The 72,089-nt window shown below is 33.5% G+C and overlaps 5 protein-coding genes and 1 pseudogene across 5 annotated transcripts in view; 2 read left to right on the forward strand and 4 right to left on the reverse strand.

Annotated features, from left to right (window-relative positions):
- LOC129899130 (uncharacterized) overlaps positions 1 to 3,181 on the reverse strand; it is an 8,675-nt gene extending 5,494 nt beyond the window's left edge. The window contains exons 1-5 of the mRNA XM_055973952.1: positions 2,642 to 3,181; positions 769 to 929; positions 622 to 671; positions 450 to 519; positions 259 to 364 (exon numbers count right to left, since the gene is read on the reverse strand). Coding sequence (XP_055829927.1) covers positions 259 to 364; positions 450 to 519; positions 622 to 671; positions 769 to 928 — 386 coding nt within the window. The 5' untranslated portion in view covers position 929; positions 2,642 to 3,181. The remainder of the gene's footprint in view (positions 1 to 258; positions 365 to 449; positions 520 to 621; positions 672 to 768; positions 930 to 2,641) is intronic.
- An 11,815-nt stretch (positions 3,182 to 14,996) lies between these two features.
- LOC129899010 (V-type proton ATPase subunit a1-like) lies at positions 14,997 to 29,159 on the forward strand. Its single transcript, XM_055973755.1, has 18 exons — positions 14,997 to 15,388; positions 16,142 to 16,186; positions 18,564 to 18,686; positions 18,822 to 18,929; positions 20,872 to 20,985; positions 21,090 to 21,263; positions 21,895 to 22,032; positions 22,505 to 22,612; positions 22,742 to 22,849; positions 22,954 to 23,102; positions 23,710 to 23,863; positions 23,967 to 24,127; positions 25,617 to 25,823; positions 25,904 to 26,087; positions 26,522 to 26,605; positions 28,049 to 28,242; positions 28,341 to 28,400; positions 28,603 to 29,159. The coding sequence occupies exons 1-18, from the start codon at positions 15,248 to 15,250 to the stop codon at positions 28,805 to 28,807; spliced, it is 2,457 nt and encodes an 818-aa protein (XP_055829730.1). The 5' UTR covers positions 14,997 to 15,247; the 3' UTR covers positions 28,808 to 29,159.
- Positions 29,160 to 39,822: 10,663 nt separating this feature from the next.
- On the forward strand, positions 39,823 to 47,723 carry LOC129901475 (uncharacterized). The gene is made up of 11 exons (XM_055976668.1): positions 39,823 to 40,123; positions 40,903 to 41,106; positions 41,213 to 41,418; positions 41,537 to 41,621; positions 41,737 to 41,895; positions 42,077 to 42,207; positions 42,492 to 42,758; positions 42,887 to 45,321; positions 45,437 to 45,545; positions 45,957 to 46,037; positions 47,434 to 47,723. Exons 1-11 carry the CDS (start codon positions 40,000 to 40,002, stop codon positions 47,506 to 47,508), a joined length of 3,876 nt encoding a protein of 1,291 aa, XP_055832643.1. The 5' UTR covers positions 39,823 to 39,999; the 3' UTR covers positions 47,509 to 47,723.
- A 45-nt stretch (positions 47,724 to 47,768) lies between these two features.
- Positions 47,769 to 49,043, reverse strand: LOC129900196 (protein NRT1/ PTR FAMILY 2.7-like; annotated as a pseudogene).
- Positions 49,044 to 52,436: 3,393 nt separating this feature from the next.
- Positions 52,437 to 53,861, reverse strand: LOC129901118 (uncharacterized). The gene is made up of 5 exons (XM_055976238.1): positions 53,574 to 53,861; positions 53,377 to 53,414; positions 53,181 to 53,295; positions 53,050 to 53,105; positions 52,437 to 52,944 (listed from the first exon to the last, which is right to left on the reverse strand). Exons 1-5 carry the CDS (start codon positions 53,679 to 53,681, stop codon positions 52,665 to 52,667), a joined length of 597 nt encoding a protein of 198 aa, XP_055832213.1. The 5' UTR covers positions 53,682 to 53,861; the 3' UTR covers positions 52,437 to 52,664.
- A 1,498-nt stretch (positions 53,862 to 55,359) lies between these two features.
- Positions 55,360 to 60,352, reverse strand: LOC129900755 (protein NRT1/ PTR FAMILY 2.3-like). The gene is made up of 4 exons (XM_055975779.1): positions 60,218 to 60,352; positions 59,654 to 59,871; positions 56,821 to 57,374; positions 55,360 to 56,230 (listed from the first exon to the last, which is right to left on the reverse strand). The coding sequence occupies exons 1-4, from the start codon at positions 60,321 to 60,323 to the stop codon at positions 55,393 to 55,395; spliced, it is 1,716 nt and encodes a 571-aa protein (XP_055831754.1). The 5' UTR covers positions 60,324 to 60,352; the 3' UTR covers positions 55,360 to 55,392.
- Between the last annotated feature and the right edge of the window lie 11,737 nt (positions 60,353 to 72,089).

The raw sequence follows: 72,089 nt of genomic DNA on the forward strand, positions 1-72,089 counted from the left end.
AGCAACAAAACCAGGTGGTTGCTCCATATAGACTTCTTACTCGAGAACGTTGTCGAGAAAAAACATTCTTAATGTCCAACTAATTAAAAAAGCCAATAACAAACGACAACCATACGACATGGTCATTATAAAAATACCTAACATCACGAAATAGATGATGACAAATATATAGACTCAAATTTCAGATTAGTTTTTTAAAAAAAAATAATAGAATATTTAGACTCCAAGTTTGGGCATCTGCAAGCTATTATTACATACCTCAAGATAGTGTCTGACAGCTGCTTTGAAATTACTGATGCTGCCTCCGCAGGCCTACCAGGCCGAACCAGAGGAGAACAAATGGGAGGCATGTGAAATTCGATAGCTGCAATCACAATATAATCATATATATAAGCAGAAACTATATGGGCAACAAGATAATAAGAGCTGAGAAATGAGAGGTTTTTTACCTATGGATCCCTCATCTGGACATTCAACAGTTGGAGTCATGACTTCCATGTTGATGGCAGCCAGCATCGTCTGTGATTGATGCAAGATGATCAATCAACTCAGAAGCAATTCAAGTGAAAAATGGAAGCTGTTGTACATTAAAGAAGCAATTGATACAAAGGATATACTTACAGTGGAGCCAATCTTTGCCAGTGCCGATCCATCAGCAGAGGCAACGGCACCTGCAGTGAAAATACAGATGTAAATTTGGACAACTCCTGACAAAATACAGATGTAAATTTGGACAATTTGGACAGTTAAAATGATGATTAGACAAACCAAGTGCAAGTGTTGTATCTCTAGCACTTCCAAGCTTTCGGGCATCAGGTCGGACAGATTTAAGAAGATGGTGCTCATGATAGCGCAAAGGGAAAAGACGTCTAAATGCGTCCACCTCCATCTCTGAATACAAGTCACTTGATCCATTGGTAGCAGCCATTCTATAGAAATCAGATGTCTTAGCAATAGACTTACCAACCATGCAGCACATAAGTCCCCTCCCCCCTTAGACAGTAAACAAGGATAATAAGACATATAGCACATAAGTCCCCTCCCCCCTTAGACAGTCCCCAACTTATTTTATTATTATGGAGAGTTTACATACATGGATTATTACATAGCCAAAATAATAAAGAAAGAATAATACACAAATAGAAATAATAAAACAGGAACTAAAACTATTTGAATCTTGTTCCAAATGAACTCTTCGTGTCTTGAACTTTGAAGTCCAAACCCTGCTAAACCATGAGGAAAATACAAGCAGTATACAAATAATATGAAGATATAACAAGATTATATGATTTTACTTCAGTAAAGTAAACAAGCAAGGCAAGAACATTTTTTTTAAATATAAACTAACATATAAAGAAAGATTGGAACTAACCTGGATACTTTAATTAGAAAAATACGTAAACCAAAATCCGAATTATGAAGACCAAGTATCAAAGTATGGTCGAAACTCTTTTGTTTTTGTTTGGGGTATTAACAATATGAAGTAAAAATGTTTTTTTTTCTTTTCCTTTCAATGCTCTCTTATCTTTCCTCTTTTTCTTTTTCTTCTCCTCTTCCTCCTCTTTTTAGTTAATGAGTACTTAGATATAAAGGAGAATGGTGGATGATTAAAGTAATGCGGAATGGACATATGATTAAAATAATGCGGAATGGACCAATTAATAAAATAATGCGGAATGGGCAAAATGATTAAATAATACGGAGTGGACAAATTAATAGAATAATGTGGAATGGACATTCTATTAATTAATTAATATATATATATATGGGGAGATGGGGAGGGGACAAGCATGCTATATATGTATATATATATTCTAAAAGGGGACAAGCATGGGAGTTTTGTTATATAGTAATAGTAGTATGGGGCACTACTATATATATATACTGAAAAAAGGGACAAGCATGAGATTTTATTACATAGTAGTATTGGGTACTAACTTTATTTCAAATTCAAATTTCAGGGGCAAGATTAAAAATAAAATAATAAAATAAAATAAATAATAAAAAAAATGATTACAACATATTAGCAATTTAAGAAAATATTAATCTATAAAGATTTCAATTAAAAATCAAATAATATTCATGATTAAGTTAGACAATTTCCTATGATCATTTTTAGAGAAGTAAAAAGGATATGAGCGTAGATCAGATCCTTTAGTCTCAACATGAGTCAAGGATTCACCGCAAACACCCATACTTAGGCAATCAAAGGTGTTATTACGAATCAAACTCAAACGGAAAAGAAACAGATGAATATGAAAGTACCAAAATTATCACTCTCAAGGATACTACATGAGTATTTTCATAACTATACCTTATTCAAAAAGAAAGCAATTAACCCAACTCAATTGAAATTTCGTAGTTGATCTAAACAAAACACAATCTCCATACGGTCTTTTTCCCAAAAATCAGAAATCAGTAAATGGGTTGAAATATATCCTAATTAATCAAACATGTAAAGTCATACCAAAATTCTTCATAGTCAACATAGCAAAATATCTCAACTTACAGGAAACAACAATGAGTTAAGCTAAATTATAATTGGATCATATTTGTACTCATTTCGAATCTAAAACTCGTTCCACAGAAAGCAACACGTTTAATAGCTTTTATAAAACAAGTGGGTGTTATAAGAACTCACCCGGACGAATCTTGTAGATCCGTCTTTGAACCGTCGGTGGCTGTGCGTGGCGGTGTTGCTGAGGAGCTGCCGTCGCTGCAGCTGTGCGTCGTCGACGTCGCTGGTTGCTGCCGATGTGTTGTTCGTGTGGTTGCTGCTCGCTGGACAGCAACCCGGAGGAGAAGGAGCGACGGTGGTGGCTGCTGTAGTTCGTCGTGGTGATGTGAGAGGAGAGGTGCTCGTCGGAGGCTGCCGCCGGAGGTGCTGCTTGTTCGCTGGAGGAGAGCGACGCGACGGTGGGAGCTGCTGGTGGCGTCGATGGTGGATGCTGCTCAGAGCTGCGGGTTGCTGCAGCTGTTGGCGTGACTGCTGCAGTTGTCTTCGGCGAAGAGAAGACGACGACGTGGAGTGGTGGTGGAGGCGGTGAAGAGAGGGAGAAGAGAAAGGAGAAGAGGGAGGCGGCGCTAGGGGTGGTTTGAGAAGAAGAACAAAAAGAATTAAAATCAAAGTTTAGGTTAGGGTTTGGTATTAGAAATAGAAAATGTAATCTCAGCCGTTCATCAATTTTGACGAGCGATTAGGATTAGATCTTGACATTTGATAAAGATGGAATGGTATGGATATGATTAAAAAATAGATTTAAGATTATACTACTACTTATGTATATGTTTTGTATGTATGTATATATATATATATATATTTATATATATATATATATGACGTACATATGTATATAATACGTACTAAAATAGATACATAATTAACATAGTTAACTAAAATATACGATAAACGTAATTAAATAATAATTTTAATTCACGTGTATAAAACGTATTAAAATAGATATGTAATATTAATAAGTAAATTAAAAAATAAATTTAGTTCAAAAATATTTATTTTTTTATATAAAGAAAATACAGACATATGCTAAATAGACACGTAAAAATATTTGAACGTACGAGGCTCGTTATTTAAAAATAGTAAAGATAATAGTTATAATATAAATAAAAATATTATAAATTACGAACGTAAAAATATATGATTTATGGGTAAAACTAAATATAAATTATTTATTTAATAAAGAAATATTTTTTTTAAAATGCTTATTTATTAAAATAGCAATCCGAAAAATAGTTAATGATTGATTAAAATTGATGTCAACAACTACATAAAGATTGATATGTCCAACCCCCTACTAGTTAGTAGGAATTGAGGCATAGTTGATTGACTAATTAACAGAGCTTGATATAAGAAATAAGTGTTTCCAATTAGTTCTATGAAAGACAGTTTCAAAGGCACAAGGTAAAAGCAAATCTTTTTCAACATAAAATTTGAAAATTTCAGCAAATACACAAGCATAATTTCCAGAACAGCTGGAATAATGGAACAACAAATCAGGCCATGAACATGGAGAGCACCTTTTAGCACCACATTTTATGAAAATGCTCAAAAAAATAAATACAAAATATGGTATTGAAGTTAGTGAATTACTGAAATTTTATAGCAAAAAATTTCCTTCTTCTTTCCTATATTTACTCCGTATATTATTTTAATTAATATGTCAATTTCACTAGCTCGCTAACAGGATAGAGAGGTTTTTACAAAATCTTCACTATGCAAATGGCCAGAGACACTAAGTTTTGGGAGAAAGACTTTTGCAAGGAAGAATGTATTTTTCACCTGTACTTTTACTTCTTCCATATAATAAACAAAAATGTAAGAACCAGCTCTTGGTGGAGCTCGAGAAACTTACTGAGATTTCCGGCTAAAGACACGGCAAGAGTTGCTGGCGGAGTGAAGCGAGGGAGGGTTTTGCTCTTATGAATGGGAGAAAGAAACGGAAAAGAAGAAAAAAAGGAGTGACCCCCGACTTGGTAAAATGAGCTAAGAGGCCTATTTGAGAGTGGATTAAAGAATAGGGATTTCTATTTATTTTTTTTTGGTTATAAATATTTAATTAGGGGTTAATTATGAAGAGATGGAGTAGATTTAAAATATTTATAAACTTAGGGTAAAAAACTTTTAACAAAATTCAAAATTTCATTCATTTTCTCAATTTTCTAAACGCATTTCTTTCTCTTTCTCTGTTCTCCTCTTTTCTCTTCTCTTTTCTTTTCCCCAATTCTTTCTTCTTTATTCGATTTTCTCTGTTCTCTCCTCTCTTCTCTTCTCTTTTCTTTTTTCCAATTCTTTCACTCCGATTTGATTGCAAAAATTATAAAAAAAAAATTGATGAAAAGAGAAGAGAAAAAAGGAGAGGATATGTTGTTTATATAAACAGAAGTTGTTCAAGCAACTAAGAGATGTTGTTTAAACAATCAAAATTGTTTAAACAACCAAAAGTTGTTTAGTTCAAACAACCAGAAGATATTTAAACAATTCTAAGTTGTTTAGGTGTTTTTTATGATTCTTTAGTTAAAACAATGAGAATATTTTAAATATCAGCTAGTTGTTTGGAGAAATATGAAAATATTTGCTAATTTTTTTGGAGATCGAGATATAAAAATATTTGTTAGTTATTTAGACAAATGTTTAAACATCTTCTAGTTGTTTGGAGGTGATGATGATGTGGAGGAGGGGAGGTTGGGGGAAGGATGGGGCTGAGGGGTGGATGAGGGCAGGAAAAAAAAAAGAGGGGGTCTTTTATAAATTAAAAAAACTTGTGGGTTCTTAAAATATGTGTCATTATCACTAATTAAAGAAGAGTACCTTTTACTTCATTTTCAAGACTTGTGTCCTATTCTTTTTATTTACACTCTCAAAAGTCTCTTTTAGTTCACTACCCGAGTGACTTTGGGGCAAAAAAATTCTCTGACTTTTTGATTTTTGTTATAAAATAAAACTAAATTAATAATTTAAGGAGGAGGAAAATATAGAAAGAAAGAGAACAAAGAGAAGAGAAGCCATGTAATATTTTTCTCTATCTATGTTTTTGTTACAGTTTGCACAAATCTGTGCAAGATATATATAGGCACAAAAGTTGGCCATTTGCCAAATCTCCAATACCTAACACACGCATAAAAGAGGCAATTTGCCCAACATTCCAAGTGGGTGAGACCCACTTGGATTGAGACATCCATACATAACACTCCCCTTGAATGTCCATGTATAACGTGCTTCCTTAAAAATTCTATAAGGAATAATATACATATTTATTCTGAACACCCATAGATATTGTGCCTCATTAAAACCTTACTAAGAAAACCCAGTGAGAAATAACCTAGTTAAGAAAAAAGAGTACACACATCTGGTAATACGCCTTGAGTATTGCCTCATTAAAAACCTTATCAGGAAATCTCAATGGGACAAAACCTTGGCTAAGGAAAAAAGAGTACAACGCATATTTTGCTCCCCCTGATGAAAATATCACTTAATATCTCGAAGACGACGCGTTCCAATTTTGTATCTCATTTTCTCAAAAGTTGAAGTTGGCAATGTTTTGGTGAACATATCTGCCAAATTGTCACTTGAACGAATTTATTGGTCTAACTATCAATTGAAGGCGTTTAATCAATGATTCTGCTAAACCATTTTGAGTATGGACATGAACGACCGGATGCCCAATTTTTATTCCAACCGACATACAATAATCATTAAATGATTGAGATGTAAATTCACCAGCATTGTCAAGACGAATTGTTTTTATTGCATAATTTGAAAATTATGCTCTTAACCTTATAATTTGAGCTAACAATCTCGCAAAAGCCATCTTGCGAGTTGATAATAAGCACACATGTGACCATCTTGTAGAAGCATCTATCAAGACCATATAATATTTAAATGGTCTACATGAAGGGTGAATTGACTCACATATATCACCCTGTGTACGTTCCAGAAACTTAGAGGATTCAATCCAAACCTTAGTTGCTAATGGTTTAATAATCAGTTTTCCTTGAGAACAAGCAACACAAAAGAATTATTTAGATTGAAGAATTTTTTGATTCTTCAAAGTGTGTCCATGTGAATTCTCAATAATTCTGCGCATCATATTATAACTGGGATGGCCCAACCGATCATGCCAAATGATAAAATTATTAGAATCAGTAAACCTTTTGTTTACTATGGCATGTGATTCAACAGTACCAATATTTGTATGGTACAATCTAGAAGAAAATGCAGGTAATTTTTCGTGCACAATTTTCTTCTCCATATTTATTGCAGTAATATAAAGGTATTCAACTTTTTCTTCATTCGCAGTCTCAATATGATAGTCATTTTGGCGAATAACTTTGAAACTTAATAAGTTTCTTTGAGACTTACTACACTACAATGCATTTTCAATTACCAATATCATTCCTCCAGGTAGTAATTGTTATGCCCTATTTTTTACCGATTGTTAGATAAAGCACAACATATGGACTCTAAAGGATTAATTATTGTATAGAGTCGCCACCTAATTTATTAAGGAAAATAAGGAAAACCTAATTGATGCATGACTTGTATGACTCACGTTTCAATCCGCGAAAAAACAGTTTAGATTCTAGGTAAGGGTTTACATTATTCCAAAGGGAAGGTGTTAGGCATCTTTCGAAATCCATAAAATGTGGTACCCAGCTAGACTTAATTCATCAAAAAGGAAGGAGATAAAATTATTATTTGCAAGTATAACAAACATATATATAAAAATATATACACTAAAATTGTATAAGAATATATGTATATAAAAAAAAAAGTATGTACTAAGTAAGTAAAGTATATTATCACCAATTACGTGTAGAAAAATATGAGAAAGGTATATGTATATAAAAAGGTAATTTTTATGCAATATTAAAAGAATAACCCTTTATTCATATGATAAAAGAACTCTTTTATCATATGAAAAGAAAAAATAATTTTGATTATCAGTTGCAGAAAATATCTCCGAATACATGTACAGACACTTGGTAAAATATTAATAATGAATAAATTATTATCAAAATAATTTTAAAATATGTGTGTATATATACTACAAAAAATAGAATTCTATTTTATAGTAAGCTCAGAGGCGTAACTGTAATAAGTGTTACATTCCTATTAGAACGTCATGGTGATTCATAAAAAAAATTAATTCAATTATTCAAAAGAGATTTTAAAAGAAAATAGTTTAATTTAAGGAGTAAGGGGTTCAAGTTATTTCAAAGGGAAGGTATCAGCATCCTTTGAAATCTACAACTGCAGGTCCCAGCTAAACTCAGCTTTTAAATTGAGGAGATGAAAATATTGCGCAAATATGTAATGAAATATACATAAAGAATAAATTAAAACAATAATATAAGAAAAGGCCTAATGTTTGCCTAACGTCAATAATATATACAATAATAAATTAAATATATTATTCGAACTTAATTCGAATAACTTTCTAAGGAAGCAATTCTGAGTACCTGTAAAAGACTTAATAGAAGTGTTAGTAAAGAATAAATATGATGATGATGATGATAATAATAATAATAATAATAATAATAACTAAAAATAAAATCCGTCTTATAAACATGGAAGGCCTTGGAAATCGATGGTATTTTCTTCATCGACCTATTAGGTGTAATCTCTATTTAATATGATGAATTATAATAATAATTAAAAATAATAAAATTATTTCAATAAAATGGCGTGAAAGCCATGACAACCAATAATTGATGAAACAATCGACATACTAGAGACAACATATAAGATATGTGAGAAGTGAAACAATAATAACGTAATTAATAACATGATAAGAAATACACTAGATAAAAGATGTAAAATTCAAACCAACAACAATAATTCAACAAAAATAGTAACATAAACAAAATAACAAAAGAAAAAAAAATAACTAGTGAATATTTACATAATCAAGCACCAACACCCACAAAAATAAAGGTACAATATGACAAAAAAATAAGTGAGAAGATTTTATCAATTAACTTAAACACGTGATAATATAAAAAATAAAATAGTAATACTAAAGTTAATGACAAGTGAATCAACCTAACTTTAGTATATCTTGCACAGTCAAAAAGAATAAAAACAATAATATCAACATCCATTAAATAAGAAATCATGTGTTAAAGAAAATAAATTATTACTAATCATCAATTATAATCCTTTGATAAATAAATATAGTCAAAATAAATGAAGTTAAACTATTAGCAAAAGTAGTCAAACAAAGTTAAAAATAGATACAAGATAACTATAAATAAATAAAGTATACACTAATCATCAATTATAATCCACCAACAAACAAAAGTGATGAATAAATATAGCCAAAACAAATGAAGTTAAACTATTAACAAAAATAGTCAAACAAAAACAAAATAATAATTTTCACTCAACAAACAATAAATATCACTAATAAAAGATATGATGGAGACAATAACAATAAAGTAAAAAAAATAATAGAAACAATCACAATAATTATATCTATCATCAAACAAAATAGATTAAAACTATCATATCTTTTAAAACAATCAATTAAAATAATCAAAAGCAAATATATATGACAATAGATGTCACTAATAAAAGATATGATGGAGACAATAACAATAAAGTAAAAAAATAATAGAAACAAATCACAATAATAATATCTATCATCAAACAAAGTAGATTAAAACTATCATATCTTTTAAAACAATCAATTAAAATAATCAAAAGCAAATATATATGACAATAGATGTCACTAATAAAAGATATGATGGAGACAACAATAATAAGTAAAAAAAATACTAGAAACAAATCACAATAATTATATCTATCATAAAATAAAATAGATCTATAAACAAAAAAAAAGTAAAAACAACAATGAAAAAAACAAAAAAACAAAGGAGAGATAGAGTTGTTACTTGTTAATTTCTTACCGGATTTACCATCGCGATAGCTAGTTGTTGTTTCCCGAAGATGGAGCTACTCCGGAGGTTATTGATTTAACACTATTGAACTTTGTTTTAGCTTGCAAAATATAACGTAAAAATATAAACTTAAACTAAAATCTCCGTTTTTTTTTTTAATGGGAGGCCTCGAAAATCGACGGAAAGATTTTTTCATTGGCCAATTACAATTTGAACTATATATAAATTTGAAGTAATATTTCATATTATCACTTAAGGCTATACAACAACAACAACAACAACAACAACAACAACAACAACAACAACAAACAAACAACACTTAAGGCTATCAAAACAGTAAATCCGACCAAAAATGTACCTCATGTTGTACCTACAATTTGAAACTCCAAACGGTAAAACTGGACTTTATGTCATTCATGAAAGTTGTAGATATATGTCTTAACCTTGCAAAACAAAAAGAATCATCCCAAAATACATTTTGTACAAAAAGATATGATCAAAATACTTGCGGTTGTACATGCTGAAATTTTAAATAAAAAATCTAGACAAAACTTGTCCTATGTTGCGTCCTATTTTTCGACCCAATAACAGTAGATCTAGGCTCCAACATAAACATAAAAGTTGTAGGTACGTGTTTCATATTTCCAAAACATATTTATTTACTAAAAACAAAGATTTATACAATGAGATACGCCAAAATTACTAACAGCTATGCAGTTTCAAAAATCGATTTTGATTTACTTACTACAAGAGAGGGGTTGCTTTGAGTTCCAATTGAAAGAACAAGTTTTCTTGGTGAATTTTGGTGAGAAATTATGCTGGAGAGAGGGATCAAAGTATCTTCTTGGCTTTAGAGATTTGAAATTGAGAGAGAAAGTAGAATAGAAAGTCTTCTTAGGTGATACTTATCACCTAGCACTTACTAGGAAGGTGCTTGCCCAAAAAGTAAAAGTGGGCAGCCCAAATTCATACATATATGCATATGTGTATATGTATATGTAAAGAAAAATTCTAATTAGCAGTTTACATAAATACCCCAATACGATCCCCTAAACTACAATCGCAAATCTATGGTAAACAAATTTTAAAAATCACTCAAAATGTCATCAAAATGACTTAACGAGTCATTACAAAAAATAATAATATATGTATCGATATGTAACACAAAAATAAAAAATGTAATCGGTATTTTGGAAGATATTGTATTGTAAAGAATAAATTACAGTGTTATGTTGTGTACGCTTGAAGACGACTGTAAAATAGTGTGACTATTGAAATTTATAATGACAATAAATTGATAAAAAATTTATTATTTACGAAATTAAGAATATTTATCCATAAATTATTAAAAGGGAAAAAATGAGAAAAACAATTCATGAAAATGCTAAAATAAGGATAATTATTAATAAAAAAAATTTAAACTAAAAAAAAATGTGTAAAATATTATATTTTGTGTTCTTTAACAATCAAGTAGTCTTAAGACGTTAATTTTGAGTACAGAGAGCCAAAATTGGGTGTCAACAGTAATAAGGCCGCTTTTTCAGAGCCTTCAATCAATTTTTTACTACCAGATATTGTATTGACATAGGCCCTTTTCATTATCAAATGATAGAAATATTTCTTTCCTTTAATATCGTATGAGTTGTGGCACTATCCAAAAGGCACATATCTCCATTATTCATCTTGAATCCAATTGAAGACTGAAAATTTATTTATCTTCATAAAATAAAAATGTATTATAAGAAATAAAATAAATAACAATATTGCTAGAAAACATAAGTTCCCTTTTTTTTCTTAAAAGTTAAATTATGGTAATTTAGAATTTAAAAAATTATATGATTCAATTATGATGAATGTTACAATAATTTAGTTTATGGAATTATATGGTAATGAATTTGTAACACGAAAAGTGATTGATAATATGAACCTAACATACCAAATTATTAGAATATAATATTACTCATCATGTATAAATAATTTATTTATTGGCAAAAATAATACAATCATTCTATAATATTAATGTCTAAAACATTAACAAGAATAAACAATTAATATAATGACATTAAATAAAGGGAATATTATTTTTAGTAACAATATGATATTAAGATTAAATAATAGCACACCAATAATAATTAATTACAATATTATAAAATAACATAATATAATAAACAATATACAATTATCATAAAAATGTGGCTCTGATTTTTTTTTCAAATACATAAACATAAAAACACGACAATTCAAAGTACATATATTGAAAAACATGAAATTAAACATCAATTAAGATCCTTAAAAAAATCTTCAACATTCAAATGAGTAATATCGTTGAGGTCATTTAAACTGTCATCCTTCAAAGCCAAATTTGCTTCAATATTATTATTATGCAAAGGCTTTGCCTCAATATTATTTTCGAACGCCAAGTGTGACTCTATCCGAGCATTAGAAGAAGAGGCACCGCCTCTATTTGCCTTTCTTTTGAAAGAATTTTGATAAAGTCTTACAAAATGCTCAGACGTCCGACATTCATTTTTTCAGTGGTCTTTCATGCCACAACGATGACAGTTACTTTTTGAAGGGCCATTTTGAGAACTAATATTGTTCTCCCTTTTATGTTGACTACCACTACGACGATTATCAAATCGTTTTCTGTCATTGCCACGCCCACGCACATTATTGTGGCCATGATTTTCATTTTGTCTTCTTTCAGACTGGCCATGTGTTTTACCATATTTGCTTCCGGTAACGGAGCAGTTTCAGTGGGACGGGCTTCATGATTTTTCATTAAAAGGGCATTATGTTGCTCAGCCACCAGAAGGCATGAGATCAATTCAGAATATTTTTGAAAACCCTTTTCACGGTATTACTGCTGTAATATCACATTAGAGGCATAAAAAGTAGTTAGTGTCTTTTCTAACATGTCCTCGCCATTTATAGTTTTTCCACATAATTTTAATTGGGAGGTTATTCTAAATACAACAGAATTATATTCAATTACAGTTTTAAAGTCTTGAAACTGTAAGTGCATCCACTCATAACGAGCCCTTGGCAATACCGTTTCCCTAAGGTGGTCATACCTCCCTTTTAAGTCTTTCCATAATTCAAGTGGATCTTTCACTGTCAAGTATTCCATTTTCATACTTTCATCTAGATGATGACGAAGGAAAATCATAGCCTTTGCTTTATCCTGATTTGATGTTGTATTTCTTTCAATTATTGCATCACCAAGACCCTTAGCGGTAAGGTGGATTTCAACATCAAGTACCCATGACAAATAATTTTTGCCAAAAATATCAAGTGCCACAAATTCAAATTTTGACATGATGAAAATTAATTTGACAGTAATAAACACAACTTAAAAATTAAATTTCTTTAGTAGATATACCTGATATAGGAGTTAAATTTTCTGGAAAAAATCAAAGCTTCGTGCTGATAACGTGTTATAAAATAAAACAAAATTAATAACTTAAGAAGAAGGAAAATATAGAAAGAAAGAAAACAAAGAGAGGAGAAGCCGTGTAATATTTTTCTCTATCTATGTTTTTGTTACATTTTGCACAAATCTGTGCAAGATATGTATAGGCACAAAAGTTGGTCATTTGCCAAATCTTCAATACCCAACACACGCATAAAAGAGGCAATTTGCCCAATAATCCAAGTGGGTGGGACCCACTTGGATTGAGACATCCATACATAACAATTTTTACATTTTTGCTTTCCTTATTTTTTGTTGTTTTGTTTTGGGCCCTGATGTCATGACCCGCCACTTGATCATGAAGACGGGGGAAAGATCTATAGTCTTGGAGAGGTTAATAGAAGGCTCTAGAATGTCGAAGAGAATTCTTGAAGAAGGCAAAAGAACCTAGAGTCTTGGAGAGGTTGGTGGAAGACTCTAGATTCTTGTAGAAGCTTGTAGAGAAGTCTTGAAAGATTTGGAATTCTCTAGAGTGTGTGGAGAGTTCTAGAGTAGGGACTTCTTTGTAAATATGGAAGGACTTGTATAGTAAATTTTATTTACACTTAGGCCCCTTAGGAGTAGTATAAATAGAGGGGACATTCATTTGTAGAAGATCATCAAACAAACAAGCATTCTTCCAAAGCAATACAAAAGTCTTCTTCATAAAAGCTCTCTTGTCTTCTTATAATCTAGCGTTCCCTTAGCGATCTAGTCATAAAAGCTTACTTGAGCTTGCAAGATCGTGAAAGATTCGTGAGTAAGTTGTCAAGTACCGCACGGAAGTCTTAGTGTGATGTCTTAGTCCGTGACACTGATCTCTTATTTGGGTCTTTTTGTGCTGTGTTTTTTTGTTTATAATAAAGAGGGAAATTTACATAAATATACTATATTAAAAAAATATTTATCATTTATAATAATAATATTTTCTTTTCATTGTATACTTATAATACATTTATAATACAGTTTTAATATATATTACCGAGAATAATTTATAAAAATTATATAATACAAGTTTTATTCATGGATAATATATTGATTACACACTTTAATACACTTATAATACATTGTGTCAATTTTTTACCAAACAAGCATAATATATTTTAAAACACTTATAATATATTTTCATTGCATTCATAATTCACTTTTAATACATGACAGATATATCATAATAGTGGTATGTATTACTATAGATGGTAATAAACAAAAAGTATCGCTAAAATTAGTAATTATTTATTAAAAAATGTTCAGTCAAGTAATTTTTCCTATAATAAATGGGCTCATAGCCTTTTGGTTGAAAAGGGATAATTACAATAGAAGGCCATTCGGCGAAAGTAATTACCAAAAAAAATGACCATTTGTTGTATAGGCATATATAGTCAGCGTATATATAGTCAAACTATATTCAGTTTTTGAGTGTATCATAATATATATATACAGTGTATAATTTATGTATAAGTAATCTATATTGTATAGTCAATGTATACTTTCTATGATTTTTGGCAAGCTATATTGTATAGCCACTGTATATTTTCTATCATTTTGGCTATTTTTTTATGTAAATAAAACATAGTTATATTTGTTGTAAACTAGAACAAGCTTGGTGGGTAGATAATATTAACATTGTTTTTGTAGTTTCTTATTCTTCAATTATTGCTATTATCTAATGTTTATTGTCCTTCATTTATCATATTATTCTGCTCTATATGATTCGTTACACTTACTATTATTTGTTATGTTTTATTTACAGTACCTTTTTTTCCTTTTTTTATTGTCTTTTTCAAAATGCTTTGTTATGTGTTATTTGAGCCGTGAGTCTTACGAAAAATAATCTCTCTAGCTTCATAAGTTAAGAATAAGATTTGTTTAAACTCTACTCTTCCTACATCCCTTATGAGAGTGCATCAGATATATTATTAATAAATAAAATTAATTTTCAAATAAGAAAAAAATTTAAATTGAATTTTCTTTTTATAATAACGTCCCTAAAAAAATAATAAAAACTCAAATTTGGCAATTTCTTAATTCTTTTTTCAAAATTACTTAGATTGTCTTCACAAATCACCAATAAGCATAGAAGTCAGAGTGTATTTTAATTTCTCTAAAGTCAGCACGCATTAGAATTTTATGCGTTCACCTTTTTATCTTTATCCCAATGAAAAGTAAAGTTGAAAAAACTGCGAAATATGCGAGATGCCGACCGAATTCATTTCCATGGCAGTTACCTTTGCCCACTGTTAACGAAAGCGCAAATAAACTAAATATCCAGTGCGAGGCGCGAGAAGTGAGAGAGAAGAGCGCGGCGTCCCTTTCTCAGAGAGCAGATCTGAATATAGATCTCTCTCTGTCTACTAGGTGAATTTCTTACCTTTTCGAAAAATGGAGTACATAGACAACATGCCATTAATGGATCTGATGCGCTCGGAGAAGATGACTTTCGTTCAGCTTATCATTCCTGCTGAGTCCGCTCATCGTGCCATCACTTACCTTGGCCAACTCGGACTTCTTCAATTCCGTGATGTACTCATCTCTTTCTCTCTATGTGATTTTTTTTTTGTTGTTGGAGAATTTCGAATTTTGATTGTTGATTCATGATTGATATTGTGGTTTTATGATTTTGAGGTGTCACTATGTGTACGTGATTAATTGGCGTGATTTTGACTCGAATACTTAGTCTTCCAGGGTGATTTTGGTTATGTAGAATGCAATGTAACAGGAAAGTGTTGTTTTTGACGAAGTGACGGTTTTCTAGTTTTATTAGTGTATGTAGTGAAGGATTTGGAGGTTAGTTGATGGTTTTTTAATCTAGTAACAATCGATATGAATCAGACTCGTTTCCTTAATCTAGTTGGTTTGTCGCTGCTTCAAGTGCCAAAGAGTACCTAAATTGAGGGGACCTTAATTTCATTCTCCCAATATAGTTGTTCTAATAATCCAATGTATTATTTGAGCAAATTGAGGTGAGGTTTCAAAGGCATCAAATTACCGTGCTGGTTCTTTCTTTTGGGTTGGAGTAAAGCCGGAGAAAACTAGCCACGTCCTTGAAGATGAGATGCAGTCATTTTTTTCATTATTATAATGTTGTTGTCCCTTTCAATATTTTGTATGATCCTTGTTACCAGCTTGTCATCTTCAAGGGGATGTGGCAAACTTCAAACTTTTAAATATTATTATATTTTTATGATCTAGCTATCCTGACTTTTATCTCCATTTAACCTGCTTTATTTTTCATTATCCATCAAATAAACTGATTATCCAACTTCTTTTGTGCAGCTAAATGCCGAAAAGAGTCCTTTCCAGAGAACATTTGTAAACCAGGTATCTACGAATTACTGTGAATACAGCAAATTCATCTTCAAATTCTACATGCTTGTTACTAAAGTGGAATTGTTACTATAATTAGCTTAAACTGTTGACAAGTTTTATTGTTGACAAACCATCATCATTGCTAACTTTTGCTGGAACTCTGCTCTCTGAAAGCAAAGGAAAGATAGTTGCTCTGGTGCAAGAGCATTCTACTTCCAACCAAGAGGTTAGAATGTAATTTACCAAGGACGTTAAGTGGGAAAATGACCACTGTTGATTCCTAAGTTTGGGGTGGGTGGGTTACCATTTGAAAAAGAAAGATAAAACAGAAAGACTGAAAGCTAGTTGCTGTAGTCAAGATAAGTACTCTTATCCAAGTTTATTATCAAAAATGACCACTGTTGACTCCTAAGTTTGGGGTGTGTGGGTTACCATTTGAAGAAGAAAAACCAGAAAGGCTGAAAGCTAGTTGCTGTAGTCAAGATAAGTACTCTTTTCCAAGTTTATTATCAAAAAATGACCACTGTTGACTCCTAAGTCTGGGGTTGGTGGGTTACCATTTGAAGAAGAAAAAATAGAAAGACCGAAAGCTAGTTGCTGTAGTCAAGATAAGTACTCTTATCCAAGTTTATCATCAGATAGAATTGTATGGATTATGTATAGTATTGTTATTGAAACTTTTAGGAGTTGGGACTAAATAGTTGCTTCTAAAAGTTTCTGCTGTTGCCTTCACTATCAGATTAGTTTTGATTTTTTAATAAATGTCCCCCCTCTTTATAAATAAAATAGATGCGCACATTCGGTGATATCTTCAATCATACTTTAAAGTAAATGTCAAATAAGTGAAATTTCTGATCTGCTGAAATTTCTTTGAAATGGAGAGAAGAGCAAGACTTTCTGCGTGTTCTCATCTTTTAAGTTGGACTGATCTCTGTTCTTATATATAAAGTTCAAGACACTAAATTGTCCTTGAGGTCTTAAAACAAATTTGCGCCCCTGTTCCTGCTGCTAATGACCTAATGTCAATTCCCGATGGCTAAATTTGAAGCTTACAACATAAGATGATTTCGATGATTGTCTTGACCTCTTTGATGTAATCCAATTCTCTCTTCTATTTTAAGCCTATTATTGTTATTATTATTTTGATAATTTAAGTTAAATTGCAGTTAAAGAGTACCAACAAGGTACTGCAAAATACAGTCACAAAAGCAACATTACAGTTTCAACCCTAGCATATCCAGGTTTTGAAGTAGCGAGACATGTTTTCAATCATGCTGTTCCTACACCAAAAATACAAATTTTGCAGACATCTATTTTTAATAACAGAAATATGGCTCCTTGGCCTTCAAAGCATAGCTTATTCCTCTTTAACCAGATAGTCCATATGATGCATAGGGGATGGTATTTCAGATCCCTTTCAGTCTTCTGCTTACTCTCCAATTGCCAGCATTCCAATAGACTTCTAATACTTTGGGATATCACCAATGGCACACCACAGATTCAGAAAGAGATCCCAAACCTGTCTTGTTTGCCTGCAATGAGAAAAAGATGACCGGAAGATTCTTGAGCTTCTTCACAAAAAGCATCTGCTACATAGAACTATTCCTCCTCTATAGGGAATCCTGGTTAAGCAAACATCCAAAGCAGCAACCTATACAAAGCAAGAAACCTTTGCTTGGTGCTTATGTTTTCCAAAACATTTTCCAGAACCATGTTAAATCCCAATGACCTGCTTGTTTTGCAGAAGGCTATAGCAGCTTTTAATGGAAAATTTCTTATCTTTTCTGTTCACATCTAGGGTTACAGGTTCCAAGTAATACAGTAGTTGACTAATATCTTCTAGTTTTTTCGCGTTCTATTATTATTATTATCTCATTTTTTGTTTTGCTAGAAACTATACTTAAAAGTATTTTTTTTTTGATAACCATTGTTTCCGGGCTAGCTTTCGCACACCTCGACTAATTCCATGGGATACTTGCTACCTCGTATCAACCTTTGAATTACTATCTATACTCAAGGTGAACAGTGAACAAATTTAAACAATAAATGAATTTACTATTGAAACAATTTTGGCATGTCAAGAATAGCTATTGTGAAGATACTAGTGAGTATTGTACCAATTGATGATGAAGTTCCATCCCAAAACAAAACACTGCTGATAGACTTCCCTATTAGATGTCCTCTTTTTTAATGACTTCTAGTTTCCAGAGCATCATTATTCCTTCATAAAGAGAAGAACACTTCCTTTTACTCAAATTTCAGTCCATAATTTTGTGAAATTAAGTTACTGCTTAGAATTGATCTTTCCCGCCTTTATTGGACCTAGAAATGAGTACATATTGATTTGTTTTTCCTTTTAATAATTACAATTTTTGGGTGATGTTTGTAGGTAAAAAGATGCGTGGAGATGTCAAGAAAACTACGATATTTCAAAGATCAGATACACAAAGCCCGTCTATTGCTGCCTCCTCTTCCTGCTTCCCAACCTGATACTGAATTAGAAGAAATGGAGGTCTCTTTCTAGTTGTTTTGATTTACGTGCTGATAAATGAGCTTTCCTCTGTTCTCTTTTTCAATTATGCATTTATTCAAAAGCTTTTCCAATTCAACAAAAGATCATATGGAATGTGGTTCTTCTAAATTTCAGATACAACTTGCAGAGCATGAACATGAGTTGATTGAAATGAATGCTAATAGTGAGAAATTGCGGCAATCATATAATGAGCTGCTAGAGTTTAAGATGGTATTGCAGAAGGTACATTTCTACCTTGATTTCTAGTCATTTTATAAATGTGCAAGCATTCGAGGTAAGAAATGAGTTTTGCATTAATGATATGGATGCTGAGTTGTGTGAGGCATTTAGTTTTTGCCAAAAAAGTTTAAATTCTTAAATACTTGGGATTACCTCTGGAAGTCAAATCTATGTCCATAGATATATGGAACAGTGTGATTGAGAAGTGTGAAGAAAACTAGCCAGGTGGAAAACACAATACTTGTCTACGGGTGATGATTGACCCTAATCAATTCAGTACTTGATGCACTTCCAACTTAGATGATTCCCCTTTTCCTTTCCCCCCAGGGGTCACCAAGAGGTTGGACAGTATTTGAAGAAAAATTTTGTGGCAGGGTAATAAGGAAAAGAAAGGATTTCACTTGGTAAAGTGGAAATCAGTGGTAACTGGAAAGAAGAATGGTGGTTTGGGGATTAAGAACCTAAACTTGCAAAGTAAAGCTCTTCGAATGAAATGGTTATGGAAGTATGCAAATGGTAACCAACTGTTGTGGGAAAGAGTGATTGGGGCTAAATATATAGCAGAAGACAAATGGATGACCAAAGAGGTGACTACTCCTTATGGGGTCAGCCTTTGGAGGTCCATTAGGAATCTGTGGGATGAAGTGAAGAACAACTCAAAGGTGAAAGTTTTTGATGGGAGAAAAACCATGTTTTAACAGGATAACTGGCATGAGAAAGGCAACTTGGAAGAGTTATTTCCTGATATTTACAGCTTAGTTACATTTCAGCAAGTGTTTATAGCAGATTTATGGACACTACATGGGTGGAATTTGGGATAGGAATCCATAAAGAAACGATCCAATTAATCAAAATACAAAATGAGAATCGTATCGATAAGATAACAAATACCATGTGTTTTATTATTCTAAGCGGGTATTCAATTTACTTTAGAAGACAGCTCAATGACTGGAAGGTTCAGAGAGTAGCTGAATTTCTCACCACAGTGGAACCTTTCAATGGACTTCAAACAAGGGAGGATTTTCTATGGTGGACAGGAAACAATAGAGGAGTATACAAAGTCAATAGAGCTTATAAACGAATGGAACAGACAAACCAACAAACACGGAAACAAATATGGAAAAGCAGAATACCCCATAAAGTATCCTGCTTTGTCTGGTCGTTGGCCAAAGAAGCAGCTCTTACTCAAGAATGTCATGAAGAGAGGGATAAGATGTTTTCTTTGTGGGGAGGCTTTAGACTGTTAACCATCTATTTCTACACTGCAAGTACACTCAACAATTATGGAGAATCTTTTTGAGTCTCAAAGGCATCTCCTGGACTATGCCTAGGAAAGTTTCTGAGGCTTTAAAGAGTTGGGAGGAAGCAGGAGTACTGGCAAAAGACAGAGGCAGATGGAGACTTATTCTGGCTGCAATATGGTGGGCAATATGGAAAGAGAGGAACTCTTGGTGTTTTGAGAGCATAGAAAATAGCGTGAAGAAAGTGAATCTCAACTGCATTTTTCTATTATGTTTTTGATGTAATCAGTTATACTCAAATGATACTGTCTCTTTAATTGACGCTTTAGACTCAATTTAGCGATAGAGCAGTAAAAACTGGGGCCACTTGTATATAAGGTTTCAGTACAACCCATGTCCTGTTTTGTGATATAATACAAAGTTACCAAGTTCAAAAAAAAGAAAAGGGGTAAGGCCTAAGTATGCTCTACCCTCCCCGGACCTCACTTTGTGGGACTACACTGGGTATGTTGTTGTTGGTGTTGTTTATGCTTACCTATCATTTTCTGTTCTAAGTTTGAACTTGTGAACTGACATTCAAAGCTTTCTCAGATCACCTTTTTATCAGAATTACCTGAAGGACCAAAGTTATGTTTTTTTTTTGGGGTTTAAAATGTAATCAGTCCTTTCAGAGATACTTATTTTCTTGGTCACTATAACTTCAGGCTAGTGGCTTCCTTGTTTCAAGTAGTAGTCATACAACTGATCGGGAAATAGAATTGGATGAAAATGTACACTCCATTGATAACCATGCAGATACAGCATCATTACTTGAGCAGGTAACTGCGCAAATAACAGTTTTTTTCTTTAGAGTAGCTTATATCATTAATTCAATGATTAAGTTCGTTAAAACTTTTTCAGCAAAGTTATTTTCAATCTTCAGGAGATGCGTTCAGAACTGTCAAATCAATCTGGAGTGAGATTTATTAGTGGCATTATCTGCAAGTCCAAGGTTCTTCAATTTGAAAGAATGCTATTTCGAGCTACAAGGGGTAATATGCTTTTCAATCAGGCAGTTGCTGATGATGAAATACTGGATCCTTCGTCAAATGAAATGGTCATCCTCTTTCTTTAGAACTTCTAATATAATTGAACCCTTTTAATTGGACATTTTCACTGCCATCTTTTTCACAAAAGGAATTTGTTCACTAAGAAAAGTTCCAAATAAAGGAAAATGATAAATGTGTAAGATTTACTCATGAATCATGAATAAATAAGGAAAGAGTAGAAGCATTTCTCCCCATTTGGAATGACCAAGCTCTAACTCCCTCCGTCTATGCAATGTGGTTTCTTCAATGATCTATATGCTTTTATCTATTATTACTCCCTCTTTTTCAATTTGTTTGTCCATTTTTGACTTGACACGTAGTTTAAGAAAGTAAAGAAGACATATGAATCTTGTGGTCTTAAATTAAAGACATGTCAAATGTGTCAAATGTCAAATGCCTTTTTATCTTATGGTCTTAAACATAAAATGTGGAAAGTTGGAATTAAAGAGTTGCTAAAAAAAGAAAGAAGCGTTCTTTTTGAAATGGACTAAAAAGGAAAGTAGGACAAACAAATTGAAATGGAGGGAGTATTATTATTGTTGTTGTTGTTATTATTATTTCTTTGTTGGATCCTTGCTGAAAGGCAACAGCCTGATTATAAAGGTCATCTTATGGTTAACATAGATTTTGCTTCTGCAGGTTGAGAAAATAGTCTTTGTAGTATTCTTTTCAGGTGAGCAGGCGAGAACAAAAATACTGAAAATTTGTGAGGCATTCAGTGCAAATTGCTATCCTGTTCCTGAAGACACGACAAAGAGGAGGCAGATAACTCAAGAAGTATGTTTCTAATGGAAAGGAGGAGTTTCATCGGCATTATAATTGAATCGTTTTTGTTTGTTAATTATCTTTGCATAATGTTGTTGAAAAATTGCATGTTACCTTCTCAAAAAAAAATTGTTGAAAAATTGCAAGCAGGAAATGGATAATTTTATGGTATTTCTGCCTAATGTAAGCAAGCTAAGTTTTAGTTGCCCTCATTTTATGTGTCGATTGACATTCAACGTCATAATATACATAAAAAAGGGCCAATGTTCTGTTATCTCCCTACTAGCACTCGTGCTATGTCTGATTGCCTTCACATTTATTCCACAATCACCTCAGCCTGATGTGCCGAGTTCGCACTTCAATGAGTCCCAACCCCAAATCTGTTTAGGCATACTGTATGTACATATCATAAATTGTTTGTGATTGTTCATCCTCGAATGCTCTAAAGTAAGATATCTGGATGAGATAAACTTCTTGATTGTAGGTGTTGTCTCGGCTATCTGAATTAGAGACCACTCTGGATGCTGGTCTGCGCCATAGAGATAAAGCTTTGACCTCCATCGGATATCACCTTACAAAATGGATAAACATGGTAAGAGACTAAGAGTGAATAGAATAGTTGGAGTTATTTCTATATACTGTAGTTTATTATTGTCTGGTGGGAGCAAGTGCACCTTGTGGTTTTGACCAATGTGTTAATTGCTCCAACTCCATTTTCTAGGTTAAAACACAAAAGGCTGTGTATGACACTTTAAATATGCTGAATTTCGATGTTACAAAGAAGTGTCTAGTGGGTGAGGGCTGGTGCCCAATATTTGCAAAGGCCAAGGTAAATTTCTCTTTTGATTATTTTTGTAGCAGTTAAATATATGGAGCTTCAACATGCACAATTTTATAATATTAATACCAAGTAATGACTCATGAAAATTTTAGATACAAGAGGCTTTGCAACGTGCGACATTTGATAGCAGTTCACAAGTGGGCATTATATTTCATGTGATGGATGCTATGGAGTCACCTCCAACATACTTTAGGACAAACAGATTCACAAATGCATTTCAAGAAATTGTTGATGCGTATGGGTAAGTTAAACATGCAGTAGCATTTCGTTATTTGAAGAAAATGATGTAGACTTAATAGTCTTGGCTTGATTTAGTTGATGCAGTTAGGTCATGGGGGTAAAATGTTTGTTGACAGCCTTAGTTCTCTTTCATCATTTTCGCTGATTCTACTGATAGAAGCATGTCCATTTGAAATTACTTCAACATCATTCAAGTTGGTATCCTATGAAGACGTAAAGGGGAGGTGCTGTTAATGTCATGACACAAAATAGACATGTTTGTTGAAGTTGTTTAGATGGTACATTAAAACTATATTGTATTTGCTGTTTCATTTTACGCATTCACTCATTTTTGCAGTAAGACCTTTACTTATTTCAAAAATATTTTTCATATGCCTGAAGCCTCTAAAGGCAAAATAAAACCTTAATAGAAAAGATTCTACTTTTCAACATAAGGCATGCCATGATTTTTGGTTGTACATAATGCTTAAATTTTCAATGCTTCAGCTCTTCAGATAAATTTCAATTTCATTTGTTTCTCGAAAGAATATATGAATATGAATATCCATATGTTGTGCGCTTATGCTGGTCCAAACAGAAAACACTTATAGTGCTGTTTTTCTTGACAGTGTTGCCAAATACCAGGAGGCAAATCCAGCTGTTTATACCATTGTTACATTTCCTTTCCTTTTCGCTGTGATGTTTGGGGACTGGGGTCATGGAATCTGCTTGCTCTTGGGAGCATTAGTTCTTATCGCAAGGGAAAGCAAACTTAGTTCTCAGGTTAGTACTCCTATTGATTTAAGCTTCTTCTTTGGAGGGTTGAATTGAAGCAATCATATAATTATATGTTTCTTTTGTGAATCAAATAACTTTTTCCTGACAGAAACTAGGCAGCTTCATGGAGATGCTCTTTGGTGGTCGCTATGTACTCCTGTTAATGTCAATATTTTCAATTTACTGTGGCTTGATATATAATGAATTCTTCTCAGTTCCCTTTCACATATTTGGTGACTCAGCCTACAAATGCCGAGATGCTACATGCAGGTATAAAATAATTACCATGCTACATTTTCTAAATAGATATAGACTACAATTTCTGATTATAAGAAATAACGTCTTTCTGCTACTTTTCAGTTTTGGAACAGAATTAAGTGCTGATTGTTAGAGTGAAAATGTGGATGATTTGTTGCATTTTGATTGTGTCATCTCTCATGGATGAGAAATTGCGTTTCTCTTTTAGTATAAAATTTAGGGTTGGATAGTGGTTGTTTTTCTTTCCTTCACAGGTTATCTGTGTGTTGGCTTGTTAAGGTTGCAGTATTTTACCAAGTTAGAGTTTATAAACAGAGGAACTTTCAAAAATGACTATAGTTTGGGCTTAATTAGAAATCTATTACTATAGTTTGCTAAACTACGATTCATACTACATGTTAGAAGGAGGAGAGAGCCGAGCGAGATTGGAGAGGAAGGAGAGAGGAGAGAGAGAGGATGAATACATGTTGTATTCGTTGTATCGGGTTGTATCACGAATACAATTGATACAATTGATTTTTATCAACAAATACAATTGTATCAAGTGTATCTATTCCTTGTGGATTCACTCTGTATCAATTGTATCAACAAATACAATTGTATCTGTTCCTTGTGTATTTACTTTGTATCAAGTGTATTAACGAATACAATCGTATCAAGTGTATACGTATGTATCATGTGTGGTGTACTCTTTCATAATATGATTGATACAATATTGTATCTCTCCCTCATTTAGGCATATTGGGAGTCTGAGTATGAAATCAAAGAGGAGAAGAGGAAGAAGAAAGGTCTTCACCATCTCCCGCTTGATTTGTATCAGGCGAGAGATAGGGAGGGAGGGGACGAGAAAGGGAGAGAGGGAGGCAAGGGAGGAGAGAGGCGAGCGAGAGAGGGTGGGAGGAGAGGCGAGAGAGAGAGAGAGAGGAGATAGGAGATATTTGCTATAAAACCCTAAGTATAACTATGTAATGTAATTCTTTTGAACTATAGTCGAGTATAGTAAATACATAACACATGTTTGCCGTAATTTTTCCTATTTTTGAAAACCCTTGACTACTTCTGGGTATTTTACAATCATTGGATGTCAGGTATTGGTGCTGCAATTGTTGACAATGTGGTATTTTTTTGTCAGGTTGCTTTTATAATTATGTACAACTTCTGCTGAAGTTGGCTAAGTTTTTCTTAGATTTTATATATTTACTTAAGTAGCAACCGTTCTTATGCTCTCAAACACTAGATAGTGTAGTACTGTAGCCACACTAATTAAAGGTAATCATTATCTTATCTCTATTTCTTGGACAAAAGAAGATACTCACGGAACAATGTTTATGGCGGTCTGGGTTTCTCTTAATTATTTTTGCATTTGCGCTTTTACTCTTGCCTCCCTATCTCTGAGTGCATGTAGATCATGAATGAGCATATAGTGCACATTTTCTAGGTACCTATTTTGTTCTCTTGTATTTTTTACAACTATCTTGACATTACTGTGTTTACATTACAGTGATGCACAAACAGTTGGTTTAGTAAAATACAAGGATCCGTATCCATTTGGTGTGGATCCAAGCTGGAGAGGTAGCCGTTCAGAGCTTCCTTTCTTGAATTCTCTGAAGATGAAGATGTCTATTTTGTTGGGTGTGGCCCAGATGAATCTTGGAATTATTTTAAGTTATTTCAATGCACGTTTCTTCAGCAGCTCTCTTGATATTAAGTGTGTAATCATTTTCTCTTCTCTCTTTTTTCATGGTTTGCCTGTATGTTGTTATTTATTCTGTGATTGATTGTTGTCAGGTATCAGTTTATACCACAAATAATCTTTCTCAACAGCCTCTTTGGATACCTTTCTCTTCTCGTTGTTGTCAAATGGTGCACTGGTTCTCAAGCAGATCTATATCATGTTATGATTTATATGTTCTTAAGTCCTTTTGAAGCTCTTGGTGAAAATAGGTTGTTTTGGGGCCAGACTGTGCTTCAGGTATGAGGTACCCTTCTATTTCTGGAACATGTGCTCTTAGAGGTTGTTTGGCTATTAAATGGGGTATGGTAGAATTGTACTACCACTAAATTATTGTGAGAATATTGTCAATTAGTAAATTATAAATGGGTTTCTAATACTTGCATCCCACATTTGGGATTTTTGGAGTGGGGTCTAAATTCTTTTAATAAAAATGCCTTTGGCATAATTTTTATAAATAACCTGTAATGATTAGTTCAATATATGTATGTATGTATGCATTAAAGGTGCCATATGCAGCTAATAGAAAGAACAAGTAACAAATAAAGAAATATGAAAAACTAAAGCTTTAATGAAGTTCTTTTTTCTCCCTTGTCCGTCACACAATTCGATACCAAACAACCCCTAAGAATATGTCTGCGTCCTTGTACCTCTGTTAACAATTACCGTTGCAGGTTATATTGCTGCTTTTGGCACTCATTGCTGTTCCATGGATGCTCTTCCCAAAGCCATTTATTTTGAAGAGACTTCACATGGAGGTACTGTGTTGACTTTTCTGATTCAGAGAAAAGATGAAAGTAGTGGAACCCTGGAACCCTTTCCAAAAATAACTTTTGTTTTCTCTTATGAGACATTTTAGTGGCATAGAATGGAGAAACCTTTCAAAAAAATATATTCTAATTTCTATTTTGATTTTTTTTTAAGCTTTGAGAGGGAGGGGTCCTGTTGGGATGCCATAAAATCTAGTAATAGTCAAGTAGGCTCCTATTGAGCATCTTACTTTATTGAAGATGTACTTCTCCTCTAAGTATGACTTCACTCTTGATATGTTCCTAGAATGAACTTCTAAATGTATTCTTCCGTGATTATTGGATTAAATTAATTAGCCTGTCAAGTTTCGAAAGTATAGTTTTTTTCTGAAAATAGTGGTTATAAAGGAATAACCAAAAATGTAAGTTTGATATACTAGTGTAGGTATTAATGCTTTCAGTTGTTAAGTAATATCTACGAAGAGATATTAGGCTTTCTAAAATGGTCATTGAGCTTCTCATATCTTAAGATGAAGCTACCTCATGGAAAAGTTTCAGCCTGAAATATGCTGTGTAGGTAAGGTGATTACATTATTAGAGCTACTTGTGCCACTAGGTGATTGCCTGAGATTGCAATCCATACTTTTTGTTACCATGAAAATCGAAATAGGAAAAATTATGGACCTATTCAAGCCCTTCCCACCTGCTGCATACATGCAAGGCAAGTCGACCACTCTGCTAAGCAAACAATGTTGAAGACATCTGAAACAGAGATAGAGAAACTAGTTAAATTTTCTACATAATATTGAAGGTATGCCATCCCATGTCTTCAAATCTCTACTTTTTGTTATCTTGAGAAATCATAATCTCAAAATTTTCTTTTAATGTGGTGATGAATTTCGGTCAAAGTGTCCGATCTCTATTGACCGGATCTGACACGAATTCCGTACCCAAACTCGTGTCGGTGTCATGTCGACACGGGTATTGCGGCAAAAGTGCGGGGTCCGAGCAACATAGTTCTAGTGTACCTTTTAGGATCCCCCTTTCAAGTTTTCACTCTAGCAGATCCGTTCCAGTGAGACTTTGCATTTTTGCTTTTATTTTCTCCCCTGTTTTAACCAAATATGAGAAATGCAACAAAGTTCTTATTCAGTCGAGATCTCACCTAAAATGAACAGGAATTTCATTATATACAACCAAACGGTTGTCATCTCGTCCCGCACAGAAGTTGTTTAGGTGTCCATTGATGTTACTTGAATTAGCAATATGGTTTAATATATTGACAGTATCTGAGGGTTTTCTTTGTGGGGAAGATGGAGAGCGGAGAGGCTTATGGACAAATCGCTCTTTATTTACTTCTGTATTTAATTTCTTACAATTTCATGTACTGCCTATCAATACAACTTAGTAGCTTGAAGGCTTGATTTCTCTTGTACCTTTGATGATTCTCAGAGATTTCAAGGTCGGACATATGGAATACTTGGAACCTCTGAGATGGATATTGATGATCAACCAGGTTCTGCCAGAGAGCGTGCTGAGGAGTTTAACTTTAGTGAGGTTTTTGTGCATCAAATGATACACTCTATTGAATTTGTACTTGGTGCTGTTTCTAACACAGCATCATACCTTCGGCTTTGGGCTTTGAGGTAAATCCATCAATTACTTATTTTTTGTTATCTACTTGAATTTTGTATATTTCTTGAAAATTTGCTGTATATCTACATACACGTTTATATTTTTGCAGTTTGGCTCACTCTGAATTATCTACTGTGTTCTATGAGAAAGTTCTTCTCCTTGCTTGGGGGTAAGTTTCCATGTGACATTTAGCTATTTCATTTTCTTCTCACTGGCTGTTCAAGTTTCTCCAGTTTATAGCTGTGGTTTTCCTTTTAAAGAAAAAAACTAAATATAGCTATGATTTGATGTAGAAGAGTTGATTTTCTTCATAATTTACTCTTGGTATTCTTGGTGTTGAATTTATCTGAGTATGATCATTCTAAGTTCAGGTATGAAAACATCATCATACGACTAGTGGGGCTGGCAATTTTTGCCTTCGCGACAGCTTTTATACTACTCATGATGGAGACTCTTAGTGCATTCCTTCATGCTTTGCGTCTTCACTGGGTGGAATTCCAAAACAAGTTTTATCATGGGGATGGTTATAAGTTCATGCCATTCTCCTTTGCCTTATTAGCAGATGATGACGATTAGTACATAACCAATCTTTCTCTCTTTGTTCTTTTTGGGGAATTCCGTGGAGAAGAAGAGTTTCCCATCTAGAGAAGAAGCCTGACAAGAATTTCGTAAGGACCCAATTTTGACTGACTGGTACATTGTACGCACTTTATTTGGATGAGAGCAGCTGGATTATGTAGGATAGAATTGTAAAGTTGCAGCACATAATCTTTTGGTATAGCAGTATGAAAAGGACACTGAGGGTCGTAGTTGGCTGTTGAGGAAGAGATCTGTAAATTTTTCTCATTTCTTATATCCTTATCTCATTCCCCCAAACAGGGATTCAGTCAGTATAATTTGTGAAGAGGGAATCTCTTATACCACTGTATCTTCTGAGTTTCACATCTTTTTGTCGAGGAAAACTTGCTGATTCTATAACTATACGTACAAGTCCTATTCATTCATTTTGATGGGGAAGTTTTCCTTCCCGTTTTGTAATAATAAAACCAGCCTCACGGTGTCACACTTCAGAAAGAAGAATGTTTCCGAGTGTGTGTCAAATGTGTGAAACAGATAAACAAACTAGATGAGCATATGCGGTGCGTACCGGCACAAACATCCATGAAATCATCAGATCATTGTGAACCCGTTGGATTGAATGTGTCGGTCTATAGACGTTTACACGAACAAATGGCGTTTGTAGGGAAAAAAGAAAGAAAGAAAGAAAAACTCTCTCCGTAGAGAGTTATTGTTTCAATACAATTTAAAATTTTCCAACATAAGAATTATGATCTTGGGAACCTTGGCATTTAGAGTGAACCAACGACATTCATTGCGTAAAACTGTCATCCTACATTGGATCTTGAAAGCCTGGAAATGGTCCAATAGTTAACTAAGGGAAACATTTCGGTAGAGTAGGACTACATAATAGCTCTATCAGAGAAGCAAATTTTATAAAGGTTTTTCCACATCTCGAATAATTCGAGCTATAATCTTGTTTAAAAACAACTTATTCCCTAAGTTGGAGTATAAAAGTCAAAACTATGTAGTAAGTATATATTCTAATTTGAATATCAATAGTTAAATCTTTTAAAATGAAATTTACGTACTCCAAAACTATAAAAAGAAGTTACTAGCAGAAAATACTTGTCATCCAAATAATAATAGTGATAGCAAAGACTATCAATACAAATTCTCATGACCTTCGAATAGATCTTATTAGCACTCGACGTAAGTTTAATACTTTATCATGATTAAGTAATACTTAACTACAATTAGGTGATAAAAAAGTGTAAACACTAGCTGCTGCTGTTATTTACGTAATTTTTGAAAACTCAATTCTAGTATCGTAGGGAGTCAGGACTTTGTAGTCAATTTGGGACTCTTGGTTAAAAGGCCTATTTAAGTCTTCTATCTAATTAAAAGGGTTTCAAGTTTTTTTTCTTAGTGAAATGACCCACTTTTTAGATTAGGTAAAAAACTCTAATTTAGTTGTGATTTAGAATTTAATTATTATGTCAAATTAGTACCCATCTTTTATGAACTACAAATTGGTCCAAAATCAACAATAAAAAACAAAAACAAGAAAAACCCTCCAAAATCTCTTTCAACGTCTTTTTTTCTTCTTTCTTCTATTGTTCTTCTTCCACTCTCAATCTACCTTCTGTGCATATGATTGTGTGTTATTGATGTCCTAAAACTCTTCTCTTTTTGGTGAAGTTGGTTTCAACAAGCTATATTTGGAGAAAGATGGTGTTAAAGTTTTAAAGAAATAGTCAAGCTCAATTTAAATCCGATTAAAGACTGCTTTGGAATAGCATTAGCCTGGGCTTCTGTTAAAACATTGTATCAAGACCTCAGTTTGAAGGTACACAAATGAATTTCATATATTTGTAGAGTTATTATGCAGATGGAATCTGGTCTGCAATGGACCGATTGACCATCGATCTGATCGATTATATATCAGTCCTCTATGTTAGTCAATAGCTGACCGATCATAGTAATTAGTCCGACAGATTCATTATATATTTTTTTATTTTTTAGTTCCATATTTGCAATAATGTTTCATTTTACTAGTTTCTAATAACGTTACATTATTTATTGTAGGTAGGTACAAAATTATGACAGGAGTTGTCTTACTTGTTGATTATTTTGGAAAGTGGGTAGATGACAAGAAATCGTGGAGATGGAATTCTCAAAATGATACAGTTCGAACAATGCTTGTGAGCAGTGATGTTACCTTTGATAAATTCATGGAAACTATCATTAGAAGAGGTGAATTGAGTTGCGGACATGATCCTGTTTGTGTCAAGTATATGACTAGTGCAGGTGCTTTTTCGAGGGACAAAGAACCGCCACTTGAACTAAAGAATAATGAAGATGTCCAAATTTATTTGAATGATATAAATGGTGAAGGTGGCAGGCCAATGTTACAGGTTTCCTTGATTGAAATTTTTTTGGAAAACGGCTGTGGTTTGAACAACCAGCAATTTGAGAATGAAAATGTCTGCACGCACAATGATGATTTTCATGGGGGAGGAGAGACAAATACTTTTATTGAAACTAATGAGCGTGTAATAGAAGATGTTTTCCCTTGTGAAGTGGAGAAATTTATGGAAACTAATGAGGGTACAATAGAAGATGTTCTCCCTTGCCAAGTTGAGAAATTTTTGGAAGCTAATAAGCATATAATAGAAGACGTTCTCCCTTGCCAAGTTGAGAAAAAGGTTCCACTGAATAACGAAGATGATGATGTTCAGTTGCCTGAACAATTAGAGGATGCAATGATTGGAACACATCATAGCTATATTTTTTCTGATGGCTCGGATTTTCATAAAGAATATAGATTTTTGAACAAAGAAGTCGTAGTGAACAAACTGAAACTTGTCGCAATCAGAAAGGGTTTCAAGTTTGCTACAAAGAAGTCTAACAAATCATTGGTAAGTGTTGCATGTGTTGAAAAAAGCTGCAAGTGGAGGGTTCGTGTTGTTAAGTATATTAGCTCAAATGCCTTCCATATCACAAAATATGTACCTAATCACTCTTGTGACTTGAGATCTATATCTGGTAGACATATGCATGCTTCTACCAGCGTTATTGCAGAATTTATGAAAGAGAGGTTTAGAGAAGGAAAATGTCTTATACCGAAGGAAATAATGAAAATTGTGAGTATAGAGTTGGGATGTGATGTTAGTTACTGGACATGCTGGAAGGCCAAGCAACTTACACAAAATATGATATGGGGAACACCGGAACACGGATACACGGCACTGGAAGCATATCGGTACGAGATTGAAAAAGCAAATAAAGATAGCTTTACGACTTTGGAGGTTCAAGATGACATGTTTTTATATTTTTTTGTTGCCTATGGGCTATGCATAAGAGGATTTAAGAACATAAGAAATGTCCTCGCTGTGGATGAGACTTTTTTAACGGGCCAATTTGGTGGTGTAATGCTAATTACAAGTGGACAGGATAGTGAAAATCAAATATATCCTATAGCTTGGGTTGTGGTTAACTCAGAGAATGATCTTTCTTGGACTTGGTTTTTTCGCCAATTACTCAATGTAGTGCCAAATACAAATGAGTTATCCATCATATCAGACAGAAATGCGAGCATAAAGAAAGCGATTGCTACAGTTTACGATCAAGCTCATCACGGAGTATGTACCAGGCACCTTGGGAAAAATATTCATATAAAATTCCATGCTGGTTCTTCAATCCTTGGTCTATACTATGATGCATCAAATGCGTATCGAGTCGAAGAGTTCAATGAGTATTTAGAAGAAATTCGACGCAAAAGTTATGGTAATGTTGTTGAATACCTCAAGAATGATGTTGGTTTCGAACGGTGGAGTAGAGTTCATTTTCCAGAAAGAAGGTATGATGTCATGCCATCCAATATTGCAGAGTCTGTGAATGCCAGACTTGTAATTGAAAGAGAATTTCCCATCATTGCTTTATTTAATGCAATTCAAAGGATGTTATGTCGATGGTTCCATGAGCGACGTGGTCTAACGTTGTGCACGAGTAACTATTTAGCTCCGACGACAAATACTTTAGTGAGAGAAACTAGACGAGAAATAACAGATAAATTATCTGTACAACAACTTCACGTGAATGAGTTTATTGTTCAAGGGTATGGTCAGGACGCAAGAGTTAACATCAACGGCAAAACATGCTCCTGTAAAGTGTGGGATCTTTAGCAATTGCCTTGTGTCCATGCATTGGCAGCACTCAAAGCTCAGCAATTACTAGACTATGGTGAGATAGTTTACAATCTATGTTCACCATATTATTCGGCAGAATTCCATCGGTTGGCTTATTCAGAGATTATAAACCCTGTTCCTCCAGAAGAGCGATGGGAATGTGCCATAGAAAATATAATTAATCCACCCATTGTGAAGCGTGTGAAAGGACGGAAACGTAAGAAAAGGATCCCATCAGTTGGTGAAGGTGCTAAAAAGCAAAACAAATGTTCTCTCTGCAAGCAAGTCGGCCACAAGAAGACTACTTGTCCCGATAAACATACTGTTGACACCCAATTTTGACCATCCACAACGCAAATTAGCTATCGACTTTCTTTAAATTTCTAACATTTTGAAATAATTAGTTTTTATAAAAAACAAAAATATTTTTATGTTATTCTTAACTATTTTATTTTTTTTTATAAATTTTAGTATAATATACATATTTCTATATAACTATATCTTTGATTACTATTTATGTGGTTATTCGAAAATCACCTCAAAAGATTTTATTTTTTACTAGATACAATTTTAGTTAGGTTAGTTTAATTATAGTTTGTATTTTTGATTTTTTTTAGTTTTTTCTAAAAAAAACAAACAAACTAAAAATGCACTTCTCCACGTCGAAAATGAATAAAAATTTGGGGTTTTTGGAGCCTATATAAAGGCTCATATTCTCATTAAGAGGGGAAGAGGAGGGAGGTTCTTTAACCACCCTAAAAGTTAGAAATTTTTTTAACTTGACTAGGATTTTGGACTCTTGTCCCTAACCTAAAAGTTACGAAAATTTCTAGCTTTCAATCTATATTTTTCTTCAGGGAAAATATGAGATTGAAGTCGAAATTTAGGGTAAGAACAATGTTCTTATAACATCGAACCCACGAAGGTTCGAGTCTAAATTTTTGTCTAAATTTTTTTTTTTTTTTTTTGTAGATTGGAGTTCCATCAAGCTTTTGGGTGGTGGTGAAGTTGTCTTCCGCTCATCATCTTCAATCTCGGCCCGAAAAGAGGTAAAATATTTTCTTAGCTTTATTTTATTTAATTCTTTCTTATTTTATATTTAGTTGATTCATAGTCTTATTTTTTTAGTTAGTATGTATTAAGAATAATTAGATTAATGATATAAATTTTTTATAGTTAGCTTGTGTTTAGGATTAATTAGCTAGCATATGTTATGATTATTTCATGAAAGCACTTAGTTTTCTTCATTATTTTTCCAAGTAGTTTTTTTTGACAATATAGATTTTCTTGTTTTTTAATTTTTTCTTTTAACATGATTTAGATAATAAAAATTTGCTTAAAGTTGTTATTTAATTAGAACTTTCATGGCCTAATTGATTTAATTTTTTTCTTTAAAATTAAGCTAGTTAGCACGTTGTTGGTCACTTCTAGGATGCCCATCAATTTGATACCTTAACATATCATGATATATTAATTTGTTTAGTTTAAAATGATTAGATGCCCATCATCTTGCTCAAATTATTGGAAAGTTGATACATGAAAATGAAGGTAATATTCATGATTTGAATATTGATATTGGGCTGTATACATGGAATACAGGTGAAAAGCAGTGTTGTATACACTGATATTCAGTGTATACACAATTTGATATATAGAAATAATGTTATATATACTGTATACAATATATATAGTGATATACAGTGATATACATCAGATACAGGGAACAAACACCATATACAGTGTATATAAAGTCTGATATATAGTGATATATAGTAGATACAGGGAACAAACACTATATATAGTGTATATACAGTCTGATTTACAGTGATATACAACAAATACAGGAAACAAATACGTGATATACAATGTGTATACAGTTTGATATATAAAAATAATATTGTATATACTGTATATAGTATATATACAGTCCGATGTATAGTGTATGTATAGCTGCGATATACAGTGGAATTGTGCTTAAGGCCCAAAATGAAGATGACCCAACATCTTAGTCCAGGCGTACAGAAACTAAGTGTCGGGCCATATTTTCATGTGTTATTTATTGTTTGTTTATATTGATTCGGGTTTTAATAATTTATTTTTACTTATGTTATTTATGCTTGTTTAGATATTAATTTTAATTTGTTTTTACTTAATTAGATTATCCTAAAGATAAATCAATTCATGTTAATTTACTCTTTAAATGATTTTCTACGTTTACTTAGTTATTTGATAAACTTTTTACTTTTTTTTATATACACATGTATATTATTTTCAAATGTTTAAGTTTGATCATTTTTCTAAAAAAAAATAATTTTAAACTTTTCTTTTCCTTTTAAATTAATGTCTTCAAAAGTTAGTCAAATAATTTTTCAAATCGTCGGATAACCGCACGTTAGCGGCCACTTTGAATGCTTAACACCTTCTCAAAGTGGAAATAAGAACCTCGTACCTTTTTCTCTGAATTTTTAAGACTTAAATCTGTTAGGGTCTTTTAAATTAAGTTTTCTTAATTTCTTTAAAAAATTAAGTGGTGACTCTTCTTTTCTAAAATTATTTTTTTTTCTCTTTAAAGTTGAAATTAATTTTAAACCGTCTTTTCTCGATATAACACGTACTTGAACTCTAAATATGCAGTTAGTATTTTGTAAATCCTCTTACAAAATGCTAAGTATTTTTTGAATTTTTCATTAGTTTTACTCCTTATTCATCAACTCTCAAGTCAATACGAAATATCAACATAAAACTAGTAAGGAATAAGACGATAAAGAGCGATCGATACCACATCTGGCGGACCAAAGCATCTGCTGTAACAGACAGATTATGTATCTGTCGGACAGATGCTCAATTTATCAACATTTATACGAGATAAAATTTGATGTTACATTCTCTTTTTTGTTAAAAAGAAAGGAACAATATTACAAACTAAAGCTCAACTTGGACGTACAAGTAAGAAAACAAATATCCGAACTCTATATGCACCAGATGGTGCCTTCACAAAAATAAATAGTCAGTCTTATTGTTTCAACTCGAACGATCGTGCTAAGTATTTTTTGAATTTTTCATTAGTTTTACTCCTTATTCATCAACTCTCAAGTCAATACGAAATATCAAGATAAAACTAATAAGGAATAAGACGATAAAGAGCGATCGATACCACATCTGGCGGACCAAAGCATTTGCTGTAACAGACAGATCATGTATCTGTCGGACAGATGCTCAATTTATCAGCATTTATACGAGATAAAATTTGATGTTGCATTCTCTTTTTTTGTGAAAAAGAAAGGAACAATATTACAAACTAAAGCTCATCTTGGATGTACAAGTAAGAAAACAAATACCCGATATCACATCTAATAGACAGATCATGTATCTGTCGGACATATGCTCAATTTATCAGCATTTACACGAGATAAAATTTGATGTTACATTCTCTTTTTTTGTGAAAAAAAGGAACAATATTACAAATTAAAGCGCAACTTGAACGTACAAGTAAGAAAATAAATATCCGATATCAAATCTAACAGACAGATCATGTATCTGTCGGACAGTTTATAAATTTGTCAATGACTATAAATGAAATAAATGATGATAGAAAATCTACACTGCAAAATTATTAATGAAATTAAAATAAGTCGAATATTTCCATCAGTGAGAACAAAAGTGGCATAATATAAATACGCTAACTTTTTAAACTTAAATACAATCCAAGATAAATTTTAATTAAACCGATTGATCCATACTCTATCCGACAGATCCAAAAATCATCCTAACAGAATTACTAACTATCACCGCCGATCTTTCTCCTTTTATAAGTTTTCATATTCTTCGAAGCCTCCCGGATTTTTTTTTGTCTGAGATCTGTTGGAAAAGGGGAATCATATTTTGGGTTAGTTTTTTTTGTTCTTTTCGCCCTTGTAGTACATACTCTTGCAAATTTGGTAGCTTCATCTTTGTCAACCATGTTGCTTCCTTCCTCTTCAAGCTCACCAATTACCTTTTTTTCCAACATATCTGGTTGTTCATCACCCACCTGAAAATTTTCATCATCATACTTTTTTTTGCTTAATTTTTCTATCTGGACATGCAAATCACCCACTATACCACTCAAGTGGTCTACTTTAGCATCGAGACTATCCATTCTTTCATTCAACTTCTTGTTCATATTCTTCATCTCATTAAACATATTTGCACATAATTCAATAAGTTGAGAAAGTTTGTCCGGTGAATCACTCAAATTAATATTTTCAGTAACTCCCTTTGATGGTTGTCTTCTAATATCAGTTTCACGTCCGTCGTGATCCATAGCTACCGGAATCTCATGCCTTTCGAGAGAAGAGTTAACTAATTGTGTCACAACACTAACTACTTTTGTCAACCGATCTATATTCTCATCCACCTCATCTTTCAAATCTTCCCAATTAATCAAATATGATTTTTTGACTCAACATTAGTAGGAACCAAAGTAGGATGCACCACAACCTATAAGAAAATAAATTGGTAAATAAAAATACAATAATAAAAACTTCTAAAATGAAATATTGCACCAAACAAGCTTAAGTATTCACCTCTTTATTTTGCATTGTTAATAACACTGTTTTATAATCTGGGGGTGTCTTCTTTTTATCGTACCATCGGAGCAATCTTGGAAGTGGCAAGAGAGATTTTATCAATGGCTGTCCAAAAGCCTCTCCTAGTACAGGAATTGCTTCGAAAGCCCACACCTATATTGAAAACAAAAAAGTACTAAATAAATATTAGTATATAAATTTCAGATCGATACATAACTTGTTATGATCAATTAAATTTCAGATCGATACATAATCTGTCATGACCAATTCAATATCTATCTCACCATAAAATTATTTAAGCTTACCATAAAAGCCCAAGGGAATCCTTGCAAGCTATAACCTTTAGATATGGAATTATTTTCCTTCCATTCTGCAGACTTTTTCTTTAAGTTACTTTTAGAAAGAACTCAACTGTCATCTCAAAAGAACGCATACCCCAAGGATATGCATTAAAGTAATCCAAGTTTGTCACCATTTTCATATTCTTTATATCAACAGTCCGCTTTTGATCACCAGCCCATAAAAAAGACTCAACAAACCACACCATAGCGATCTTCAACTTTATTTGCGCATCAAATCTGTCACTCTTTAATATTTTCTTTAAATCATTTCCCGTTAGACTACGCTTTTTGTTCAACACTAGATCTAAAAAATCTTTTGCCTTCCCTTCATCATATAAAGCCTTATCAGTGGAAATTTTTCCACAATTCAGTCCGGTAATCATAGCAAACTCCTTCATACCAAATCGAATTGGCTTACCATCAATTATGAACCAAACCTCTTTTTCTTTAAGCTTACAATACGTCGTTGTAGAAGATAGTGTACGATTTGGCCACAAAATTTTTTGTTCCAATTCTCTAGGTTCACTTTTAATAAGCAGCCAAAACAATTATTCGTAAATTGGTTGTACACTTTTTCCTTCTCCAAGTAATATTGTATAATTTTAACAACATCCCACCTTGATAAAATGCTCACAAGTCCATCAAAGTGATCCTCGTCCTCCAATTCATTATGCAAACTATATTGGGAGAGGTCTACTGAGGTTTCACGTTATGGTATCAATAATATATCATTCTCCTCAACAGATTCATCCCATTACAAGATGTCTCAGAAGACTCATTCCCATCACTAACTATTTTAGAAGCATTATCCTCATCACTAACGGTTTTAGAAGACTCATCCCCCTTGCTAGATATATCATGTTCTTGAAGATATTGTAACAAATGTAATATCAATTAGACAAATAAGGAAAACTAAAGATTGGTGTCAATATTTTAAAGGACTGATTGTAAATCGATCCGACCAACTATTAGTCGGTCTATTATATATTTAGAAAATCAGCCTGATTTTTACATTGTTCAGATTAATGTACTATCAATCGCCTGATTTGGTAAACAAAATATTTTAGCCTTTTGGGTGATTTTATAAAGTAGATCGATGGTTGATTAAGTAGACCAATTAATAATTGGTCATGTAAATCGTGACAGATTTTTACTTAGTCGGATCGATTTATTATCTGTCACTTTAATTATAGCAATAATGATTCCTTTCTCACTGAGATGAGAAATTTAAGTTGAAAAGCTAAAAAAATGAAGGTGCACCTGATTCTCCTCTAGCTCACGGCCAACATTTTTAGGATCGACTCGCACCATAAATTCTTCAAAGAACAAGTAAAAGTTATCATCAAGAAACAACACCCACAAAGAAAAAGCAATTACTTTAACTATAACTTCATATAAACTTTAATTGCATATCTATTACTACAATGTTTTTCTTTACAAAATAAGATTGATGCTAGAGTTAAAGGAGAGTAGAAAACTTACAATTTAGAAATTCAAGAAGAATACTCAAAAAGAGAGTTTAAAAGATGAGTAAATTGAATAAGCAATCTGTCTTTAGCAAGAAGGGAGGAGAAAGAGAGAATGTGCCGTTGCAATGAGAAAATTTGGCTGAGCCAAGTAATTTTTTTTTGAATGTGCAGTCAATGTCACTTCTATTAGGTTTATATATTTAATTTATTTATAAATAGGTCCCTAACTTATCTAATATTTTAATTATTGTCCAATTACTCATTAAGTCCCTTTTCTCATTTATTTTGATATATTTTAAATTGAGTAAATAATAAAAGATCATTTTATTAATTGAGGACTTGAATGGGTCAGGCCTATGTAAACACCTCAACGAACTCATGTGGACACTCCTCAGCCCGAGGACAATCTCTCAAATACACATGTTGATGTTGTTGCCAAATTTTCTGATTTTTGAATCAACGGAAGGAAGGGGCAAATAAATGTAAATCCAGATTTGGCATTAGTGAACAAGGCACGTGTCTTTTGTCTCCTTAGTCCTACATTAAGTACCCTTTCCCGCTTGCCCCCATTTCAAAACAAACTACTCCTACTTGTTTGATGATTTCATTAACAATTTCAAGTATCCAATCAAACGGAGAAAGATGGAATCGGATCTACGCCTCCTTGAAATCTCCGGCGACGATGATTCTCTACTGGCGCCACTCCCTGATATGGACATCAATCCCAACGATTTCGCTTCAATTTCAAATTTCATTTCTCCATTAAGTCAGTTCCTCTACTTTTTTCTCTTTCTTTCAAGTTTCAATTATCAATTCATTGCCATTTCCAAGTGGCATTGCAGTTCCTGTGGCTTTTTCCGTCTTTTTAATTCGCTAATTCCCGCATTCATTACCTTGACGGATTCGTAGCAGTAAGTAGTCAAGGAAGTGCTCAGATACCGTAAAATGGTTTTTTTTTTCCTACAAATTTTGGAGCTTTTATCTCGTTTAGATAAATCTGGATTTTTCGTTTTATGTGGAAATAGGTCGTAATGACTTTGTAGGGTTAGGTTCTGCAGTTTTTGCCTATGTTCAGCAGTTATTCAATAACTTCATTGTTGTTACTTCAAAAACGTAAATTAGGTTCCTGACAAAGGAGGAGATTAGTTATGCGTTGGGCAGCTAGTGTCTGTAGTCTTACTTTGATGAATACTATGAAACGGGACTAAGTAGAGCGTAATTGATGCATAAGACCCTAACTATAAGGTTGAGGTGAATTTGATTGATTTGTATTATTACTTATTTGATGTTTTCTTCTTTACATTTGGTTTCTGCGGCTCTTTTATTTTGTTGGTTGTTGCATACATTTTTATACAAAAGTTATCCTTTTTCTGTTGGAGATGATGTGCATTATGTTTTCTTGATGATTCTCATATGCCTACGTTCCAGCTTGAAGTTGTTTTCTGTTTGAAATATGAAACACTTGGTGCCTTAAAGTAGAGGAAGGGACGCTTATAGTTATATTTAAATAATTGGTAACTATTTACAGATTTCATCATGTTGCAGGAGGGCTGGAGGTTCGTGTAGATCAAGTAAAATCCGGATGTTCCTCTCGTAGAGGTTCCAGCAATAAAGAAAATATCAACTCAGACAAAGCAGAAATGCCTAAACTGAGTGTGGAGCCGCTCCACATGAAGAGGAAGAAGAGGGGTGGTGGTTGCAATTTGCGGAAAAGTTTAGCATGGGATAGAGCCTTTTCAACTGAAGAAGGTAACTTTTTTACAGTACAATATCTCTATGTATCATTGCAGAAAGATTTGTTAGATACCTCAGGAGATTGATATCAGGGAAAACCTACTTCATTCTTTCTGGTTAGGTGTTTTGGATCCAATAGAACTTTCTCTGCTTAGTGGTTCATTGGTTAACACATGCGGAGAGGCCTTGTTCACCATCAATGAAGAAGAGCGAAATCCAACTTCAAATAACTCTCTACATGATGCTAGTGCAGTTTATTTGAACTCGAACAAAAAAAGTACGTTTAAAGGAATTCGAGCTGTAGCTTTAAAAGAAGAAAATCGGAAGGTCAGATCTCATCTTAAGACTAGCAGTGACTTTTCAGCTCATAAAATATGGCCATGACGTCTGATGATACTCATCTTATTTCAGTTTGTTGTTTACTTAGTCTTTTGCGTGGTTTCAGGCCTCAAGTAAAGTGCTAGCATCTCACAATGGTAGAACTATCTCCAAATCGAGTAGCTGTTCTCGACCTTTGTCTTCAGCTTCATATCCTTGCACATGTTAGATATATTTGAAATTCAACTATTTCCAAGAAGTTGTTAGTTTTTTATTTTGCTGTATTTGGAGGTTGTACAGATGATGAGCCTTAATAGCATTTTAGACTGAAAAGGCCTGCAAACATGAATCATGGAAAATCTGCGACCAAGGATTCCAAGTTACCAAAATGTCATGTTTCAAAGCCAAATTCTTGTTCGTTGCCTACAAACTCTAAGAGTAGCATACCAAGAGCAAGTCATTTTAAGCATCAAGTAACTGATTCTGGTAATCTCTTCATTATCTATTCCTCTGGCTTCTGCTGAGTGTGATTGTTTCCATTTCTATCATGGGAATGGATGTCTTCAAAATGTGTTGTAATTATAATATTATGCGAAAGTAACTTTCTTATTTGCGTCACAGATTAAGAGAGTATGTCATTTATATTCTCATTTCCTTTCTCATGCAGCTTTTGGTATTCAGAAGAATTTGGGATTAATGAGCTCCTCTAGAAAGTTGAGAAATAGCCAAGAGAAAGCAAAAACTGATGCTGAACCTTTAGAGGATAAATCTTCATCATGCATTTTGAGAGGAAATGATGTAAGCTTCAGTTCAAGTTTAAGCTCAATATTCTAGAAAAAAACTGCGTGGTTAAGAACTTAAAAGAACTTTTAAATTTCAAAGATAAATTTTTATCATGTCTTTTAAGGAGAAATGTCATAAGGGTTAGTTCAAGTTTTGAGCTCAATATTTTAGAAAAATTCAGTGTGATTAAGAACTGTTCAAATTTCAAGAATAAAGAATTTAGCTTACATTCAATATATTTTGGTAGTAAACCAACAAAATCAAAGCTCCTCCTTTTTGCTGAATTCTAATTTGTGCAGGAGAAATCACCATCAAAATTACAGGCATCAATTGAATCTTCTCCAGTTAATAAAGCTAGCAATACTGGCATGGAGATGAATCCAGATGCCACACTTCGATCTACCCGAGCACATTCATCTGAAAGTCATGATGTATGTACACCATTTGCACTTTGTCTTCCTCACAGCACTCGTATTGCTGTAAGCAGAATGCCGTACATGCCCGCACAAGCTATGAAACCATCGGGTTTGCGGAGGCCCTCACCTTCCTTAGGATTTTTTCGTCAGGTATTACCAGCAATCCAGCACTATTCTGGCAAAACATTAGGTTCTTTTGTTTTAGGTGCATAGGCTGCATGATGCTCATGCTGTAGCACTTTATTTTAAAGACATGACAACCAATATGGTGATTGCAGACAAAAGCTTCAGATACACAACGCTTGTTGAAAGCCGAGTCTAGTATACGCCCATTGCAAAGGTCTTGTGATCTGAGGCCACCAGAGACACTAGCAAGGCTAGAAGGCAAGGACAACTTAGTAAAGCTAAACTGTAAGATACTAGGATTTGAATCGGAAAGCTCAGCAGCATCCTGCAAAGTAATCAAAACAGTCTTGGAAGGAAACAGTGTAGAAAGAGTGAATATTCCAAGTAGTGTTATTAAGAAGCTTGATCTAGTCAGTGATAAGTTCAGAGATCATGTTGGTAATTTTGATGACCAAGTACCGGATCACATCAAGCATGAAGAAAAGAAGCTTCAGGATGCAGAATTGATGATGAATGGCAAGCAACATTCACCACAAACGGGAAAACATGAACATATAAACAAAGATGGTGATCTCATGAGCTCAATCCCTGGTTTTATAGTAAATAAAGGTTCTGCTGGATCAGATTTTAGAGATACTCAGTTTCCACAAGCTAGCTATAATACACAATCTCTAGTTCTACGTAGACTGGACGATGGCAATCCAAATGAAGCAGAAGAATCTGACATTGCTGCAGTAATTGATGGTTTGATTTGTAACCCGCAGTATGGGAATGTGATTAATTTCAGCGGGGAGGCGATGAAGAAAGGTTACATGGGCGGCTGCAATAACTTAACTTGTGGAGAATTTAAAAAGGTCAAGTCCTTTGCAGTTGAAGATGACGGGATCTTTGATAATGATAAGTACATTATGATGATGAAGAGCAATTTGAGCAAAGTCCAGAGAGAACTAAGGAATAATGGCGGTGGGAACTGTGAGTCCTTGAATCTCACAGGTTCAGACTTTAGTGAAGTAAAGATGGAAAAGTCAGAAGTTGCATATCAGCTTGATGATTCTCATAATCTGAAAGAAGTTTTTACCAGCAAGCAGATCACAGATAAAGCAAGAACAGGAGGTTTAGTAGCAGATATCTCAAGTGAAACTTTATCTGATGAAAATTGCGAGACTAATCCTGGTGGGCTTTCAATTTACTCAGAACATAAGTCCCAGGGTGGTAACGTAGTGCATTCAAGTGGTCAGTCCCTTAGTAAACATGTTTGCATAGATCAAAGCCAAGATGGACAGATTGATGAAACTGGTTTATCCGCTCTGCCATATCGATCAGATGAAAGTGGTTTTGATAGGTTTGATGTAACAAGTGCACAGACAGCATTAGAGGATAATAGAATTACAGTGGTTGCAGAAGATTCTGTGGATATCATGTGTTTTACCCCTGTCAAAATTACTCTTCCTGGAAATTGCAATCATTCAACAGATGAAGAAGTTAATCGTAATAAGATTCTTGCAAATTCAACTACCTGTCTGGAATTTGGTTCATCGTCTAGTAGAACAAGAGACACTATGGTATCAGATGTACCTGGTTCGATTGACGAATGTAGAAAACCAATTATAGAGTCTGTCTTGGAAGTGGCGGATGAAACTGAAATCCTCAGTTCATTGAACTGTCACAATGAATTTGGTCCATCTTCCAGGGGAACACAAAATGTAATTGGATATGGTATACTTGGTCCAGTGGGTGAAGGTAACAAATTGATCAACGGTGTATTCCTCTCCAAAGGAATGAATGAATTTGCAATTCAAGATTCATCAAACAAGCCTAATGATGGTAATCAGATAATCAGTTTGAAACTTGGTATTCTGTCTCCGGAAAGCTTGAAAGTTGAAGAGCCACACACGTGCAGCCATGCAGACTTCATCCCTTCCAGTCCAATGGATCTGGGGTATCATAAGGTTGTATTAGAGAGTCTTCATACTCCTCCAAAACTCGGAGATACAAGACAACCAAATGAAGTTGGAAAGACAACAAATGCCCTCACAAATATCTTACAGATAGAAGATGCACACGTGGAGACACATAACAATCACGCTCAGTTGTTGCCTAGAAAAGGCCCTATCCCAGTGGTGGAAGAATCTGAAAGCAGCAATGCCTATGAGAATTTTCGAGATGCTTTTCCAGCACGAAAGTGTGTTGATGCAGGTGGATTAAAAAGCCCAAGTTTTCTGAACCAGGAGTCACCTTTGATTCATGGGAGTGATAATGATGCTGATGAACTGGATGCTATTCACTGTGTTGCGGGTAGACTATCATATCCGTCGGCAATTGAATCTTTATCTTTGGAATCTGATTTATCTGAGTGGACAAGTAAAAACCATACAGCAAGTGTGACAACTGATTGCATTGAACTTGTTGAAGGGGGTCAGACCTCATCAAGAATCAGAAGGAAGGTAGTTGACATGTTGAATAAAGATATTGTGGTGAAGGAATCTGAAACTGGTAGACCTAGAGGAAGTGAGAGTTCTCAAAATGAACTTTGCCATGGGCTGGAAGATACCGAGCAATGCACAAATGAAGACACCATTTTGCCAGTGTAAGTATTGCATAAATTTTTCTCATCCCAAAGAACTCCTTTGTTTTTTGTGGACTTAGCCTTTCACAAATTACAATTTTTTGGAGAATTGCTAAAATGCATTTTGTGATGGCAGCAAGAATACAGAGAACTGTCTGAAGAAAGGCAATCTTTTGATATTACCACCACGGGACGCAGTTCCATTTTCTGATGAATGGTTGGCAGCAATGGAAGCTGCAGGGGAGGTAATTTCTTTTTTGGAAAATGAGCTGTATACTGTGATCTATTGAAGCCAAAAATAATTAACTTTGAAGCATATTTTATTAGTTCCACTCATCTTCAGTTTTCTCAAGAGCAGTTTGCTTCCACACCTTTATCCAAATCCTTCACTTATAGCAGGTGGTTAAAGGAAAAACTGATGAGATATTAGCTGTTCATCATATTTCCTTTAGTAAAATGAAAGAAGCTATCATCCAGTAATAGGTCCAGAACAATTGGCAAGCTTGACATTCTTAAATGTTGTGTTCTGAACCTTAGGTTAGGCAGTGAGACAAACTTGGATTGAGTGTTAAGCTCTACTGCTCTGAATCTATTGTTGGAGCATGATTTATCAGAAAAATAATCGAGTGACTGACTCTTGTGTTCTGATTCTACAGGACATATTAACCATGAAAGGTGGTGCTGTACAAAACTCACCCCAAGAGAAATCCTTGCCTGAGCCAAGCCCATGGTCTCCGGTATGTCACTATCTATACATGCTTCTTTTCTTGTTTGAGGTAGCCTATGCCATATCTACATGTATGCCACAAGCTAGAATGAGAATGCATTCAACTTTATTCTGCCTAACTTTTGACATTGATAATGGTGCTGGTAATCCTTTTGCAAAATTAGAAATGCCTTTTGGTTAGGCTACTAACAATATACCCTATGTGGTTCAGCCCTTCCGAGAACCTCACGCTTAACAGGAGCTTAGTGTACCATTTTGTTCCACATAGATACATTTTGGTACTTTCTTAGAGGAATTTTTACCTCACTTGTCTCTTTAACTAGAATTCTTGATCAAAATGTGATGAATAATGGAGTTTGTTTTTAGAAAGTGTTTTATAATGGAAATGCATCTTAATTCCAATTGGTAGATTATATAGTTGTTCTTTCATTGTATTTTCATGTAAGTGAGAGTGAAATCAAAGGTAGGGGTAGGGTGTGCAAACCCTTTTTGTGCAACTATAATGGGTATGTTGTTGAAAGTGAAATGTTATTATGCAAACCTTTTTTTTTGCCTTTTTTCCCTATATAATAGAAGAATACCTTCTTAATGAAAAAATCATTACCTAGTTACTTAACCTATTTGGACTTGATCGTAGGATTGTAGGATCTTGAGAACTACGACTAACCTTTCACAACACTTATGACACTGTGCTTCTTCCTTAGCTAAAAATACTGTGATAGACTAATAGCTGAATGTTATACTGTATTATACAATAATAAAAGCACATTAAGTTACTAACAAAAGTTTGATGTACTGTATAATATGCAAGTTTCTAAACAATTCCACACATCTTTTGACAGTCAATGACAAACCAAACTAAAAACAACAACTACATTTCGTCTATTAAAATAATTGACAAAACTAACATGAGCAAAATTATTAGACAAATATATAGGGTGAATATACGACCAGTCATGAGCTATAATGTTGTCTAAATTGTTTCTGAACTAATAAAAATACTAGAGTTTGTAATACGTGTGGGATTTCTTGTTTTACTTGTTATCCTGTTAGACTGATCTTTTAGATGGCGTTTATTCCTTTTTATCTTGTAAAAGTATTAAAACCAAATCAATACTTTCTATATGTTTCAAGAGTAAAGCCTTTGGTAGGTATAGCGTACACTAGAAACTATCATAATATAGTCCTAAATTCATCACTTGAAATAACTTTGGTAAAGAGGATAGCTTTTACTAGGACTTTTCAACTATGTTTATATTTAAATTATCACAGATATTGTTTGGAATAGTCATTGGGCGTACTGACCTGTAGAAATGGAAAAATAGTGTGCTGTTGCATATATTTGTCTTGACTGGTTCTGCCAATTTCACATTAGTTTCTTAAGCTGTTAGCTTTCTTTGATACAGGTGAAGAAGAAAAACAATCAACTTGGACCTTATGACTGTACAAAGTTCCACCACAATGGGCCTCCTGAGTCCTGATTCTTATTGACTAAACTTTGTCTCTTTCAAATTCTTTTATTCACCATCTAACATGTTCCTGCTGTAGATTGACACTGCTTTGCAAGAAAAGCTCCTAACTAATACATTTCTCCAAAGTCACACGATTTGTACCTTCTATTTGTAATTCTTTTACATCCACTTTAAAGGATTCATGTAAAGAGCAATATCTCATTCATGGAAATCTCTTGCGGAACTTATCGTATCCATGCTTCTTGAATTGCACTAGTAAGAAGTATTTGTCATTCACTGGGTGTATCCGTTGGTTTTTCGTCCATATTCTTATACTTGTGGAAAGAGGCAAATGCAAGGTAATACATGAAATTTGCTGATCCCAAGAAACATCAGAGCCAGAAGACGTTATCCAGTCTTCCATCATTGATAAAGTCTGGCAACCATGGCGTCGTTCTCTGAACTAGATCAATCAGAGCGTTACCCATGTAGTATCCGATGCCAATGAACATTTCAACTACTGCAGTTGAGGTGCATTTCAAGGATGCAGGAAATTCTTGGTAGAACCTCAAATGTCTTGGAATATGAAATGCTTCTCCAAATTCTAGGAACAATAGCATCTCTTTGGCCTTGGAGATGGGGGGTTCTCACGAGCCTCAACTGCCTTGACTCCACCACAGCGGAGATGGCCATGCTACGGATCATTAGTACATGGCCTATCCTAATGCGTTGGGGAGGTGTAAGAATAAAGGGTGAATTTAGCTAGAAAAGGGTAGAGTAATCTGCCAATGGGGGTATTGTTATAGCAGTCCATATAATTAGGACTCAGATAGAACCTGCTGAGACCTTGAACTGGGATCCAATCTGATAATCCATTTTTAAGGCCTGAAGTTACTTGCAGGCTTGATTGAATGATCACTGGGGTGGATAAAAGTACGTAACTCACTTTTCCACAAAGGGACAAGCTTTTCAAGCTTTCTACTTGTTGGACTGTACATAGTCTCCATGTATTCTCAATAGAGCCATCTAATTAAATGAGTGATGAAGGCTGCATGGTTGAGGAACCTAATAAGAGAGCTCCATTAGCAAATGACTTCCATGAGAGGTGAATTCTAAGAGTTCAGTGGATTCAGGATGAATGTGATCTTATCTATGTAGACATAATTTGAGTCAAAAGCAATGAGTTTAGCTGAATCCAAATAGCCCGTCCTAGATACGTCCTTGAGCCATGAGTATTAACTCACAAAAGATAATTAGTGTAGAGGTTTTAATTAGTGGAGAAACCATATTTTTGGCTCTATCACTTGGATCATGGTAGTAGTGATGACTTTGCTCAAACAGGGGCACTTTCCTTTTCCAAATGGCTGCAACAATATAATGACACAAGCAATGTTGATAAAAGAGCTTTCTTCTTGTTCCTTAACATGGCGATGGAAACTTATCCCAGATAGAAAAATCGCTGTTATGGAGCTAAAGAGATGGAAAACCTCCAGGTCCAACAATGGATGTGTACCAGTTAAAGAAAGTTCCTTGATATTTTTGCTTGTCAAACTGATATGCTCCATGGATCCAATATATAAGACTACTTATTGGGTTGTTGAGCCATCATAACACACCGGAGGTCTTAATGTGTCAATGACTGCTGTGAAATATGAATACTAGAAACAATATACCCTGCACTGCAAAGAAAATTTACATGGAAAAAATATATTTTAACCCATGCGAGGAGGATAAGAGGCGCTTTTGGGAGGAGTTGGACGAGTTAGTGGGAGGCATACCACCTACTGAGAAGCTTGTCGTGGGAGGGGATTTCAATGGGCACATCGGATCTATTTCGGGAGGGTATGATGATGTGCATGGGGGCTTTGGCTTCGGGGACAGAAATGGAGGAGGAACCGCACTATTGGATTTCGCAAGAGCTTTCGGGTTAGTGATAGCCAACTCGAGTTTTCCAAAGAAGGAGGATCACTTGGTAACCTTCCGTAGTTCAGTGGCTAAAACTCAGATAGATTTTTTACTCCTCAGGAAGGATGATAAGGGTTTGTGCAAAGACTGTAAGGTCATCCCGATCGACAACCTTACAACCCGACATAAGCTCTTAGTGATGGATTTAGGGATAAAGATGACAAGGACGAGGAGGGTCGGGGAAGAACGACCTAGAATCAGATGGGGGAGTTTGACAACGGTTAGTGCCCTTGAGATGGGAGAGAAATTGAAGGATATGGGGGCCTGGGATAGTAGTGGGGATGCGAACGATATGTGGGATAGGACAGCTAGTTTTATTAGGGTTGTAGCAAAGGAAGTGCTAGGAGTCTCGACAGGTAGTCGTAGTCGGCATCGAGGGGACTGGTGGTGGAATGGAGAAGTGCAAGGGAAAGTGGAAGCAAAGAAGGTGGCGTATGTTAAGTTGATGGAGAGCAAGGATGAGGTGGAGAAGTGGACGAATGGAGAACTGTATAAGATAGCGAGGAAGGAGGCGAAGTTGGCGGTTGCAACGGCGAAAATGGCAGCTTTTGAACGTCTTTATGCTGAACTGGAAGAGAAAGGTGGGGAAAGAAAATTATTCAGGCTAGCCAGGGCCCGGGAGAGAAGGGCACGCGATGTGGATCAAGTGAAGTGCATTAAAGACGAAGACGGAAAAGTATTGGTAGAGGAGACCCTTATCAAACAAAGATGGCAGTCATACTTCCATAAACTTTTGAATGACAAAGGGGACAGAGAAATTGTGTTGGGAAATTTGGAACATACAGGAAGGAGTCACGATTTTGGGGGTTGTAGGAGTATTATGGTCGATGAGGTTAAGGATGCTGTTCGTAGGATGCGCTGGGGAAGAGCGACCGGACCTGACGAGATCCCTGGAGAATTTTGGAAGAGTGCGGGCTCGGTAGGTTTGGAATGGCTGACTAGGTTATTTAATGTCATCTTTACGACGGCAACGATGCCCGTAGAATGGAGATCGAGCATCATGATCCCGCTTTACAAAAATAAAGGGGATAGCCAGAGCTGTGACAACTATAGAGGTATTAAGCTTCTAAGCCATACTATGAAAGTGTGGGAAAGAGTGGTAGAGATGAGGGTGAGGAGAGGCGTGTCTATTTCAGAGAACCAGTTCGGATTTATGCCGGGACGCTCAACTACAGAAGCCATCCACCTTATGAGGAGACTAATGGAGCAATATAGGGAGAGGAAGAGAGACTTGCATATGGTGTTCATCGACTTGGAAAAGGCTTACGATAAAGTCCCACGAGAGATACTATGGAGATGTTTGGAGGCTAAAGGTGTACCTGTAGCGTACATAAGGGTGATCAAGGACATGTACGAGGGTGCCAAAACCAGGGTAAGGACAGTAGGAGGGGACTCAGAACACTTCCCAGTTATGATGGGGTTGCATCAAGGATCAGCTCTTAGCCCATTCCTATTTGCCTTGGTGATGGATGGATTGACGCGACAAATTCAAGGTGAGGTGCCATGGTGTATGCTTTTTGCGGACGACATAGCCCTCATCGATGAGACTCGTAGCGGAGTTAACGCTAAACTGGAAGATTGGAGACGCACCTTGGAGTCTAAGGGGTTTAAGCTGAGTAGAACCAAGACAGAGTACCTAGAGTGCAAGTTCAGTGAGACACCTCAAGAGGTTGGCGCGGAAGTTAGGCTCGGGGACCAAGCCATCCAAAAGAGAAGTAGTTTTAAGTACCTTGGTTCTATCATGCAAGACAGCGGAGAGATCGACGAGGATGTCACACACCGTATTGGGGCAGGATGGATGAAATGGAGGCTTGCCTCCGGTGTGTTATGTGACAAGAAGGTGCCACCACAACTTAAGGGCAAGTTCTACAAAGTGGTCGTTAGACCAGCTATGTTATATGGGGCAGAGTGTTGGCCAGTTAAGGTCTCCCACGTGCAAAAGATGAAGGTTGCCGAGATGAGAATGTTGAGATGGATGTGTGGGCATACCAGGAGTGACATGATTAGAAATGAGGCTATTCGAGAAAAGGTAGGAGTGGCCTCGGTGGAAGACAAGATGCGGGAAACGCGACTGAGATGGTTTGGACATGTGAAGAGGAGAGTCCCAGAGGCACCAGTGCGGAGGTGTGAGAGGCTGGCCATGGATGGTTTCAGAAGAGGTAGGGGTAGGCCGAAGAAATATTGGGGAGAGGTGATCAGACAGGACATGGCGCATTTACGACTTACCGAGGACATGACCCTAGATAGGAGGGTGTGGAGGACACACATTAGGGTAGAAGGCTAGTTCATAGTGGTTTTATTCTCCCTTATTCGTAGGCGTATTAACGCACTATGATTTCTGGTACTCTGCTGTATGTTATTTATGGTATTTATGTTATTATCCAATAATAATATCTACTGTTTTTTGTGCTTTGATTATACTATTGTTTGGATCATTTTCGTTATCTACTTATTTACTTTAATATTCTTGTCTAACCTTGTTCTATACTTTTATTGAGCCGAGGGTCTTTCGGAAACAGCCGTCCTACATTGGTAGGAGTCAGGTCTGCGTACACTCTACCCTCCCCAGACCCCACGATGTGGGATTTCACTGGGTTGTTGTTGTTGTATTGTAGTAGCTAATCTGACTTATTTTTTGTGTTACTAATCTCACATTTTATTAACAACTACCTGGAATTATCCTTTAGGTGATCTACTGGTGTGTACAAATTCTGTCTAAAATTCGGACTTAACTTATATGTGTACTGACAGGGTTTATATGTACTTATCTTTCTGGTAGCGTAAATTTTCTTTTATATGTAAAAGCCATTACATACACAATTATCTGTTAAAATCTAACTTCATCACATACTGGAACATCACACTAGTCATCCACATTTTAAAAGAAAAACAAAGTAAAGTTCACTAGCATTTACTGTCAAGCAACGCCCGCTTCTAGAAAAAAGACGATTATATAGCAATTGCAGTTAAGGAAATACATCTCTGACAGTTGATTTGCTTCCAGAAATTAAAAGAAAAACAAAGCAGATAATTGCTTTGTTCCAACCTGAAGTAATAATATGTACTGTAATCCCAAAATCAAAAAGAGAAAAAGGAATATCACACGATTATGAATTAGCATTTTGTAAAGTGTGTATCTTTCTGCATTTTGATCAACATGAGTAGGCTATATATCAATGTCTGCATTTCCGTCAGCCTGTTGATCTACATCTTCATTCGTTTCATTGACGGGAATGCATCTTGTTCAAGATTCTGTTCACTAGCGCCTTCAGCTTGATCATGAAACTGCTCGTTGCATCTCCATCTTGATCAGCACTTTGCTCATTAGCGCCTCCATTTTCATCATTAGGACCCTCTTCATTAGCGTCTCCAACTTGTTCCTCATTAAAATACAGCAAGGGTTGATCATTAGCGCCTCCATCTTGAACATGATCCTGTCCCTTTTCACCTCCAAAGAGAGAATTATGCAACGTTACACGATTCTGGTACATAAGCTTGTCCCTGCCACAAAATACTCATTTGAATAAACACCTTTTACAAGTCATACCGCATACATATGTGTACAGACAATATCATCAATTTCCAAATTCGTTATTAGAAACTTACAATCTCATAAAGAACCTTCCTGTTATGAAATACTCGGACCGTAGTGTGGCGTCCCTCTGAAGAAATCATAAATTCAGTATTTTAAGAAAGAGCAACAAAATCGTCTTGCTCTTTAATATAAAATATCTTACAAGTCTCCACCCGAGCAGCACATTACATTGGTCACAGTAAGTATTGAGTCTGGTTAGGATATTTCCATCTTCTTGTTGATAAAATTTCGGTTGGTCTAGTACAACAACATTAAACCTGCATATATAATACACAAACCTCAGAAAAAAGCTTAGGAAAATCACAAGATTTCCGAATTATCGAAATCATGAGACTTACACTCTATTAAAGTACCCTCCATAATCTAAGTCGTGCACCTGGACAAGAAAATGAACATAATAAGTTGTTCTGTTCTTAGTCAAGAAAGAAAATAGTTGGGGGATTGAATCCTCTTAATGAAATTAGTAGCAATATTCGTCGAAATATAGTTCGAATGATAAAGTAGAAGAATTCAGAAGAAATTAGAGAATCCTTACATTAGGAATGTAATCCTTGACATGTGCAATTCGAGCTTCGCAATTACTGCAATAGATGTAATCACGAAAACCAAAAATTTGTGGATCATATACAAAATCTTGTTGCATTGTAACAACTTTGTGGATCAAGAACAATTTTTCTTCAACAAAGAACAAAGTGGAAGAGAAATATGAAAGATGAATTATCAATGGAAAAAAGGCTTAAACTGATTGTGAATGTAACAATAACAGAGCTGCTGGAAAATGAGAATTCAACAAAATAAAAATGAGTTTAATGGAACTGAGAAGAGAATGTTAATATAGAAAAGAGTCAGTTCTTGATTCTTGAATCCAAATTGAGAAGAGCTTTGTGTTGACCGTTAATAAAAAGGAGGGAAATTCAACTAATTTTTTTTCTTCCTATAACAAGATTTTACAATTTACCCCTCCAAACTCTGAAACTAGTCATATTGACATTTTACTTTGTCCCCTTAACCATATACACTGACTTAAAAAATGTATATATAAAGAACAAAATATCTTTATGTTTTCGTTTCCTTTGCTGATGAGAAATAGAGTTATATTTCAATATATAATGCTACTCATATGTGAATTTTGATTTTAATATTCAGAAACAGGTTAAGAGTTGTGTATTATTGTAGTTCTGTATGAATCTTCTAGTAACTTGGATCGGAGTAAGTGTAATATCACAAATTTAATATCTGCCTTGAGAAATTCAGTAAATATATACAAATTATTAAATTATAACCCAATAATGTAAGAGGAGTACAACAACAACAACATACACAGTGAAATTCCACAAGTGGGGTCTGAGGAGGGTAAGATGTACGTAGACCTTACCACTATCTCATGGAGGTAGAGAAATTGTTTTCGAAAGACCTTCGGCTCAAAAGTCACAGTTCCAAGTACGTGAGAAAAATAATATATATAGCATAATGAAAAAAAAATAATGCAAATTTTACAAGACAATAACAATAACAATAACAAAGTAATGTGATAACAAAGACAATAACAACACAACTATAAAGGCACGCCTTGACCTACAGCCATCCTAAACCAGCACAAGACAAGACACCATTCTATCCCTACTAATATAAAAGAAGCAGAGGACTAAAATTTGAAGTACATAAACTAAAAATTCCGGCTCATGAGTCCTTAATCATAAGTTCATCGAAAAGGGAAAAAATTACCGTAATGCATTGAAAATTGGCAAAATTTTCCTTCTTTTATCTTCTGGTCCGCAATTGCCCTTAATATTGTTTTTTGAGTTAAAAATATCTCTCCCAATTTTTTTTTATTAAACCATAATTTTTCTTTACAATTTAAAATGTCCTTTCTAACAAGAATTATAAGATGGCATATGTGGAAGTTTAATTAAATATGCAGATCCCAACTTAGTACCTTTGTCTGTCTACTTGTCGATTTGCTATCTTTACTCATAGCTTCAAAGATGCATGTATAAAAATAAAATAAATTCAAATAATAGATTTTGATAATTCCAAAACTTTTGCCGAAAAAATTCACCTGCCAAATATACCAGGAACAAAATGAATATTTTGAGCTAAAGCTTATCTTCATTTATTTGTGTCTTTTTTTGGGGAACAAAATGGACTGTTACCCTAAATGCATTGACCTGTACATTAACTAATGGGAAAATAAACATGTTTGTCTCTTGCGATAGAAAAAAAAAAAACTAGTTAAATTTAAAATTATAGTACTACAATCTCCGCAAATTTTCTTTTAATCTTGAAGAGCCATGAATTGAGAATCATTGCTTGTTCAATGATTACATAATAAATACAGGACTATTTCATTTGTGCTAATTTCTATCTATTTTGTCGATAGAATCATTTAGTTCCTGGTCAACATTTTTATACTTGTACAATGAAGCACATACAAGGTAATACACAAAATTTAAAGCTCCTAAAACACAAATCACCCAAAAAACATTATCCAACCTACCATTATCTATATCCTCCGGCAACCAACCTGTCACTCTTTGAACCAAATCCATCACCCCATTCCCTAGATAAAATGCCGCACCCATAAAAACCGCCACGACCGCGGTAGACGTGCTTTTCAACGACCCTGGAAATTCTTGGTAATAAAATCCCACGTATCCTGGAGAATGAAAAGCTAGACCGATACCTGTAATGACTAGTTGTGGTGCGAGCCAGAAGACTGACATGGGCACCACAACATTATTTTGGTGGTAGGATTTGTTCAATTTTATCCTCTTTGACTCGACGAGGGCGGATAACACCATGCTGACAACCGTGCTGACGTGTCCTATCCCAACCCGTTGGAGCGGTGTCAGAGAAGTACGAATGCGTCTAGTCAACCAGGGGAATAGGAGTCGGTCCATGAATGTTATTGTTATGCATGTGGAGATCAACGTGAAGACTATGACAGAACCAGCTGGGATTTTGAAATTGGATCCTAAATGCCGGTCCATTTTCAGGGCCTGGAGGATTGCTAAACTGGTTTGTATGACTAGTGGTGTGCACAGAAGCAAACCAGTAGTCCATATTGGAAATAGCTTTATCAAGATTTTGAGATCTTCTACTTGTTGCACTGTACATAGTCTCCATGGCTCACCAGCGACTTTGTCCGGTTTCTTATCTCCTTCCGTGATCAAAGCTGCTCGGTTCAGGAACCTATTAAAACAGAGAACAAGTTCATTTTTCCACGTCTGGAAGTGATTTCACTTAGAATCTTAAGAGCCAGGACAATAAATTACCTAAAACAACAGGAATTAGGTGGATCCACCGTCTCTAATCCTATTTAACGATGGGTCAACAAAAAAAATAAATTGTTGCCTACAGGCTATTAGTGACATATTAGAGATAAGTTTCGTAACTAGTCCCAATTTTTTTTAATGAATTTTGGTTAGTTGGGAGTTCAGAAATTCTAATAAGGGAATTCAAGAAAATGCAAAAAGGGTATAATTAGGATTCAAACGAGTGACCTAAAGCAATGCGTTGCCGCTACACAAGTTCATTTGTCTAAATACTAGACATAAGGAAGTGGGGGATAAATGCGGGGAACCCCTAAATTAAAGTCGAGGAAATTCAATAACTTATACATATAAAATTTTCTTTTACCTATTCGCATAGAGTAGTATAATTTTTTGGCAAAAGATTTCAATCGAACGGCTTTTAGGAGGCTTGTAGGTCTTCCCCTACTACTAATAGCTAGATATATATGCTTTGAATCATAATTTTGTATAGGAAGAGTGTTGTTATACCTGAAGAATTTGCTAGGATTCGTTAGGTCATGAGCACTTGTTGAAGTGTCCTGTTTTTTCATTCCATGGTAATAATCTTCACCTCCTAATGACAATGGTTCTCTGTGCTTCCTAATAGCAGCAACGACGACCTGAGCTAAACTCATGAACGGGCTTTCTTGTTGTAGCTCAATATGGCGATAGAAGCGGCGGCCAGACAAGAAAATAGCCAAGCCAAGGATGTTGAAGGCGACACAGATGGAAAACCCAAGTACCCAACTAAAATTTTCCTCAATATACAAAAGGACTGTGCTACCAATCACATTAGATGTGTAGAGCGCAAAAGTATACCAATTGAAGAAAATCGCTTGATGGTTTGGCTTATCGAATTGATTAGCTCCCATTGATCCGATGGTGAAACGTGTTCCTCCGTTTCCCAAATATGCTAGAGCTAAAGCTGCATATAAGATTGTAAGATGGAATGTTGATGCATTTCTGCATTCATTTGAACCATCAAAGCATTTTGGAGGTCTTAATGTGTCGATGACTGCTGTGAAGGTGAGAAGCAACACTCCCTACAAGCCAATTTGGAAAAAAACAAAACGTTACATGGTACATTAGATTAGTTTAATTTTTATGCATGATCAGATTATCTAAAGATAACTGCACGTAATTGTTCATAATGAATACGTAGAAAAATAAACCAAACAACATGTTCTGACAAGCTAGATTGTATTGGATAGCTAATTTCCTGAGTAATAAAGCAAGCAACCTGCTACGAACCGCTAAATTCTACTCATTAAAATTGTCGCGCTGAGCATGTTATACACAGTTCTATGAAATTAATGCAAAAAAAATATTTTGCAGAAATTAAAATATTTGTCTTTTTCCCCATTATTGAATTTCTGACATATTCTTTTCTTATTTTTTCGTATTCGAAATGTTCTTTTTAATGGTGATATATCTTCAAAATTTAGTGGGTTCACATCTAAGTGAACGTCATGTTAATTCAAAAATAAGTTAATTATCCTCCACTTTCAGATTTTGTTTTCTCTTGGTAGAATTTTTTTTGATATCATTGGTTTGCCTGCCTATACGGGTCAAGGTCAAACCTAAAAAGGGACAGCCATATCCCATATGCATTAAACTTCCGTTATATCTATTAAAATATTTTTCTTTCAGTACAGTAAGCCATAATCTACGTGTAGTAACATGTCTGAGCCCTACCGTTCCTTTGCACCTATAGAAGGAACTATGGTTTACAAAATTTGACGAGTAAAACAATGAGCCAATATTTGGTTCGATTAGTTCCAACTCATCTCACCACAGGTAACATTCCAACCATCGAATTATATGATATGATTCGCTAATTTATTGACAACTTATTTTATTTGTCTCAATACGCTCATTTCGCAACTGTTTTAAGTTCAAGAATAGTGTATAGTGTGTCATACACAAGAAATATTATTGTGGTTGTACTAATTCGTCATACTAATTAAAGGTAGTGCTTTAATAATGTTGGTCGTCGAATCATTTTTCTGTTGAATTTTGTGTCAATTTTGGTTATAACAAATTGTTCTACTCCATAAATACACACATCAACATAGATATTGTGCTACTAAATAGGGTCACGTAGGGCCAATCCCCACCTAAGCAAAGATGGATAAATCTGTTGGAAAGCATGAATTTTAATTAATAATAAGTGAGAAATACTCTAACTTACACAGCAAAAGCCGCAAAACAGAAAGAAGTATTGAGTCAGAGAAAAATAAATATATGATGACGTGTCGCACGTTGAGGGAAAAGTGGCTAAATAGTGCCACTTGAGTTCTCATCTCAACATGCTTTTCAACCTAAGATAAGCTCTTTGGAGGCATTTTATTAAGAATATACTGCTAAAATTTTACTAAAGTTTCCACTTATATGAATATGTGGTGGAAAAATAATTTAAAATTCGAGCAGGAACTTCAGTTTATCTAGGATTTGATTTTTTTTTAATTTTAGATTTAAATAGAAAAAAAGTAATTAAAAGATTACACCTTTTTTGGAACTTTTAAAAACAGATTTAATCTGAGTAAAATATTTATAAAATTATTAAATATCTACTAAATAAAAATTAAGCATCTCAACACATGTTAAATTGCTCCTATCAGAAAATTCTGAATCACATTTTGAGGGAAAAAAATTTAACCCATTATATAAATGAGTTAATCACGTAAATATGTTTCATTTTTTAACTATACATCAATATTAATTGAGACAAGTATGAAATTTTACGGCTTATTAATTTAGACTGATATATACTCTCTTCCTTCATTTCTTTTTGATTATCATTATTTATTTTAATTATTTTTTAAATTATTTTTATGTCTAATCAGTGTAAGTAAATTGAATCTGTGAAAATAATAAAATTCAAACCAAGTTACCGGAATCGCTGAGCCGACTTCCCACAAAACGATCGTAACAAAATAATGATAAGATAGAAGCTATCTTTTTTCTCGGGAAATGAAATGACAAATACTTTCCTATTATATCGCCTATTTTTTTTTAATCCATTAAAAATATAACTAATTGTTGCCGAAATTTTGTATAACTAGAGCTATGCAGTAATGTAGAGGCTTAATGTGTATTTGTTTTTTTCCGTTGTTAATGATACATTTAAATTTTTCATCAAAACTTTTTTCCTTTTTTATTAATTATTTAATTTTCATGTGCAAAATTTAGGATTATATGATTAATAAGAAAAAAAATTCTTAAAAATCTACTTCAAATTAAAATAAGTTAAACAAATTAAAATAATGAGAATATATTTGAATGAATTTGAGAAAAAGGAAAATAAGGAGAAAGTAATTACCAGCAAAGAGATGAAAGAAGAAATCCATATGACGGAGAAAGATCCAAGAAAAGAATCAGCGAGTACGGCCCCCAAAATAGGGAAAATAGTGCTGCACCCATTCGCCATGTTGTATACTTTAGCAGCACTCACACTATTCATCTTGAATTCTTCTATTAAATACACTATCAAATTGTTATTCCATCCTGCTGCTGCCACTGATAATCCTGCCATGCACCCTAATCAAATTTCAACATTTTTAGTTGAGTCAAAATTTTCATTAAATAAAATTTAAATACAAAAAGAAACTATAAGATGTTAGACCAAAAAAAAGTTATTTTGTCCACAGATCGAAGTAGCTTCGATATAATGATCAGTGGAATCAAAGATTTTTATTAAAAAATATTATAAATAAACATAGGAACAAGTTAAAGAGAAATCAACATTTATTATTATATATATATATATATATAAAAGAAAAAATATATTTTCATCTAATCTTTATTATAATTTTTTGAGGAAGAGTTGAGATAACTCTCCCCTGTTTGTTAATTAAAGGAGAAGAGAAGAGGGAAGAAAGAGGACCTATGATGAAGGGAAATGAAATCCAACCGCCATTGTTATTGTTGGTAGAAGAGTGAACATGATTTGGTGCTCCTTCATCTACGAACGTCTCGACTGATTTCTTCATTGCTGCACTAATTATTAACTCAGCTATCTCTTTATCCTCTCTTTTAGTTTCTCTAGGAAGACTTTGGGATATATATAGACATACTAGTATACCTTCTTCTTTTTTTATTTGAGCGCGTTGTGCTTGTTGCCTTAATACTACTGTATTCTGTTTCCAAAGTTTGGGGGTAAATTAAATTTATAAGTTGGATACACTATCTTATCACTATTTCTTTTGGATGCATACGACAAAAGATGCCACTATGTATCTTCCTGTCAATTCAAGTGTTTTGTATTTTAACTGTTATAAAAATATATAAGTGTATATTTTTATATTTAGAAAGTAGTTTAATATTTATCAAAAAAAGTTAAGATTACAAAATTAAAAAAATTATATATATTTTTAATTTAAGGTTATAAAATTTAAAAATCTGTCTTCATAGTTTAAAATTCATGTCCAATTAAAGTAAAATATTTAATTTGTGATGAAGAAAATATTTTTAAAATTTGGATAAAAAATTATTTATTAATAATTTTTTACCGGCGTCCAATTAAAGTAAAATATTTAATTTGTGATGAAGAAAATATTTTTAAAATTTGGATAAAAAATTATTTATTAATAATTTTTTACCGGCTTCCTATAAAAAGAATTGAACTTATAGATTGATCACTCAATTATTCACTTCATTATATTAAAGTCATTAAATTATATATTTGTAAGAAAAAAAATTAGCGTTTCATTATAGATTTGAATGAAGTTTTAAAAAATTGTTTTAAATATTTGTTTGAAAATCAATTGTATAGTAGATTAAGGGCCAAAATCCTATGGATAAACATCTAATAAGGATGTGTTTGGACATGATTTCAAATAATCAGCTTGATTTGAAGTTAAAAATTACTTTTGATACACAATTTAAATTTCTCATATTACATTCTTTTTATAAACCTAAAAGCCTCATATATTTGAAAAAATTATCAAAAAAAATTCAACTCTTAAATAATCTAATCGAATGAGCATGTTATATGATATTTTACTCAAAGTACGAAAAAAATGTTCAGCCACGCTGTGAACAATAGTTTTACTATAAAAAGGAAAAAATACTTTTGACTTTTTATGAGATGTGCGTAATGTTGAGTGATTTTATATTGCAAAAGTAATTTAGTAATTTTGATGCAATAAAATAAAAGTAAACTATTAACTATAAAATGAATTTCCTGTAAAAATAAATAAATTCATATAACAACTAACATTAGTGATAATGGACAAAGAAACCAAAACGCAAACATAAGCTAAACCAACCCTAACTTATGATTTTCTAATTTATCTTATGATTTTATCTTGATCTTTTATAATTATGAGGAACGCTTACCGAGACAAAATTCCTTTTTCGACCTTCTCTGATAAAGATAGTAATTGTTAATTTGTATTTTTCCTAAACAATTTTTAATTTATTTTAACAAAAAAATTGAATATGTGTTTTTTTTTTCCAATCAGCTGCTTTGTTAATTTCAAAACTTATAGTAAAATATACGATAATTCATTTAGGAAATTGACTTTACTACACAAAAGCTTTCTAATATTAACATTTGAGTATCATATAGCTATTTTCGATCAATAAAATTAAATAGATACCTTCTTTACTCAATAAAGTCAACTATATCCTTTTGTAAAAATATTTTATCGTTCTCTTTAGATGACATAAAATCATCTAGCACAATTTTTTTCTTCCACCAGTCACAAATTAAGAGAATACACATTATAATGAAATATGTTATCCGATGAACAGCGCTTGATATAACATTGTCATGCTCTAGATGACGAGATGGTCCAATAGAGTCAATCAATCGATCGAGGAGTTAGAATTTTTATTATTAAATATTTTTATACAAAGAAGTTAAGGAGTTTATATGGAAAAAATAATTCTAATTTTATATATGTATATTTTTCATCAAAGGTGATTTAGATAAAGTTTCAATTAACCAACCAAATTTATCGACAAATTCAAAATTTAAAGTTTATGAAATTCATAATTAAAAATTATTAGATATTTGATAAAGTTTTATCACACACATATATATACATTATTGAAAATTCAAAAGCTTATCCTCTGGATCCGCCGGGAAAACGTAGTTTTGTCGTTCTCATATATGGGATAAACTCACCACTCACTACTTTCCTATTGCGCTGTGTGTGTAATCCGACATGATATCTGATCAGACACTAGCACTATTCTTTTCAGCCCAAAGCAATAATCCTTGTATTGAATCTGCTATATGACCCATTTGGCATTTTCTACATTTCTTAGAATGAAGAGATCGGAGTATTTTGTTATCTCAATTAATTACTATAAATTATAATCTTGGTGTATGATATTTCTAACTATATACATTTAAATAAATGTACGACAATATCTTTAGTGTAATCCTCCATAAATAATGGGGTCTGAAGCTGGTAGAATGTATGTAAATTTTTTCCTCTACTTTTATCGGAATAGAAAAATTATTTCTGATAGACCATCGAGTAAAATAAAATAAGACTACTATCTTGCTTCTCCATTTATAAATTTCAAAATCAATTAATTAAGTTTACAAAATAGGTACTGATATTATGACATGGGCTACATCAGTAATTCATAAGGTTTTTTGACGAGATGGGCCATTATTAGAGGAGCTAAATGAGCATGTAGCTAGTTTGGTTGTTGTGGACTTATCTGGAAAACGACAAAAACCAACAAAGTTTGTTGCTACACATATAATGAGGCAACATACACTGACATTATCTTCTATATATAGGAAAAAAATACAGCTCTATGGGCTTACATCCCACTACACTACTGTATCCTTGCACGTCTTAGAAAAATCATGTTTTGTATCTCAAGTTATTCAAAGGGCCCAGATTTCACATGGTTATTTTTTTGAAAGATACAGGGGCAAATGTTTTATTTGAAGAATTATTTTCTCTAAAATATCAAATTTACGAGCCTCATAGACCCTAGTTTGTGGTTTAAAATGGTGGTGAAGTTAGTTCTAAATATCAAATTTACGAGTAAGCATTTTAGAAAGCTGGACGTCTTGAATTTTAGAACGTCCTAAAAATCTGATATTTTGTATCTGAAATTATTTACATGGCCCTAAGGTGCACGACTATATTCAGACCATTTAAAAAGTCGGGCTGGATTGTGCTAACTATAGGATCCAACTCAAATGGCCAATGAGAAAAATTATTAAAATATTTTAATTTATTTTTTCTTTGATATATTATATAAAATCATTTTAAGGAAAAAGAAGTTTTATCATGTAATTTATAAGAAAATTATAAAAACGCAAATAAGGAAATTAAAACTTGGTAAAAGGTAAATAGATTGAGTTATAACTCATTACTTAGAGGCCGGTTGAATTGACTTATAAGTTGCTGAAAATAATTAATTTTTTGAGTGTTTGATTATCCAATTTAAAATCATTTTGTGCTTAAAATAAGCCCAAAAAATAATTGGGTATGTTTGGCTTAATTTATTTTAAACAGCTTATAAGCTAAAAGAAAATAAGTTGAAATACCCAACTTTTTTTTGGCTTATAAACTACTTTTTGCTTATAAACTGTTTTAAATAAGTTAAGTCAAACAGGCACTTAGCCTATTTTAACACAAATCATCCCAGTCATGTTCATATATCAATTCAGCTCAACTAATCCATTGACATTCCTAATCTAAAGCTTTACTGGCTAATAATTAGAAGTCCATCCAAACATGTTCTGGAACTCATACACAAAAAGATTTTAGGTCATGATTCATTAGACAAATAGAAAATGCGCAATTACATGGTTCTGGTCAAAGAGATTATGGAGTCACACCCAAACTTATATTGCGGAGTCACACCCAAACTTATATTGCTCCTCTCATTTATTTACAAAAAAAAAAAAAACATAAGTTTAAACTGAGTGGTTATGTTTTTAATTCTTAGATCTCAAAACAAACAAATAAACATAGGTTTAAATTGATTGGTTATGTTTTTAATTCTTAGATCCTAAATGATTACAGTATAGACTTTTTTTCAATTGATTCCATTTGTTTGATAAGTGTTTAGACAACTATTAGTCAATCTATTTAAGCGCAAGTAACTCATGAACAGAGTTAAGAAGCTATGACCCATTTGTTAATTGAGTCATTTTCCCCAGGCTCCAACTCAACTCAAGTTGTCCATCCCTAATCCAACGTAATCAAACATATTGAAGTACAGAAACAACTTATCCGGTGTAATACCATTAGATGGAGTTTGGAAAGAGTAAAATATACGCAAAGCTTACGACTACTTCGAGAAGGCAGAAAGACGGTTTCCGGGAAAACTGTCCAAATTTTTATTGCTCTTCAAAACTTTCCACCAATAAAATTGCTTTATTGTGTAAGTCAATAAATGATCCTGAGTGGGGAAAAAAGCACACCCTGACACCTGAGTGGGCGTGCAATCTAATAGCAAATAATTAAGCTCTAAGACAATATAAAGCAAAGAATGATGCAAATAAACCATGATTAAGCGATAAGGGATGCCCCAAGTTCCAGGTTAAAGAAGTAAACACCAAGAGAGGTCCTTCCTCTGATTCAAAATACTCCTTCGTACCACTTTATTTGTTTTCCTTACTAAAACTAAATAATTTAAAATAATTGTCATTTAAAAAAATCAAGATTTGATTAATTAATTATTTTTGATTTTTATCCTTATTCAATAAATGGGGAGAAACATTAATGTGATTAAAAGCTTTTAAATCAAAAAGTAAATGAGTGTTCTTGAAGGTGCAACAACTATTGCTTTGGGTGTTGCGTCACTATGACCGTGAGAGAAATAGTCACTAGTCATTTTCCTATATTTTAGGAACTTGTTAAGGAATGCTCTTAGCCATTTACTCAAAAAAAAATAATTAATTTGTAATCTATATAATCACAAATATTCATGACATACAGTTAAAAGTTACACAGTTATTTTCATGATGTAAGTTATTTTCATGATCAATAATCATGACAATCCATTTTCTTTTCTTTTTTGACCTGTGAATCACTCATCAGAAGGAGAATTACTATGATCCACTTCATTCATGTTTTGATACTTGTAAAACCAAGCACATGTTACAAAAAATTGAGCACGTGCCCAGCCCCAATTATCTGGAGAGGTGTAAGTGATTTGGCAGTCAATTTTTTCCACGTGGGAAAAAGAAATTTGTAGAACAGCGCGTGGAATAAAGCAGTAGATATGAGGACAAAAACGAGTATGGAACCGGCTGGGATTTGGACATTGGGTCCATTGCTAAAGCTTGAAGGATTGACAAACTTGCTTGTTGTGCCAAGAAAAAAGCTACTTGACCATAGTGGCAAAATTTTAACTAAGGATTTGAAATCTTCTATTTCTAGTACTGAACAAAGTCTCCATGGCTTAGCTGTTGAGCCATCTGGTTTAACATTGTTGGTGAAATTATAAGATTACAAATTACAATTGAAAAATAAAATGAAGAAATTAACTTCACTTCTTGGCTGAGGCGCAGATATCTCGCTCTCTTTAAGGAGATTCAAGCCCACTGCAGTAAATCGTTTCACTGATTCAGCAGTAGTCCTCTTGACTTGTCCCCTCCAGGATACAACAGCCTTATCACAAAAATGTAACTCAACAAACTCTGGACAAGAGTTGAGTTTAAAGCTCTACATAAAGAACACCTTCCTTCAACTAATAAGAACTCTCTTTTTTATATAAACTTAACTATCTCAATTTTTTCTTTTCTTATCTTCCTTTCAAAACAAAGAAGACCTCTCTATTTATAGAAGAGAAAATCATACAAAGATGAAAAAATAATAGAATGTCATCATTATCATCATTTAGTGTACCATTATCATTTAGTGTACCATTATGATTTAGTGCACCATTATGATTTAGTGCACCACTTATTAGTGATAATTAGATTAAAAATACATAATAATATGATTTAGTGCACCACTTATTAGTGATAATTAGATTAAAAATACATAATGGAATGATTTAGTCTTGCACTAAATAAAGATGATAATGAAAGACATTTTTATGCACTAAAGAAAGAATAATAAAGATGACATTAAATGTCATCAATGGACAATTGCTAAAATTGTAATTTAATAAAATGTTAAAATGCTCACACTAACAAACATCGCCTTCACTTTTAATGGATGCACGGTTCAAAAACCTGCATCATAAGAAAACAAACAAATTATTGTAATTAAATTGGATAACCTATCTTCATTCAGTTTATCTCAGGTCAAGATACTTTTAAAAAAAGTTGAAAAATGACATATTTGATAATTGTTCAGATTCAACCCAAATTGTCCATCAACATCCCTAATCCAACGAAATCAAATAAAACTCAAACATAAAATAACTACAAAAGTACTCATGTCGATTATCTAATGTTGATTTTTTTTTTGTCTTTCACACGATTCAAATGTCCCAAATTTGAGTGTCATCACTATCCACCAACAAAATAGCATCATAAGTGTAAACCAAAAAAGGATCACTTTGAACCTAAGTGGGGGAAAAAGCACACCTGAGTGGTCGTGAAATCTCTAATACTTTTAATTTAAAAATCACCGAGCCTTAAAAAAGTCATCGTCAAAACAGTATATATTATAACATTCCTAGTACGTAATGAATTTTGTTAAATATTAGTACTAACATTCATATAATATAAAAAAAATCATGTATTTGACCGTAAACAATAGAATGGGTAGAATTCCTTCAAATAGTTTAGATTTTATATAAGATTGTGTAATATTTACAGTAGTACCTGAAGGTTTTTAAAGGCGCAACAAGTATTGGTTTAAGTGCAACGTCACGAATAGGTCCATGGTAGAAATCTTCACTAGTCGATGGGAATGGAACCTTTCTTTTCCTAATACTTGCAACCACAACGCGAGTCAAACTGGTGAACGGACTCCCTTTTGGTTTAGAATTGGTGTAAAAACTGGTCCCTAATAGAAAAATAGCTGAACCAAGTACATTAGCTGCTACACAAATGAAAAATCCAGCGTTCCAACTCAAATTATCTTCAACATAGACAATAGTTGTGGATGCTACTATTATGATGGAAGGACGCAAATCCGAAAACAGAGAAAGATAAATAACATCAAATTTAACGTGGGAAAAACCCTTCAAATCGAAGGTAACAACCATGGGATTTTCGAAACTCGAATTACTCCACTATAACAATAAGAGGGTTACAAATATTCTCCTAAATGTCTAACAACAATTGCCAAGCAGGGAGCAACAATAGCTATACCAACAAAAGTAATAGGAAGAAAATCACCCAAAACAGAGCTACTGTTCGGGACCTAAACTGAGATATTTTTGACCTCTAAATCCGATCTCCACTATTCAAATCAAACACTAAGATGTTAGGAACATTTAGTAAAACTTTCAGACCGATCCAACGGTTAATGAATCGTAAAATGCAATTTGAACATTTCTGGTCGGAGAGACAAAACTGTTGCGGAAAACACCCCTTTCTTCTCTCTTTTCTCTTGTTGAAAGCTCTCTCAAAAACCTCTCTTATGTATCTACTGTCTCTCAAAGATACTAAGCAATTACATAATTCTCTCAAATCATCCTATTTATAGAGTGATACTTTTTCCTAAAGCCAAAACCAACTCCAAATAGGATTATAATTCCAATCCTTTTCCAAATAGAATTGAGAACCAAATTAGGAGAATTATTCCAATCCTTTTACAAATAGGATTAGGCCATGGGCCTTTGGCTGGAACATAGGCCATATTCTAACAAACTCCCCCTCCAGCCAGGGGCCAAACAGACTTCAAGTGGAGGAACTCTTGACAGGCTTCATGCCTGTCGCTGTTCTACAAAACTCTTGTTTTTCTGCGATTATCACTTTTGTAAGCATATCTAAAGGATTGTCATTAGTGTGTATCTTCTCAACCTCAAATAATTTCTCTTCCACGACCATTCTAATCCAATGATACTTTCTACTAATATGCTTGGACTTAGAATGAAAGGTGGAGTGCTTGGTGAGATAAATAGCACTCTGATTATCACAAAATAAGATGAACCTTGACTGCTCAAAGTCAAGATCTTTCATAAATTTCTTCATCCAAAAAAATTCTTTGGCACCTTCAGTGATAGCAATATATTCGACTTTTGTGGTGGATAGAGCTATGCACTTCTGTAGTATAGATTGCCAGAAAATAGCTCCCCCCTACAAAAGTGATCAAATAACCAGAAGTGGATTTTGAATTATCAAGATTGCCTCCCAAATCAGAGTCTTTGTAGCATACAAATTCAGGCTTTCCACTACCAAAGAGCAACTCCATATATGGAGTTCCCTTCAAATATCTTAGTATCCATTTCACTGCATTCCAGTATTCCTTTCTAGGATTAGAAAGAAATCTGCTAACAGTACCAACAACATGTGCAATATATGTTCTAGTGCAAACCATAGCATACATCAAACTACCAACTACAAAAGAGTATGGAATACATGAGATCTCCTTCTTCTCTTCATTAGTAGATGAATTATGGATCGTACTCGACTTAAAGTGTTTAGCAAGAGGAGTACTAACCACTTTTGCTTCTGTCATATTGAATCTCTTGAGTACTTTCTCAATGTACTGCTTTTGGGATAATTATAACTCCTTCTTCTTTCTGTCTCGATGAATTTGTATGCCTAAAATTTTCTTTGTTGGCTCCAAGTCCTTCATTGCAAATGATTTGCTCAACTCCTTCTTAAGGAATATAATTCTAGATTTATTTCTGCAATAATCAGCATATCATCCACATAAAGTAGTAAGATAATAAAATCATTATTAGAGAACTTTTGAAAGAATACACAATGATCTGAAAAAGTTTTTTTGTATCCTTGATTTTCCATCACAGATTCAAACTTTAAGTACCACTGCCTTGGAGTTGTTTCAAGCTGTACAAGCTCTTTCTCAATTTGTAGACATAGTTTTTTTTCTTTAACCACGAAACCTTCAGGCTGCTCCATGTAAATTTTTTCTTCTAAATCACCATGAAGAAAAACAGTCTTGACATCCATCTGCTCAACCTCTAAATCTAGACTTGCAGCTAAGCCTAGAACCATGCAAATAGAAGACATTTTCACAACAAGAGAGAAAATTTCATCAAAGTCAACTCTCTTTCTTTAGCCATTTTTTTTGAGAACTAACCTCGCTTTATATCTAGGTGCAGATGTATGTTTCTCTTTCTTTACTCTGAAGATCCATTTATTTGTCAAAGCTTTCTTACCTTTTGGTAACTCCACTAACTCATATGTGTCATTCTCATGAAGTGACTTCATCTCATCTCCCATGGCTTCTATCCACTTATATGAGTATTTAGTATGACTTCATCATAATCTTCAGGTTCTCCCACGTCAGTCAAAAGTATATACTCATTAGGAGAATAACGTGTTGACTTTAGCTTCTCCTTAATTGATCTTCTACAAGAGGTTTCTAGAGCATCTGGAGTAGTCATTTGAATATGAATTGGTGGATGATCAACCATAACATCATTACTAGGAGCATCTTCAAGTTCTACACTCTGATGATCATTCTGATCTTGATCCCCATCGACATTAGTATCTTGGATTCCTTCATGCATAAAAGATATGTCAGTACTAAGAACTGGATCAACATCAACCAAGCTCTCATTAATCTGAGAATCTGTTTTCTCAGTCTTGTTAATATCTTCAATTGTTTGATCTTCAAAGAACACAACATCATGACTTCTGATAAGCTTCTTATCAAGAGAGGAAGACATAAATTCAAAATCTTCCAAAGTGACAAAAAAAAGGAACCATACAAAAGATAAAAGTATCAATTAGTTGTTCCCGAGATGCAAGGTAAAAGAACTTGACCCTCCGGAAGGAGATCAAAAATATCTTAGTTATCCTCCATGGCTATAATTTGTTAATTATAATTTATAGCTATAGTTATAGCAGCATTTGTATAATTCGCACAATATTTGTATAAGTTTATATAATTCGCTATACAATTTACAGTTTTTGTATAACGTTTGTATATTTCACTATACAATTCATGCACAACGTTTTTATAATTCGTTATACAATTTATAATGTTTGTATATTTCTCTATACAATTCGATTCGCGCACAATGTTTGTATAAATCACACGAATTATATAAAACTCAAATGTCTAATCGTGCGAATTATACAAAACCTCAAACTGTAATTACAGCTAGATGTTTGCCATGAGCTATAATTAATTTAAACTATAGCTATATTAGTCAATTAACTAGTATATGTTTGCTTATCCGCGTAATTTTATGAACTATGAACCCATACATTAGCTGTTGATTTTTTCCATGCGCTTATTTTTATTTTTTCTACGTCTCAATTTATGTGTTATGTTCAAAATTCAAAAATAGAATCTCTCAATTTTGATTATAAATTTAACCATGAAATCTTTAAAAATAAAACTTACATATTAAAAATAAAAAAAATATAACACAATATTAATAATTCAAAAATATTTAAAAGGACATAAAAAGGGAAAAATTTCAGAAATGGCAAATATATTAAGCTTAATAATTCTCTATATGTATAGTTTCCTTAATTACTCTCCATAGCTATATTTATGTTTTCTATGGTCATTAACATTTGTATATCTTGCTACATTATACAAATTGGATTTTTCCATTTGTATATCTCGTTGCATTATATAAATTGGGGTTTCAAAGAGATTGTATATATTCGTTTCTAGATTTACTTTAGAGATTTATACATTCTCTTCCAGATTTGTATACGAGCCCCTAAATTTGTATAATAGAAAATTTCATTAAACTATAGCCAATTTGTGTAACTAATTGATACTATATCCTTATCGCGTGATTACAATAGTAATGTTTGTCAATCTGCATAATTTTTCCATTAAAAAAATTGCTATAAAATAAATTCAATTGATTGTCGATATAAATATGGATGGGGAGTGCTATTGTATTTTATTTCATGGAAAAATTATCAAATTACACACCTTATATTCCTATATTTTTAATTATTTCCTATCATTTGTAAAATTTTTAAAAATCTTTCTTCTGATAATAGGAATGATGTTGATACATCGCGATTTGATACATAAGTCATTTTCATGATACATTGCTTGTTGATACAAACCAAACACAAAATGTATCAGTAAAATATAAGTTTTACTGTTATTTTTGTTGTGTTCGTGACATATTAGGTGTTATAAGCTGATTCATAAGTTTTATTGATATTACAATGTTTGGTTTGTATCAACTAGCGATGTATCATAAAAATAACTTATTTATCAAATCGCGATGTATCAACGCCATTCCTATGTATCAAAAATCTGAAAAAAAGAGGGAATTCAGATAATTATCAAAAAAATCGGGATAAATCGTAATTGGACTTTTTTCACTATGGAATATAAGTAAAATACGCCAACATGGGAAGAAATTACAATATTGCATAATGTTTTATAAAGATTTAATTAAGGGCCCTCAACTTTATATTAAATTGTTAATTTGACTACTACTTAGTATAATTTAACTAATTGGTATATATTTTATAGTTTACATGCCAGCTTTTTCCCTTTAATATTGGAAGTCACAATTGGCATTCCGATAAAATATCTCAATTTGCATTTACTAAATAATCATAATTAATCAGACTCTCACTTTCAAAATAGATATTCCAATATCATCTAACTCAATAATATCTTTCGCTGGCGTACGTTGTCCAAAATGTTGAACAGATGAATTATATACATTTCATTAATTAAACTAATGTG

The sequence above is a fragment of the Solanum dulcamara genome, chromosome 8, assembly GCF_947179165.1.
Source record: "Solanum dulcamara chromosome 8, daSolDulc1.2, whole genome shotgun sequence".
NCBI lineage: Eukaryota > Viridiplantae > Streptophyta > Magnoliopsida > Solanales > Solanaceae > Solanum > Solanum dulcamara.

Bases quoted from the DNA above. Each gene is read 5' to 3' on its own strand.
- LOC129901475 (XM_055976668.1), top strand. From the start codon at position 40,000: ATGGAATCGGATCTACGCCTCCTTGAAATCTCCGGCGACGATGATTCT. The intron at 41,419-41,536 runs GTCAGATCTCAT...GCGTGGTTTCAG, and splicing joins TAAAAGAAGAAAATCGGAAG to GCCTCAAGTAAAGTGCTAGC. The intron at 45,546-45,956 runs GTAATTTCTTTT...CTGATTCTACAG, and splicing joins CAATGGAAGCTGCAGGGGAG to GACATATTAACCATGAAAGG.
- LOC129901118 (XM_055976238.1), bottom strand. From the start codon at position 53,681: ATGCAACAAGATTTTGTATATGATCCACAAATTTTTGGTTTTCGTGAT. The intron at 53,415-53,573 runs GTAAGGATTCTC...TTTCTTGTCCAG, and splicing joins TCAAGGATTACATTCCTAAT to GTGCACGACTTAGATTATGG. The intron at 52,945-53,049 runs GTAAGTTTCTAA...ATTTTGTGGCAG, and splicing joins GGAAGGTTCTTTATGAGATT to GGACAAGCTTATGTACCAGA.
- LOC129899010 (XM_055973755.1), top strand. From the start codon at position 15,248: ATGGAGTACATAGACAACATGCCATTAATGGATCTGATGCGCTCGGAG. The intron at 24,128-25,616 runs GTATAAAATAAT...TTTACATTACAG, and splicing joins TGCCGAGATGCTACATGCAG to TGATGCACAAACAGTTGGTT. The intron at 25,824-25,903 runs GTGTGTAATCAT...GATTGTTGTCAG, and splicing joins AGCAGCTCTCTTGATATTAA to GTATCAGTTTATACCACAAA.
- LOC129900755 (XM_055975779.1), bottom strand. From the start codon at position 60,323: ATGAAGAAATCAGTCGAGACGTTCGTAGATGAAGGAGCACCAAATCAT. The intron at 59,872-60,217 runs GTCCTCTTTCTT...AAATTTGATTAG, and splicing joins TTCATTTCCCTTCATCATAG to GGTGCATGGCAGGATTATCA. The intron at 57,375-59,653 runs GTAATTACTTTC...ATTGGCTTGTAG, and splicing joins CTTCTTTCATCTCTTTGCTG to GGAGTGTTGCTTCTCACCTT.